We start from the raw sequence: 72,089 nt of genomic DNA, 5'->3' as shown, positions 1-72,089 counted from the left end.
AACGGCTCACAGACGCAGTAAACTAGGGTAGTTCCATGTAGAGCCCAATTTGCCAAGTTGCACCCTACTGGTTTTATGAGAAATAATATGTCCTATAATTCTTTTAAAAAAATAAATAAATATATAATTCACATGAAACATTTATTTTTTAATAATAAACTTTATTATTTTTTAAAAATATTACGCATCACTTATATATTTTATAATTATATCTAACCTTACTCGTTTTTTATAATTTTGTGTTTGGCAAAAGTGGAGATTCTAGCATAATATTCAAGTCCAATATTAAACATTTATCTCAAGATTTCTTTCTTTCTTTCTATTTCTTTTAGTTTATTAATTTTTTATTATAAATTATTATGACTTATATGTCAAGTCACTTTAATTGATATATTTTTTTTAAAAAAATTTAAGTTTTAAGGTTTTTGTACATGCATATGTTGTTTGTCTTTCAAAGAAAAACAAAATATATGGATACAAATGTATGACCTTCTGCTTCATCTTTTTGTTTTTTTTTTTTTTTCCCCCAACTTGTTTTTTTAATGGCCAATGTAAAATTAACTAGAATGAAATGTGCAATCAGAGGGGGAGGGAGGGCCCAAACAAACATCCCACTAAATGTTACAGTACGTGAAGTAGAAAAACAAATGGGAAATGAAATATAGCGAATCCAGTCTCATATTTTGGGACTTTTCGAAAAAAAAAAAAAAGGATCTCTTCAAGTTTTTATTGTTAGAGGAGGATTTTACACTAGAATTGCCCATCCTGAGGCAGTCTATGGGAATCATTTCTCTCCCATCCATATATATATATATATATATATGAGAGTTTGCTATTGAAAAAATAGCATCCAGCCTCACACGTACATAAGTGAGTGAGATTGGAACTCTCTAGAGGCGAGTACACGCTGCACGCTGCGTGCTGAAAGTTGCAGCATGAGGTGGCCACAGTGGAGGGGAGTTATGGAATGAGGGTTGCAACATGAGCGGTAGGGTGTATGCTCGATGGTTTTGGATAAAAGTCAGTGGATCGATCTAGCCTTGTACAACTACGAAGAAAGACAAAAGGTATAAGGCACAAAAAAACTAACAGGGGAAAATAAATGGAAAGGAAATAGGAGGAAATTAAAGCCAATCCTAGAGGAGGTCAGCTTTCAAAAACGGCTAAAAAAAGCCAAAAAAATGTGGTGGTGATCAGGGCGGTGCTCGGAAGCCTAGTGTTTCAGCCTCGCGTGTTAAAAGAATTCTAGAGTTCACTGTGTAACGTTTTGTTATGCATCTCGCAAAATATGGTACCAGTAAGAAGCAAATTATGAAATAGAACGGAAATTATCAAAGGGAAAGTTTCATTCATATATTCATTCCCCCTAGGAATTGATTCGAGGCAATGCCCAACCTCCCAATGGAATAGCCCATATACAAGACCATTCATACCCATTCCCCTCTGCTCCCTTTCCCTTTATACATAATTAACAAATCAAAATGACTCCCAACACATTCTGACAGTGCAAAACTACTAGGTGTGTGGAAAAGGCTACTCCCAATTCCTGCGTACTACACTATCCAAATGCAATGTTTTAGTCAATGGTAAACGGTACCGTTTGTGAATGGCCTTGAACAGCACCGTATGAGGCTTGATGACTCAACTCTGTCTTCAAGTTTTATTCGACACCGTTGCTCTGACTTAACCCCCCCCCCCCTCCTCTTAAAATAACATTGCTCACAAGGTGTGGGTAAAGCTCTTGAAGCTTCCACAAAATTTTCCAACTGTTGTTGTCTGATGATGCTCCAAACCACTTCACCAACACCTTGATCACTGCTCTATTTCCTTGGTGTTTGAAACACCAATCAATCATTGCCTCCAGTTGTGGTTGAAGGGCACCATGCCATTTTTATCCACTGGTGGCAACGTCGGTAGAGGTCAAATCTAATCGTCTAACTTTTTCTTAAGGCACAAGACATGAAACACCAAATGGATCTTGGACAAGGGAGGTAAGCTCAGGCGATATGCAACAATCCCAATCTTTTGAAGTATCTAAAATGACCCATAAAACCTAGGAGACAACTTCATGTTGTGGTGCATCATTACCAATTTCTGACAATAAGGTTGTAAACGTAGGTACACCCAGTCTCCGATATCAAATTTTATCGTCGGTCTTTTGATCTGCATACAACTTCATACGATTCTGGGCCCATACCAAGTTTTCCTATAATAATTTCCTAATTTGTTCTCTTGATCTCAGTAGATGACCTATAGCTTCCTTAGATGAGGTTCTTGGTACCTAGGCTAGCAGTCTAGGCGGTAGATAGCTGTAGAGGCTTCGAAAAGGGAGAACTTTGTTGAGGTATGATACAAACTTTTATAGTTCCATTCAGCCATGCTCAACCACTTGCTCCACACCTTTTATTTTGGCCCTGCATAGCAATGTAAGTAACCCTCCAAACACTTATTAAGAGCCTCGGTTTGCCCATCCGATTGGAGGTGATAGGCGAACTGAAACTGAGTGTCAAGCCCTATTGTGTAAACAAGCATCTCCAAAATGAGCTAAAAAATATAGGATCTCAATCTGAAACAATGGATTTAGAGAGTCCATGTAGTTTTAACACCCCATCCATTAATGTTTGAGCCACACCTTGGGTTGTATAGGGATGTGCTAATGCTATAAAATGGCCAAACTTGGTGTAACGATCGACTACTACCAATATTACACTAAACTCTTGGGATATGGGCAATCCCTCTATAAAGTCCACATAGATTTGCTCACACTTAATTGGGGATGGAGAGGGGGTACACTGTCTCACCCTTGTTAATTTGCAAAATACCGGACTCTTTAATTATCTTCTTTATATCAATTTTCATGTCCTTCCAAAAAAAAAAAAAAAATCCCTCTGAGCCCTCTGATAAGTTTTTAAAAATCTTGCATGTGGATTAATAGATATGTATTCCAAAACCTTGTTCTAAAAGGCAAAATCTGGCACCACCACAATCCTCTATTTCTTTAGAATTAATCCATGTTGGAGTGAATCGCCTTTGGGAACCTCTAGATTATTCTGCATCTTATGGAGTAGCTCTTTCATATCGATAAAAGTAAAATTAATCCACCTTGTTTTCCCTTCCATTCTTGTACTCAATTGAGAAGTCATAGCGCATAAGTTTTGTAACCCATTTTTGTTGAGCAATCGTGCCCACCTTTTGTTCTAGCAACCTTGTTGGTTAGTCTTAATAATGAATGATTGCCCTAATAAGTAAGGCCGACAATTCTTTTCCACAGGTAGACAGCAACAATGCCTTCCCTTTTAATACCCTGCTCATAAAAACAATTGGCAATTGCCCATCTTGCATCAACACTGCCCTATCACAGTACCATTTACATTGTATTCGATAATGAAAACTTTAGAAAAATCTGGCAGCCTTAATATTGGAGAATGGGAAACTACCTCTTTTAGGTTCTAAAAGGCTTGACTGGCAGCTTCATTCCAACTAAAAACATTCTTCTTCAAAAGAGTTGTAAGAGGGGCTACAATCACCCCATAGTTCTTAATATATTTTCAGTAATAATCTGTCAAACCAAGGAAGCCCCTCAATAATTTTGGGTCGACAAGTAATGGCCATTCCATCATAGACTTTACTTTGGAATAATCAGCCTTAACCCATTAGGCTAAGATAATATGCCCCAAGTAATTCACTGCTTTCACCTCAAAACTACATTTTGAGATCTTAGCATAGAGTTGGTTGTCTCTCATAATCTCTTATACTTGTTCCATTTGAACCAAATGATCCACCCAACATTTGTTGTAAATTAGGATATCGTCGAAAAATACTAACATGAATCTCCTCAAAAAAGACTTGAACACCTTGTTCATTAGCCATTGAAAAGTAGTTGGCATATTAGTGAGCCTGAAAGGCATTAGTAGGAATTCATAATGTCCTTCGTGTTTACAAAATGCATTATTTGATGTGTCCTTTGGCACCACTCTAATATGGTGATACTCAAAGCTTAAATCTAATTTGAAGAATACATTATTCCCATTTAACTCATCCAAGAGTTCATCAATTATGGGTATAGGGAATTTAGCTCTAGTTTTTTCAATTTCTGACTTTTAGTAATGGGGATATCTATAGGATCTTGTGGAGATTGGAAGTACACATTTTTTTTAGTATAATTCTATGATCCTTAGTTCTCAGGGGTGGAAGCCCCTTGGGTCCTTAAACACTACTGTAACCCTTCCTAGTACTTTAGAGATTTCCTCACCCTGGTTTCCCTACTGACCCTTACCCTCATTAGGTATCATCTGCATAAATAACCATCTTCCATTGTTCATAGCAGGTCTTAACAACTTAGTATTGCCATTAACAGTCAGACTTAAGATATAACCCCTATAGACACTTTCCTGCCTTCCAATGCAAACTCCATTGACAATTTAGAAAAATTCCACATGATTGGCCCTAATGTGTTGAGCCATTGTACCTCCAACAAAATATCACATCCTTCAAGAGTAAGCACTTAAAAGGAAGTAGAAAACCTATTACCTTGTATATTCAGCCCCACATTACTGCATAGTCCTGTACTCTAGATACTTTCCCCATTAGCCACATGAACATGAAGCCTAGCAAACTCCTCCACCCCTAACCATGCACCTTTGTCTGTAAATGGGGCTAAAAAATTGTGAGTGCTCCCTAACTCAACTAAAACCACCATTGGCACTCCTTTTATCCAACCCTCCAATCTCATTATGTTAAGTTTGATGTTCCGGAAATGGTGTGGATTAAGATTTCAAGTCCAACATCCTCTTCAGGTTTTAAAGATTCTTATGTTTCCTTTGAGTCATTATAGACCTCAAAGACCCTTGAAATATATAAACTTTAAGATGTTTGCAAGTGTGAGATGGATTCCACTTCTCATCATAATGGTAGTAGACACTTTTTCCTTTTTTTCATCCATTTGAACCGAGGACACTCTCTTAGCAGGAGTGAAAGACTTTTGACCCTTCGGCACTTCTCCATCCTGTACTAGAGAATTGGGGCCTTCTTGGGTTGTATTTAGTGTTGTCTCACCCACTGTTTTCCATAACTTCCTAGTACTTAATAAGTATTCTTCCTATATTTTTGCCAATCCAAAGGTTGCGTTCAACTTAACATGATTGAGCATTCAAATGGGGAGTCAAATCTAATCCTTCAACATGCTAAAAAAGCAACTAAGCTTATAGTGTTCTGAGAGGCCTTCTAGTCTATTCGATCTAGGATTGGAAAACCCTGAACTGAACCGAACTCCCTAAAGACTGGGCTGGTTCGGTCCTGTCGGTCTACCCTAGACCATTTTTTTATTTGTTTATTTATTTATTTATTTATCCAATGACATTTTGTTTAATAATTATGTAATTATATTGTGATATATTTAATACATATACATACAGTATGCTATTATATATATTAGTAATATGCTAATACTATTAGTCTATTAGTATATAGTAAATTAGTAATAGTTATTAACTTATTTACTATAACTAATAATACACTAATACGAATACTATAACTAATAACTATATGTAATAATAGTAATGCTATATTTAATATACTAGTATTACAATATCTCTTTAACACATTTATTAATACTCTATGTAATACTATATTAAATAATAATAATACTCTTATTATTAATACTCTATGTAATTATAGTGATTTTATACTAACATATTACATATTAAGTTAACTATACTAATACTATTATAAATTTATATATATATGATATATTATAATTTATACTATAACTCTTATAATATGTTAATATATTAATATATACTAGTACTATATATTATAGATAATAGTTATAATAGTTATACATTAAAGAATATAATAATACATTCATACTAAATATATATAGTTATATTTATAGTAATTTAGTTATTAACTTATTATGATTAATATAACTATATAAATTATAATAGTATTAGACTATTAATATAGTTATATATTAGTAATATTAGTTATGGTGAATTAGTGATTTAGTATAACTATATAAGTATTAATTATAGTGCTAGTATAACTATATAAATTATAGTATGGTGATAATTATATTAATTAAATATAAGTATAGTAATAATTAAATTATAGTGATAAGTATACTATATAGCTATATATAGTATTAATTATAGTGATTAGAATAACTATGTAAATTATATAATAGTATATTAGTATTAATAGTAGACTATTAGTATAGTTATTGTTGAAGTATATGTCTTATACAGTAAAAGTTAGCAAACTATTATTAGTACTAGAGTATTTTTGTAATTTTCTTTAAATACGTCCATTCTTTTCACTATAGCTATATATTAGTATTAATTATAATGATTTAGTATAACTATATTAATAAAAGTATAACTACAGTCTATATTAGACTAATAGTATTTTTTTATATCATATATACTTATATAATTAATTATATACACAGCTATTATATAAATAATATATATAAATAATAATTTTTTTAAAAAAATTTCCATTCGGTTCGGTCTGGCTCGAGGTGAAAACCTCTAGACCGGGACCCGACCGAAAAGACTCAGTTCTATAAAATATGGACCAAGACCAACTGAACCCAGCCCTATGTCGGTTCGAAAATGGCCGGTCCGGTTTGTTTATTTGGTCCGGACCGGCCGATTCTGTGCCCTAATTCACATGGCATGACAATCAAAAGACAATGGGCAAGTGTAATCGAAGTATTGATTTGCCTTGAAAACTCATGCAGCAGGGTTGTCTCCTTCAAACTTGGGAAACTCTAGCGTTACCCCCTTGTGTAGACCTCTCCCGGCGTCATGGACCTACAGCTCCTGGTCATTGTGGTGCTCTCTATATATTAGCCATGGTAATTTGATTGCCTACAAGAGTCCACATCATATATGCCAATTGATTAAGACGATCCCTGATTTTCTGGATATTTTTTTCATGAGATTCAGCTTGTCGTTGAAGAACTTGCCATTGTTGCTTAAATCTCTTCCGTCAGCCATGAGGATCGTTGGGCTCTGGTACCAACTTGTTATGGATCTCGGAAAATATGGTGTCTTTAACAAGCAAATTATGGAATGGAATGGAAATTGTCCAAGTGAAAGTTTCAGTCATAGATTCATTCACTCTGGGAATTGATTCGAGGCAATTCTGAACCTCCCAATGAAATACTACTCCATATACCAGACAATTCATACCCATTCCCCTCTGCTCCCTTTCCTTTAATACAGAATTAACAAATCAAAAATAATAAACTACTCTAATAAACTCTAGAAGATTTTGACAGTGCAACGTTACTGGGCGCGTGGACAAAAGGCTACTCCTGTTTCTCCCGTACTACACCATTCCAAACTGTTTCAGTTGTTGGTCAACGGTACCGTATGAGACCGGCCTGGCCTTGAAGGACGCCGTATGAGGCTTGATGACTCAACTGTGTCTTCAAGTTTTATCAGACACTACTGCTCTGGCTTAAGCTAGCACATGACATAATAGGTTTTCTTTAATCCGAAGAGCACTGTGTAAGGCTTCCTTAAGGGATGAGGCTAGGGCGTGTGAGTCAAGAGAATTCCAAGGTTGACTTGCGTCAAAACTAGGTAATGGGAAGAAAATGAGTAGAATCTTTATGATTACAGAAATGTGAAACTGCCTAATGCAATAAAAATGAGTCTAAGCTTATCTTACTGCCTACCTCACTAACTCTCTTTCCCATTTTCAATAAGAATTTACTTTTCATTCCACTCACATGACTTTTGTTCCAAGAATCCTCAAGATAATAGTTGAAAAAGGACCATGAAAATCTTTAATGACTATTATAACAACAATAATAATAATTCTGGTTATATAACAAACGTACAAGTGATCCATATTAAAAAGAGATTTATTTTTTAAAGAATAGGATTCCTTAATTTTTTTTTTTTTTAAAGAAGGATATAAAAAGAAAGGTAGAAATTAAGCTCCAACAAAATGTCTTGTTGACTATGCAAGGTCAATTTCACTTTCTATTCTTTTTCTATTCTATTAAAATAATTTTTCTCTATTTTTTTTTTATTTTCTCTACTCATTTATTTGTAAATCTTTAACTATTATTTTTTTTTCTTTAGGGGAAAGAGCGTAAGAAAATATTTTAACCTATTTTTTAGAAAATATTTTAACCTATTTTTTTTCACGTTTTCGTAATTATTTAAATATTTGTTGTACTCATATTTTCAATATTTCATCTGTAATGATTTTTTTAAACTACTTATCTTTCTAAATGATAATATTTTTAAAAATCAGTACTTTCGTAATAATAATATTTAAAAATATTTTTTTTTTTAAATGATCATCTGAATAATGAATTTTTTTTTTAAATTTTAACTATAATAAATATGAGTATAAGAAAAAGTGTAAATTATTAGAAGAATAATTTTTTTATGGTTTAGAATAAAATATTTGTAAAAAATGATTTAGGGATGGACAGTTGCTCCCCATATTCAAATCTTAAAATATTTATAGAGTCACTATTCAAATCTTAAACCTTTTTCCTAAAATAGGCAATCGGATGGAGAGGGACTTTTGTAAAACAGTTAAAATATTTTATTAAAATTTAGAAAATTTGATGGTATAGGCATCCTTGTGTCTGTGCTTTGAGTGATTTATCCATGTTAGTAAAGCTTGCCGGAAAAGTTTAAAACACATTCAATCAATTGCAATTTTCAATATAGTACTCATTTTAATAATTTCAGATATTAAAGTTTTTAGATATTTTAAAATTATTTTTTTTCTAATTTTTTTTTTTCATTGTATCATCTTTTTGTTGAGAGGGTAGATTATAATTAATTCTTTTTTACATTGTTTGAGGTGACTGTAAATTAATTAGGTGATAAATTGAGAAGTGTTTGGTGTTTTTTTTTTTTTTCCCCAAAAAATAGAAAACACAATGGAAATTCAGGTGGATTTTGAATTAAAATTGGGATCACCAAAGTCAACCATATAATATTTGTTTATTTTGTAACTAGCTTTAATGTCATAATATCATTTCTCAATTACTAAAGCACTTTACATCTTATATTAAATACATATATATATATATATAATTAAAACGGATATTTTCACACTTAAAAGACCAAAAACAGGAAATATAGCATCAGAAGTTTATTGTTGATACACCTATAAATGTTTTTACAATTATTTTACATTTCATTAAAATATAATTAATCTTCATTTTAAATAGAGTGATAAAATAGTTGTAAACTAATTATATGTTTATCATTTTTTATATTTAGTTCTTATTTCAAACTTAAAGATGGAAATTCCTTTTTTGGTGTTTAAAATATACTCGAACTGAATGTGAAAATTATTTATTTATAGAATCTCAACATTTTTTTCCATCCAAACATAACATTGAATATAGCAAATAAATATTTATAGTTTTATAAATAGTTTTCAGAAAATTTACCTGAAACCATCTGGCTAAGTTAATGAATAGCAATAAATGAATTATTGTCGGTGCAATCTCATTTGCGTTAATCTGACAACTAGCTAGCTCATAATTACAAGTGTTCGTTGACAACTAGGCGCTGATGGATATTTAACAAACATTTTGACAAAACTGTGAAACGCGCATACACACTCACGAACAGTCCCACAATACGTACAAACAAAGGCAAAACTCTGAGATCTGATCTCTCCCCTGGCCCCCACTTTGTATCCTGTTATTGAAGTGGAGTAAGCACAAGCAGCTTCTATTGACCCAAATCTCCGCTTACGATTCCGGGGGCTCTTTAACGTACCACAATCAGACCCACTTCGTCATTCGGTTGAAACCCAGTAAGCCTTTTGCCTTCTGTCCTTGTTTCTTGGCATTTGAGTTTCTGGGTTTTGGGTAGAATTTTCGTTTCGTGGCTGGATCTGATTGAATTGGCGTTTCTGGGTGCGGTTTATTTTTCTGTTTTGATATCGAATGATTTAATCTGTTGTTTCTATGTGGTTTTTTGTTGTGGTAAGTTGGTTGCTTGTTCTTGTTTGAGAAAAGGGTGATTTTGATAAGTTAATGGAGCTTTCCAAATGGGAAGCGTGGTGTTGCATTGGTCCTTGTCCCAGATCTGAGTTCCGCTTCAATTCGTGGCTTAGAGAAAGTGTCAATTTTTTTCATTGCTCGGATTCCAATTTACTGAAGGGACATGAAGATTGGAATAGATAGAATATATTGCTAAATCTTCGTTTTTATTTCTGTTCAATATCATATATTCTTTTCTTCTAGGGCCAGTCAATCATTTTCGTTGCTTGGTTGTCAATTCACTGAATACAATCGTGGCTGGTTAACTTCAACTTGGTTTCGTGCTTATTATTGTTTGTAATTTTTTATCTGGCATTTTTCATCCGTATTTTTTGAATGGAAACACGCGTTGAAATCTTGGGAGACAAATTTGCAACGTTCCATGGAACTACGTTGATAAAATACTTTATTTACGGTCTGTTTCGTACCACAGTAATGTTAGGGTGCTTCTTCTCACAGGACTTCTTAATCAATATTTATTTTATGTGGTTCCCTAACTAACGATATTTGACTATTGGTTTCCATGGTTATTTGATGTCCTTTTGAACTGGCCAGGTTTGATATGGATTGTATTAGGTTTTTCAGATTTTCTCATCTACTGATGGTTGTTTGCTTTTAATTTTTACAGGTCTATTGGTCAATCTCTATGATTCTTGACTGCTAAGTCTTTAGGGATCTCATTTGTGTGTTTGACACAAGGTGTCTTCATGAAATGAGATCTGTATGGTGATCTATTAATACATAAGTGGAAGTGAAAAGTTGCGATTGAAGAGCTTGAAAGCTAAATAAATGATGAGGGGAAGATCTGATGGAACGCAAAAGAAGCGTTTAATCACTTCTGTGTGTGTTGTGGCAATCTTTCTTGGTTTTCTGTATGTTTACTCTGGATCCATTTTTGGCTCTACAAACCGTGGTACATCTGCTCTAGAATATGGGAGCAGATCTTTGAGAAGACTTGGTTCATCGTATTTGGGTGGGGATGAAGATGCTGATGGCAAGCAAGATGAATCTTCAACGAGATTTGGCCTAGAAAATGGAGAGGATGTTATCACACCAAAGAGTTTCCCAGTAAGTTCTGTTGGGATATACTTGGTGTTCGGCCCATCTGTTCAGTTTAATTATTTTCTTAATGCATCTATTGAGTCCATTTGTCTACTGATTTTTGAAGGTTTGTGATGATCGACATTCAGAACTAATTCCCTGCCTAGACAGACACCTCATATACCAAATGAGGTTGAAGCTGGACTTATCTTTAATGGAGCACTATGAGAGACATTGCCCTCTTCCAGAAAGGCGGTACAACTGCTTGATTCCTCCTCCACGAGGATACAAGGTGGGGAGATGCTAAGCTTAAGCATGATAACGATGTGGAATATTTGTTTTTTTCAAGAGTTTTGCATCCTCATCTGTTCTACTAAATATTAATTGTTCTGTTGCATGTGGTGTTTCAGGTCCCAATCAAGTGGCCGGAAAGCAGAGATCAAGTATGGAAAGCAAACATCCCTCATACTCACCTTGCACATGAGAAGTCTGACCAGAACTGGATGGTTGTGAAAGGTGAAAAGATTGTATTTCCGGGTGGAGGTACTCATTTTCACTATGGAGCAGATAAGTATATTGCTTCAATTGCAAATGTAAGATGATTGCTGGCCTTTACTGAGTACCTTTTGCAAAGTACTTTTTTGAGTTAGTAGGCCATATAGAATTTTGCTTACTTCCTGTGCTCTGCATTGCCCTATGGCTCACTCTCTCTTTTATTCGGATCTTGCTGTTTCTCTGGTTTATTTTTCAGTAAATATATTTGTACTTCATGGATGAAGAAATAATCTTATATGTGGCTTAATTTTGCAGATGCTGAACTTTTCACACAATAATATAAACAATGAAGGAAGGTTAAGAACAGTTCTTGATGTTGGCTGTGGTGTTGCGAGTTTTGGAGCTTATCTCCTCTCATCTGATGTTATAACGATGTCCTTAGCACCGAATGATGTGCATCAAAACCAAATTCAGTTTGCCCTAGAAAGAGGAATTCCTGCATATCTTGGTGTTCTAGGAACCAAGAGGCTCCCTTACCCTAGCAGATCCTTTGAACTTGCTCACTGTTCTCGTTGTAGGATTGATTGGCTTCAAAGAGATGGAATTCTTCTTCTTGAGCTAGATAGATTACTCAGACCAGGTGGCTATTTTGCCTACTCATCTCCCGAAGCATATGCTCAGGATGAAGAGGATCTCAGAATATGGAGAGATATGAGTGCCCTTGTGGAACGTATGTGTTGGACAATAGCTTCAAAGAGGAACCAAACTGTTATTTGGCAAAAGCCTCTGACAAATGACTGTTATATGGAAAGAAAACCTGGTACCCTACCTCCTCTCTGCCAGTCTGGTGATAATCCAGATAAAGTTTGGGGTGTGTCAATGGAAGCATGCATCACACCATACTCTGACCGTGAGTGTCTTCTCCTATTTTCTTTAGCATAATTATTTGTTTTCTTCTCTGTTATAAATTGTTAACAGAAGGTTAATATGTTTTGAGTTGCTAATACAAAACTTGTTCCTGCCTTCATGAATCATGATACCTACGTACCACTAATTTAAAAAGTTTGTTTAAGTTTTCTTTGACTTTGGATCTATTTAGTCAAAGCTTTAAAGTACCTTCACCGTTATTTATGTCATAAGCAATAAACAAACACTAAGGTTTTGTTTGTTTTGGCATAAAATATATTCTGGAAAAGTTTTTTGTGCCTTCCTGTGTTTGGTGCTAGTGCTACCAAAAATGATTAGTGAAAAAATGTATTTCATAGTCAACTGAAAATTAGCCAAAGAAACAGAAAATGACATGTGCTTTGATGAAGTGCAAGCTATTTTTTAGACAGCTTACAACCCCTCCCCTTCACCTGCAGACCATCAAGCTGCAGTGACCTACCAAATAAAGAAATTTATTATTTTGTATTAAAGGATAAAATCTTGATGAGTTACTGCATTTTGAGGGATACTGCTAAAATTTTGCTTGGTCTTATCAGATGATCATAGGGTTAAGGGCAGTGGATTGGCTCCTTGGCCATCTAGGCTGACTTCTCCTCCTCCTCGACTTGCTGATTTTGGCTATTCAAATGACATGTTTGAAAAGGACACGGTAATAATTGGCAGCAGTCGATCTACTTTTTTTCATTATTAGTTATTCAGTACTGCTTAAGAAATATGGGTTTGTCGGCTTATGTGTTGCTGGTAAGTGGTGTAGGAAGCTTGGAAAGAGAGGGTTGTGAGCTACTGGAATCTCTTGAGCCCAAAGATTTCATCGAACACACTGAGGAATGTGATGGACATGAAGACAAACATGGGTTCGTTTGCAGCTGCTCTGAAGGACAAGGATGTTTGGGTCATGAATGTTGTCCCTGAAGATGGACCAAACACGCTTAAGCTGATATACGACAGAGGCCTCATAGGCACTGTTCATGACTGGTATGAATATTGATTTCTGAAATATAATCTTGTGATTTAATGTTTAGTTAGGAATACCTTGTTCTGTCTCTTATGGTAGACTGTTATTTTTGGAAATAATTACACCCAGATAAGTGACAGTAATTGGTACTTGACTTCTATCATATGAATGGTACTTGTCTTTTAAAAAAAAAAAAAATGGTAATTGACTTCAGGTTTACCTGCTCTGTTGATACGAATTTCTAAAATGCTAGGTGGAGATATGGCTGATATGTTTTGCATTTTCTATCGTTTTACATTCTAGAAGTCAAGGTCCATAGATTCTTGGAGAAGTTGTCAGATGAAGTTGGAGGTGGTTGATTTTAACTTGCGATGAAATCTATTTTGACAGGTGCCAAGCATTTTCAACATACCCTCGAACATATGATCTACTCCATGCTTGGACTGTCTTTTCTGACATTGAGAATAAAGATTGCAGTCCTGAAGATTTGCTGATTGAGATGGACCGGATAGTTCGGCCTACTGGTTTCATAATCATCCGTGACAAGTTAGCAGTGATAAATTTCATAAAGAAGTATTTAGTGCCATTGCACTGGGAAGCAGTGGCGACATCTGATTCCAGTTCAGATTCAGATCAGGATGGAGACGACATTGTGTTTATTATTCAGAAGAAAATGTGGCTGACAAGTGAAAGCCTGAGGGATTCGGAATAGGACGATAGTTGCTCCTGTGTTCCCTGTTTCTCATCCAAGTCTCTGCTCCCCACAAGGGATTACAACATGTCCCAAGTATTTATTCAGAAAACAATTATATTTTGTAGCATTGAATGATTTTTACTATATTGTTTTTTATTTTCTTTTTCTACAAGGAGTTAGTCGATAAGCCATAGACTACCAGCATCTACAGACTATTCTTCATCTTTTTCTTTTCTTTTTTAAATCTGGGCAATTGTGTAAACTATTTCAGCAGTTGATCAATAACTAAAACAAATATGTGCTTCCGAAGTATATAGAATTGTTCATGTTATTAATCACATATTGAGTTCTGTTGTATATAGTTATTTTTATGTACTCTTTGTGTATTTTATTAATATGATTAGTTAAAACAGTTATTTTATATTAAAAAATGTAATGCAGTCAATCACATTAATGGAGTGTATAAAGAATACATAAAAGTGATTACACATAAAATTTTTACTTACATTTCCCAACTGTAAATAAAATTCTGGACCTATTTATGTAAGTACCTCTCCCTTTTTCTCATGAGACATGTATCTACATCTTAACTTCACCGTGTGGTATCTAGTTTCTGCATTTTGTTAGGTTGTGATCCAACTTAGATATGATGACGTTGTTAAGAATATAATACAAATAATTAAAGATAAATATCAAAAGAAGTGTGCGGTATTAGAACAATTATTGAGTAATCCCATCTAACAAATAAGTCTCATTTTATTTAAAGTAAAATTATTAAAACTTAATTATTGTTACATAAAATGATTCAATGTAGAACGAGAGTGTCAAATCATCTTAACTCCAAAACTACCTAATAATCTTCTAGACATCATTCCACACTTGTCTGGAAAGTTTAAGTCGATAAAAGGAGATAGATTTAATTATTTATGTTACATTCTTAACACTTTCTCTTGGCGTGTGTGGGTTCAACACGTTTAATTATATGGAATGGATTACATAGTCCAGATTCAAACAACAGGCGCAAAACTATTGTAAATTGGAATTGCTAGCTTGTCAATAGCCCGAGAAATGCCAAAACTAGGCGTGGAAAGGTCGTCTTAGAGTAGAAAATCATGCTAGCATGCATTCCATCATCACTGGGTAATCCCACTTCACCGTGTCATTGAGGTTAAGCTTGTCGCAGCCTTTGCAAAATCTCTCCGTAACAAAAGGTTAATGGTCGTCATAAAAACGTAAAAAGGGCAACATGCCTCGCCGCAACAAAACCGAAAAGCCGCTACAACTATCTTTCGGGGCGACTTCTTTCTAACTTCTTTAATAAAGTTGACAACCAAATCGAAGTATCGGGATTCCACCAACTAAAGTAAGGGACACCGAAGTCTTCCATGTCTTTATAGAGCTCTAGATTCTCGAAAGCACTTTCTTGAATTAATGGTTGATTTATGCTTCAGTTTATATTTGGAAAACGTTTCATTCCATCTCATCTCATCTTATGAATATAATTTTTTTAATTTTTACATAAAATATAATAAATAATTCAATTTTTTAAATCATAATTTAATTTTATCACTTTTATTTAAAACTATCTCATCTTATGTTATCTGTGAATCCAAACCAGCCCTTAAGTTTCTTCATGAATGAATTCATACTTTCTTTTATGCATCCTTTTCAAAATTTTAACAAAATCTGACCATCAACCAATTTTATCCTTTCTACTCTTTTAAAAAAACTTCATGTTTCCATTAATAATAGTAAAAATCATTCATTTTAGAACAAGCTGGAACTTCTTCGAAAAATACCGCGCGTAAATCTTATATTATATGGATGCTTAAAAGTAGCAAAAGAAAAGGGGGGGAAGGAGTGAAACTCAGATAAATACAAGTACTTCCAAACATATTCTGAAACCAAAACCACTCCATGGCGAACTCACATGATTCTCACGTACACATGCATCTTGTCTTCAATAATGTACGGAGACAAGACAGTAGTACCAGTGGCCATGCATGGGACCCAAGGTTTTTTGTTTTGTTTTGTTATTTTCTTCTCACTACTTTGTTCTGTTTTATAACCCTGCTGTTAGGATTTGCTAGCTAGTTGTTGTCTGCTTTACTTCATGTGGCTGCCAGTAATGATGTTAACCAGCATATGCGATATGCATGCTGCATGGCATGATACAGCTGTTTAAGAACTTTTCAAATCTTCTATCTGATCTTAAACATGACCAATATTAATTGTAATTTGTCAAAAAGGGCATTTCTTCCTTTCCATAAAGCACAAGTTACAAAATGGACTCTTTTTTCTCTGTTAATTAAGTTCCTCGTGCGTCGGTTCCTTGGCATCCACACACATCCGCCTCTGCTGCCGACATCTATGATGCTGTTAGCTTTCTTTTCCTTCAGTGGGACAAGCATTTGAGTCAATTGCTCGCAACACGTATAATCAGATATCGATCCTACACTTTTTCTATGTTCTTCTTTGCTTGTTTTCTTGTGCAATAATAAACTGATTTCTCCCAGGAGAACATGTGTATGTGTCGTCTTTTTGTCCTTCGAGAGTTTGTGTTACACGCATTATAAGGAATGCCACGTTAGATGCCCTTGAACTCTAGCCACTTGGAGTATGAATTTGGAACATGGTACTGAAGTATTTTCACGTTATAATTAAGAATTTAAGTGCATTCCACGTCCTAATACCAAACAGAGAGTACTGCACTTCTTTTATACTTTATATGTATATTCCATCGATCGATCAAAGGTCATGCATGTGTACTGTCTATGTATAAATAAAAGAGTTTTGTTATATACGAACACAGTCACGCATTAATTTGTATATCAATACTGATTTATTCATACTTAAAATTTAAATTAACACTGTTTTCAATAAAGTTTATTTTTTGACCAATCACATCATATTGGTGCACAGATTAGTGCACAATTATGCTTGTAACTATATTTTTCCTAAATAAAAAGGTCTACGTCAAAACCTCTCTCTCTCTCTCTCTCTCTCTCTCTCTCTCTCTCTCTCTCTCTCTCTCTCTCTCTCTCTCTCTCTCTCTCTCTCTCCTTTGCTTAACTATGATGTGTTTATCAGTAAGCAGGAAAACAAGAGCAAACTAGAAAGGGTTCAGAACTAGTGAACAGAATCTTTTGAAGGCATCGATCTTGTCATTTTTTATTTTATTTCATTGATTGAAAAATTCAAATTTCCTTGTTATGTGCATAATTATTTTTCTCTCCAGTCAAGGATGATCTCATAGAAGTTTGAACAAGGTTAATCCGCGATATATAGTCCTAGCTATGCGGTCATCACGAACAACGTAGCATGGAGATCTTAACTTCTTAATTAGGTCGGGATTAACTATATATTTAAGCCTTTTTTTTCTCGTATCCCACCCAAATTTAGATTTCTTAGAGTTCAATAAAAAAAAAAAACTCTAAAGAATCTCTATATATCCATCCCATCTGCATATCCAAGTGCAAATATTGCAAGGCTAAGTTATTTACGTTTTCCAAATCTCATCCTTTCCGGAAGAGTGCTTATCCCGAGTACTCCTCGTAAACTCATCCCCACTGTGAGGACCTCACAGAATTAAGGACCATATTTAAAAGTACCTCTACATATATTATAGTTTGACAAAATGAATGCAACGATGACCCTGGTGAAACCACTACAAGAATTATAGTCATTTGCATCGCAAGTTTTGGTTGCAAAAAATTAGAAAAAATCTATGCAAATAGCTTTTTGCATCGATTTTTAATCGTCGCCAGTTGGATGCTATTATTTAATTATTTTTAAGTTTCAGCATCCGTTTAATGAAATAACTCGATGCAAAATAACTTTATTTGGATGCTATTGTTGCAAACAGTTTATCATATTTGTCCATTCGCATCCATAATAACTCGATACAAAAAAAAAGTTTGGATGCGAATTGACATTTGTATCCATAATAACTCGATGCAAAAATAACTTGATTTGGATGCAATCGGTACGGCCATTTATTAGTGAAGCTCCCATCCTCATTAATATTAGACACCCTTTTTGCAACCAATAAGTGGAATAGACACCATCCTCATTAATAAAAATCATCAAGACAATAAACAAGATTCCGATCACCAAGTATCTACAAATTGCTAAGACATGCTCTGCATGTTCTGCTCTTTCATCCAGCCAAGACACACTCCACATGATAATTACTGAGGATGTATATATATATTAACATGTTACATGTCATGGGCAGTAACCACCTATATACTTAGCTGGTTGCCCATTTGCCATTACAAGTACCAATTTAGATAATAACTACATGTATATAAATAACAGAATTTCAATATATTAAACTGCTGCAATCATCCAGTCATGCAAATTACATAAATAATATCATATTACATTCCATTAAATGTTAACCAAAATAATATAAACACTTACCATGTACTGAATTAGTAGAGGTTCCTCTTTAACTTCAAAATGAATGTTGGGGAAGCAGGTGTGTGTCAAATTTCTTGATGCAAATTGTTTCCACTTTTAGCATTTCTCTATCATCCTTGGTTCCACTAAATTAAGGTGCAGCATTTCAGGCCATCTTTACCATCAACTTACAGCCATGCTTCTTTCAGGGCAACAACCAATATGCACATATATATAAGCAGCCACATCTTCACAACTATGTTCTATCTTAATTCAACCAACTGGTCAACTATTTTAGTATCAACTAACATTGTTCACACTTATTTTCCCTAATAGTTTATAAATACCATGCACACAATTTGTATCTATTTTGTGGAGCTAAAATTAATCATCAACCATGGATAAAATATAACCATCAAAGGTATAAAGCCCCATCTGCAATAAATGAGAAACACAAAGCAAGAATTACATATATATATTTTTAAATAGACTTCATTCCATCCAATGAAACCAAAGTTACAATTGTGACTAATCAATATAGGAAAATCCTAATTACTAGCCAAACTGCTCAACTATGAGGGGCTCCTCCGCCCATAAATTTTTTTATGACGAACATTGTCTTAACTTTTATATACTCTCAATTGACAACAGTCAATTGAGAAAACGCTCTGTTAAAAAATAGAACTGAAACGACCTATCTTCTGAAAAGAGAGGTACTCCCTAAGAGGAGAAGTACAAACATCCACTTTCCTCCAAAAGAGTGAGGCAGCCACCCAGCTTCCTCCAAAGGAGGAGTGAGACTTCACTGCCATGGACTTCAAGTCCAATAGCCTATTTCTTATTATTATAAAGTAAAGCAAATAAAGCACCTAAAAGCAAATAGGCTCCCACCTCCCTATTGGACGGTGCTAGCTTTTCTTTAGAGAGTCGGCTTCACTCCTTCCTTTATGTTATGTTTCGTTTTGCAGGAATTACATATTTACTGATATATATGAAAAATGAACACCCAATTAAAGAGATGTTCTTACATGGTGGCGTGCACATTCAAGAAAATACAAACTAACTATCCAAACTGAAGTAAAGCAGGTCAATTATAATAATAGAGAAAAAAGCATGTTTGAAACTGTTTTTGGGCAAAGCAATGAACATCTCATACTAGTCTATTGCTTGTGGTCTAATTCACTGAACCCATTTGTAAATTCTTTTTAGAGAGTTAGTTAAATGCCACTTCATAACAATAGATGCTCCCCATTTCAGTCATATTTCTTTGCAGTAAAATTTTAGCGACCATATATAGATATATATATATATATATATATTTAGCACCAAAAGCATCTTTCTTTCCTAAAAAAGACAGAATTCAATACCGAAATTTTAATAGAACAAGCGGTGGTCTTGGTTTCAAGGTATGGAATGAAATAAGTACAAGTTCTCTCAAGTGTTTGGTCATGCTTTTCAATAGAACATCATTCTATCATGTGGCTTCACTACAAGCAATTTGCAAAATGACCAACAAAAGCTGAGATGCGTTGCTCCTCCAAAGACGAAACATATTTAAGGGAATATCTTTCAGGGTCAGCTGAACATACAAAGTCTGCAATTTTGATTTCCTTAATAGCACAAGTAAAATGTCCCTTGTCCACGTTTGATAGTTGAGAACTAGAGATAGTGAAGGAAACGACAAAAAAAATGAAAAAGCAGCTCATTTAAAACTCAGCCACTGTATTGGGTTAGGTTGAGTTGAGACTGCAATATCAGACCCTATAAAAACTTGAACTTTAATTATCTTTTACTTTCTTGGAGACCAAACAGAGAAATGGAAATAGATTCTAGCGAAACAATCGGATCTATTTTTAGTGACCATATAGTAACTAACACCAATGCCATTGTGCATCAACTAACCCAGACTATATTTAAAATCATTGAAACATAAGTCCCCTGTTTGGTTATTCAGAAAAACGGTAGAAAGAAAGAAACCCAGAAAATACACTTCAGCCCAAGTCAGATTCAAAAAAAAACCACTCATCACAAACTATGATAAAGGAACATACCTCAGTTTTCTGAACAATTTGGTGGAGATCAATTTATAGAGTTGATGTCGAGTACCATCTGAGAGAAAGAGAGAGAGAGAGAGAATGGGGGGCTAGGTTTTGTTTTCCTGAGGAACATGAAATACCATCAAAGACAGGGAGAGGAAGTGACCATGCGGGTGGTTCCTGAGATGGAGAGGGAGGGGTGCGGGACTGAGATAAAGGGGGCCTCAAGGGCAAAGAGCTTCGAAGGGGGAGGGGTTAGGGCATAGGACAAGAGGGAGGGGTGCGGAAGTGAGATGTTAGTGATGTACGTGTACCCTAAATTTTAAGTGATCTGGAACATTAGCTCAAGCGAGAGTCGAGCGGCACATTCTGCCTGAGTTCGCTCGAGCTCAGTGTCAAGCGAACGTCGAGCGTTTCAATCTGCTGAGTTAGCTCGAGTGCCATGTCGAGCGAAGGTCGAGCGTTCAACTCTGTCTGAGTTAGCTCAAACGTCCTATCGAGCGCATGTCGAGCGTTCTACTCTGTTTGGGTTCGCTCGAGCGCCCTGTCGAGCAAGAGTTGAGCGTTCAACTCTGCCTAGGTTAGCTCGAGTGCCCTATCGAGCGGTGATGGAGTGTTCAACTTTGACTTAGTTCGCTCGAGCGCCCTGTCGAGCGGTGATCGAGTGACAACATCTGTGCGGTTTTAGGAAGCTCACTCTGTTAATGTGCATCCATCCATAATTTGGAAACAATTACTCTTTATTTGCATCCAATTCTTTTGCCACGTATAAAAAATCGATGCAAAAAGCCATATTCTTTGTAGTGAACTTAGGTCATGTTTAGATTTAAAAACACTCTCAACCCATCTTATCATGTCTTATTTAATGTGTTGAAAATTTGAACCTCTCAAATTCACCCCTTAGGATCTACTATTTGCAGGAATAACAAAAAAAATAGAGAAATAATAACAACACAAGAAATTTACGTGAAAATTCCAAAACATGAGAAAAACCACCAGACCCAGAGAAGAAAATTCACTATGTGAAAAATTGTTACAATCACACAATTTTTCTCCTCACCCCAAACACACCCACAAAGCTACCCCACTAGTAAAACTTTAACTTTACACCTCTTCCGCTTTTACAAAAGGCTAATAGAAGAATTTAATTAAAGTTTAAAATTACTAGATAAGCTTTCAACTGGTGCACTTAAACTAAGAGGCTAAGTCTCTTATTTATAACCTTCAAGGATTTGTTTCTCCTTATTTTCTACCGGTGTGAGACTGTAAAAATAAGCACAAAAGTCAACAATCTCCACCTTAGGACTTTGACTGGTCTCACAGCCAAATTATACCTCAATGAAGATCTTCATAACTTCCGCTATCATGCTTCACCATAAAAGCATACCCACTCAGAATAAACCAATTTCAAGCATTTCATTTCGGCCCATGTCGAAAACAACATTGCTGAAAATTATGATTTAACTTTCACGTTTGGCTCTCCTGGAAGTCCATCAGCCATCGACATGAATTTCCACCACACACCCTGCATCAATGTCAAACCAATGCCTATGTGCAAACTTGTGGACCCCCTAACATTAACACATCCTCCATCATGAGAACTTTGAAAATTAGTGGCATGCCATGAAGATATACATGTCTCTTTTTAAAGATCAAAATCTTCCATGAAGAGAGGCACAACATTAACATCATTTCCAGTATCTCCATTTACTGACTTGGAGCCACTTGCCGAACCTGCTCCAGCTTTTGGACAATTTTTCTTAACGTGCCCAGATTGTCCACACTCCCAGCAAACTACTCTCTTCTTCATGGAGTTTTTCATTTTCTCATTTCCAGCTGCTACTATTACTATGTTCTCAAGTGGAACATTACTTCCATTACTTAGTCTTCTCTCTTTAGAAAAGATTTTACTGGTAATCTCTGAAAAAATTATTTTCTCCTTCTCATGTATCAAAATAGCCTTCATGTGCTCATAGGAAGGTGGAAGAGACCAGATGAGTCTCAAGGCTTAATCCTCATCATCAATTTTAACTCCAATAACTTCTAGCGCAGCTACAATGCCATTGAGAACGCTTAAATGATCTGAAATAGTTGTACCTTCACTCATCCACAGTGTATGAAACTGCTCCTTCAGGTACACACGATTTGAGACGCCCTTCGTCTGATACAACTCTTTAAGTTTCTCCTAGAGTTTCTTTGCCGTAGATATTTTATGCACATTTGCAAGAACATTTTTTACCAGACATAGACGCATCGCACTTGTTGTTCTCAAATCCAGATCCTTCCAATCTTCATCGCTTATTTTAGATCTGATTATTTCACTAGTCACACTAGTACTAGTACTGACTTCAGGTGTTGGTCTGCCCTTCAATGCTTTATGTAATCCTGATTGAATCAAAACATCCTTGACTTATACTTGCCACAAGCCAAAATTGATTCTCCCATCAAATTTCTCCACCTCAAATTTGACAAGATTTGAAGACCTGCTTCATGATATTGCTTTGATGAATTTTACTGTATAAATGAATAATACCTCACTAAGTTAGTTCTTAGGAAAGATTGGAGGGTCACAATAGACACATTTAAAATTTTCAATCTCCTAGACAGAATCTCCTTAGACTATACGTATCCACACTACCACACCAAAGCTCCACTCCACAGAAAAAACCTAGTAGCTCTGATACCAATTGTTGAAAATTTGGACCTCCCAAATTCACCTCCTTAGGATCTACCATTTGCAGGAATAACAAGAAAAATAGAGAAATAATAACAATACAAAAAATTTTCGTGGAAACTCCAAAACAAGAAAAAAAATCATCAGAGCCAAAGAAGAAAATTCACTATGTGAAAAATTGTTACAATCACACAATTTTTCTCCTCACCCCAAACACACCCACAAAGCTACCCCATTAGTAAAAATTTAACTTTACACCTCTTTCCCTTTTACAAAAGGCTAATAGAAGAATTTAACTAAAATTAAAAGTTACTAGATAACCTTTCAACTGGTACAATTAAACTAAGAGGCTAAGCCTCTTATTTATAACCTTCAAGGATTTGCTTTTCTTTATTTTCCACAGGTGTGGGACTATAAAAAGAAGCACAAAAGTCAACATAATGATCATTATAATTTTATCAAATTTTTAAATAATATATAATAAAAAATTCAATTTTCTCAAATATCAAAATAAAAAATTATATTCTAATAAAATCTTATTTAATATTTTCAATTTTTATCTCATTTTATCTGAACTCAACTCACTATCCAAACCTCCTCTTAATTGTATTGGGCTGGAGTGAAGTGAAACAATTAATTGATGCTTGCGTATTTATGGCATCAATTGATCAAGAAGGAAATGGTTGCCTAAATCATCCGACCAGGGATAGGCTAATAAAGAATAGTTTTTTTACATTTTGTTAAAATATGGGTTACTTCTTACAAAAAATTGTATAAGATTTACCAATTCGAAACTTATACAAATCATTTATATATATATATATATATATATATGCATCTAATAGATCTATTTTCATTTTTCTATAGGGTAATGGAATGCATGCATGTGGCTTAAATATTGGCTAAATCAAAATCGCATCTTTTTGCACAATAATTTCGTGATAATCATGTATGCATGCATGCATGCATCTAATTGCGGGATAATATGTGTGTATATAATATTTGTCCATAAACTGAAAAAGTGTAGGTCATAATTCAGATTAATATTTTCTTTTAAGAAAATAATGTTATTTGTCATGGGCGGCATAAACTCACACTAGTCGTTGACATTGACAATGTGATGATGATCAGTAGATAGTAATCTTAGTGGAGTTCCCTTGTTTTAAGATGGCTACATTTGTGGAATTCTACCAAACTATGAAAATTAAACCAAGAAAAGTCAAATAATAACAAAGGAAATGAATTTAATCACTACAAAGAATTTAGCTTTTTGTAATGCTCAAAAACTTTGCAAATACTGCTAAAAAATGCTGCAATATCTCAATTATAATATTTTTTAGTTCCTTACATGTTTGACATTATAATCCTTTTTTTTTTTATCAATTGTAATAATATCAAAAAAAATTACAAATAACATTAATTGTAGCGATATATTTTATTGTAGTGAATTACGTCATTATTGACATTGATATAATTATGAGCTTTAAGCTAGCAAAATTAGAAGCAAACAAGAGATAGACACGTCAACTATCATAAGGAAAACAAAAATGAATGATAAGAATATTGTAATTTCTTGATATCAACATGCATTTGGATGTTGATTTGAATTGAGTTTTTTATTAATAGTATTGAGTTGAGTTGGTAGATAGAGTTATGTGAGATCCATCTAAAATAAGTTTAAATATATTTAGATATTATGATGAGTTTATTACTATTTATGAAAAATTAAAAAATGGTGTGATCCCACCTATAAAAATGTGTTGAATTGAAAAATGTTTTAGGTCTAACATGTAAGGAAGTTTTAAGTTGAGATGAATTTAATAATTTGAAAGTTTGATATTTATATATTAGACTCAATTTAAAATTAGAGTGAACTGAATTGAACTCAATAACCAAACGGGGCATAATCGAACTCAGCTGATTATCCCAAATAATCCTCCCCTCCTTTCTGAGCTTTTTGTGCACTCTCTCTCACTCTATCTCTCTCCTTAACAAATATACGACTTACATTGATCAATATAAGGACTCGATTTTAGAGTCACTCTCAAACTGTGTGAATGAGAAAGAAGAATCTGGGTCTTTAACCAATGATTCAAAGAATAAAATGAAGAAACTTATGACAGTGAGGTGCCCAGAAATGGATAATGCAGCCATGGATGAAGTTGGTTTTGGTTTTGTGCGAACTGGTGGGTTTCAAAGGTTTGTAGGGGAGGACCCATTTTCATAATGAAAAATTCTATTCATAAGCCTCATATGCCACACACCACTTTTTTTGTTATTTTTTTAAATTTTTTTCTCTTACTAAATATGTGGTATATGGATTATAAGTAAAAGAATTCAATTATTTTAAGAAGAATAAAACTAAAAAAAATAAAAAAAATAAAAAAAATTGTGTGGTGTGTGATGTATGGAGCTTATAAATAGCAAAGCTCTTTCATAATTATTTGTTTATGGCTGCGATGGATTGAGGGAAGGGAGAAGGGTGGTTTGGAGAGTCACATGAGATCATGAGAATTTTGTAAATATTAGTAAGATAATTTGTGAATAATAGTGAAATAGTTTGAGTTAAATATTTTTAAAATTTTGAAAAATGAGAGAAAAAGTTGAATAAAAAATATTATAAAGTTAAAATATTGTAAGAATATAATTTTATAATATGATTTTTATTTAGAAATTTTAAAAAATTATAATTGTTTTTTATTTGAAAGTTTGAAAAGTTATAAAGATTGGTTTGAAAAGGTTGTAATAATTAGTTTAAAATTTTGTATTTAAATTATATTTGAGAATAAGATGAGATTAAATGAAAATTTTATATCTTATCTAAGGCCGCAAACCTGCCTTGAGAGGTGCAGCTTGAGTAGAGATAGATAAGAGAGAGAGAGAGAGAGAGAGAGAGAGAGAGAGAGAGAGATGGGATTGTATGGGAAAATCACTAACTTGGACCAGTTTTATTGTAATGGTGGAACCTTGGGCTAACTTTTCTACCGCGAGATATTTATGTAAAACATCGTGCATAATTATATATAAAATTGAATCTCGATAATTTGTTATATATACATAAAAGGAAAATTTAAAAAATAAAATTTAATGTCCTTTTCAAATTTTTGACGATAATATTTTATAGAATAATATTTATTCATTATTATTTTTGAAATAAAATATTTAGAAATTATTTTTTTCATAGAAGTTATCAAACGATCATTTAGAATGCCACTTTTCATTCTAGTATTTAAATTAATTTATCAAATTCCATATAAAATCTAAATACTTTGGTATCATATTAAATATAGAATGTTACAATTGATACCTCAAATAAATTTTTTCTTACTCAATTAAGTTTAAAGGATAAGACCTATCTACTATTCTTTATATAAATTATCAATTTTAAATATTTTTTCTTATATTCTCACTTTAGATTCCATATTAAGAAACCTAAATTTAGTTTGGAATCCATGCTAATAGTTTATTATTTATCCTAAACATAATTTTAATTTAATTTTTGTATAACCACATCTTTAAAATTAGATAATATATAAAAATTATACAAAATTCAAGGGCTATAAGAAAAAAATTGGAGGGACATTTTTACGTATATTAAAATTTTAAGGGTTTGTAGAGAACATATAGTAATTATAATTTTTTTCTAGGGGCCTATTTTGAATTTTCAAAAAAAAAAAAAAGAAAAAAAAATGGGGGTGGGGCCTAACCCCCAAGCTCTATATAGATCCGCCACTTATTGTAATATTCTTAAAATGGTAACGTGTCTTCCGGCTATTGGGGGGTTTAAACTCTCTCTTTATACCACATTCGATTTGAAGTTATTCGGAACTTATTTTACATATCTGTCTCATTTGTACTTGAAGTCTTATGTCCAAACTTTGTTAGTATCTTTTCATATTCACATATTTTTGTTGGAGTGACGTGCGGAGATAAATTAACAACCGACTGTTATTCTTATAATACTTAGGAAAATAATATTGTACCACTTAATTTTGCCCCATCAATGCGTGGGCCTCGTTTGGATTGCAAGATGGTCTCATCTAATTTCATCTTATTTACCTTATCTCAATATCCAAACATCACAAATATAAATATTTTTTAATTTCAAATCTATAACTTTTTAATTATCTAATTATTGCAACTTTCATAAATTTTAAAAAAAATACAAAAAATAATTCGAATTTTTCAAATCTTGGAATAAAAATAATATTAAAAATATATTTTCTAACAATATTTTAATTTTATAATATTTTTATTCAACGTTTTCTCTCTCATTTTCTAAAACTCTATAAAACACGTAATTTTAATTATTTAACTACTATTTACAAACCATTTCAAGATTATTCACAAATTTATCATCTCATCTCAATATCTAAATCAGATCTTATTGTTCTTTGATAGAAAGAAATGGATCCCTTAAAAGAGTAGTGCCACTATGCCATCCAAATTTGCCCACTTGATGTGCCCCTAATGCAAATTACACTTCTTCTTTTATTTCTTTGGCCTTTACTTTTAAATAATTTTAAACATGTTTAAATATTAATAAAAAAAAACCAATACATTAAAAGTCATTTCTTTAACCAATAAATAAAAAAATAACTTTAAATAAAATAAAATATATGAACCATTAAAGGGTTGTTTGGGAAAAGAGCTTTCATCTTATATAAGAATTTTTCATAATTTTCTTCTTAAACATTACTTAAATGCAAAGATTTTTCAATTTCAAATCCTTAAATTTTTCATCTAATTATCACTATTACAATTGAAAATCTTCAAATCTCAAAACATAAATAATATTAAAAATATATAATTTAATAATATTTTAATTCAATTTTTTTACTCTCATTTTTCAAAACCCAATAAAATATCATAAGTCAGAATCTTTCACTATTATTTACAAACAATTTTATTATTTTTTATAAAATTATTATCTCATCTGATTTCTCAAACATCCCTTAAGTTTCATTGGTCGCCATAAGCAGAAAAAAAAAGTTTCTCTGGTTTATGCTTCTAGACTACCATTAAATTTCGTATATGGACCGGGCTACAGTGCCGCTCAGGTCTTACCGTTAGGCGTGTTGCTTAGTTCAACTTTTTTTTTTCAATTTTTTTTTCACATCTTTTTAATATATTCAAATATTTTTAAAAAATAAAAAATATACCAATACATTTAAAATTACTTTCTTATTCATTAAATAAAAAATTAAATTTTTATCCTAGTAGTACCGCCCGGGTGGCATAGTAGCATTATGCTTTCATATATATATATACGGTTGTCACTTTGTTATCGCCACTTTGAAATCTGACCTCTAGTGCCAGTCATAAAAACCGCCATTATAGGTTGTTGTAGCGGCGGTTCTCGTGATGAATTTGGCTCTCTCCCACAGGGCATTTAAGAAAACAGGGGAAAAGGGAAATTGACGTAAATAAAAAAAAGGGGACATTTGTTATTTGCTTCCTTCCCTCCTAAGTGTTCGACTCTACATTTATTTTCGTAGTTCTGCCATCTGTCATGTGGCATTAATTTATATATTTCCCACACTAACTTCTATTCTATAGTATTGGTCATGTTTTTAATATTTGGGCAATTCAAAGGGCCAGCGAGCTATTTAGCGGTGAAAGATATTTATCATTTTGATTTCACTTTTTCTTAGCTAAATTAAAGAATTATTTTAGGCTTTGTTTGGACATTAAGAGCATTTCAAATCATATTGTATAGAGATTTTTCTCTTTGTGTCGAAGACCCATAAGACGAGCTCAAATATGGGAGGTTTGACCCAATTGAATGGCCCCTCGACCTATTAAGTGTCCTTGGTCTAAAAGTTGAGGTTGGCCCTGGCCATAGTCACGCAGGAAGCCTCAAAATATAAGAAAGGAGGGGACACATTACTCAATATTCCCCTACAACGTCTAGTCTTGAATGGCACTGTACAGGTAGGTGGGCGAAAAATGTAGTGAGCTTTTGATCTTCTGACGACAAGGGAGGAGGAGCCTGACGGCATACACTTGCAGAATAAAATGAATAGAAAAATATATCACATTAATTATGCCACTCTCAGAAGTCACGCCGCCTTAAAAAAATCAAACTAGAGAGACTGCTGGGAGAGAATATATCTTTTACACAGTAACATAGGGTATGGACGGCCCACCCTATAAACCTAATATAAAAGTTGATTTCTAAGTACAAGGAATGCTCTCTGATCTCTTTACTTTCTCGCATGAACTACTAAGGCGATATTAACTTAAGCATCGGAGACTCCCTTGTTTGTACCCATATCCTCAATTCTCTATGTGTTTTCTCTAAGTGTGCAGGTCCAAACTCGAAGACCCGAGTTACGAGAACCTGATCCAAAGGCATTTGAAACACGATATTAACACATTTATAAATAATAGTAAATAGAGTGTAAATAATAATAAATTATTTGTAAATAATAGTGACCTATTTATAAATAATAGTGAAATAATTTAAAAACATTTGAAAACATATATGTTCCCAGACACAATCTTAGAGGGATCAGATCTTAAATATTGGGTATATCATTAATTTTCTTTGAATTTATGCTTTTTTATATTGAAGAATTATTTTAAGAGAATAGAAAAGCTTGAGCATCATGTAACCCTAAAATGATATTTAGGCATTTTCATCATGATCTAAGTTTTGCACATAATTTTTTTTTATCTAAATTTAAAAAAAAGTATGCAAGCTTATCTTCGAATCAGTATCGATAGAATAGAGCATCGTAGTAAAAAGATGTCAATTACAAATCGTGATTGTATGTCATGATCTAAGATCTAAGTATTCGATTTCATTTCTAAATACATACTTTATTAGCCATGTCAATATACTCTTAAATATTATTTACCTTTACTCGTGGATCAATGAGTCCTAAAAATCAAAAAACAATAATTACTAAAGAAAAATAAAGGAGAACCCAAACTGCCAACAGTAAAGAAGCACATTAAATAAATAAATAAGTAAATAAAAAAGTCTTTCATAAAGCAAAAGAGCACAAAAAGGCTGTGCAGGGAACCGGGATCATCATCAACCCCATAGACTCCTCTTCACAGTTACTTTGTCACCGTAATTAGCGGACTCTCCCGTTCCCGTCACTCTTACTCTAGCGTTTCGCTCCGCTGCTCTGTTCTAGCTCCTTCAGCTCCCATGGTACGCTTTCCCCCCCCCTCTCTTAGGAACCGTCTGATTCCGTTTCATGTAAGCTTAAATTATCTGCAATCTAGGGTTTTCGGAGATTCTCGTTTGGAATTGAGTTTGTTCGTTATTTAATTTGAGTTTTGTAGCTCTGCTTGGTCGCTGATAAAATGTGGGAAAATTAAAGGGAAACGAAACCTTGATAAGCCATCTAGGATGATGAATTAGACTAAATTACTGGTGTTTGAGCATGCATCTTTTAATGATCTTATTTTACTTTTCTCTAGGCCAACAATTTCCTTGAATATTTTTCTTCTTGTTTCTCGGAAGCAAACGGTGCATTCGCTATATCTGTTCTAGAAACTAAGATCTTCAAGTTGGGGGCGCCTTTTTTCTTACAATTACTTGGAAATGGTATTGTTCAATGTTCAGGAATCGAGTTCGGGTTTCATGCCTTAAGTGAAGTTTGTTGCTTTCTTCGTCAATTACAGAGCACATGCATCGGATAGTTAGTGATCGATGCTGCATCGCCTTATAGGATGAAATGTTTACTTCATAATTGTTGGTGAGACGAGGTAATATCTGCACTTGAAAGTGTGGATTTACTAAGTGGGAGGAATAACTTGAGTGTAAAAGATGGAAAAGGCGAGAGGCTGGTTCAATAAATTTAGGTCGAAAGACAGGTCAAAAGCTTCTAAGAAGAATGAAGCTACAGGGAATGGGAAGGAGGTCTTGAAAGTGCCGACGAGTGAGGACGCTCCTTCAAATGTGACTAAGCAGAAGGTTGCAGCCGCAAAACAATATATAGAAGACCACTACAAGAAGCAAATGAAGAGCCTGCAGGAGAGGAAGGAGCGGTATGTTTTCAATGCTTCTTTTTTAATAATGCGCTGTTCATGTTGGAAACTATGAGTCTACACTTTAAACTGGCCAGGCTGATAGTTTCCTTTTCTCACTTGTTAGAAAAAAGGATTAATATTACATTCTGGTGGATTGAAGATGTTTATTACTATGAGTACCTTCCCCATTAGTTTCTATGGTTACCTGCATAGATCACTGATAAGTAGTAAGGCTTTGCGTATAGTCCTTGCTGATTTGAGTGCATGAACACCAGAAAGACCCAAATTGTTTAAACTCCCTCGCTACATTTATATCGGGATGAGTAGGGCAATTTATACAGCTTTTTGTTTATTCTCCATGATCAATTATTTCCACTAATGCTGGTTTTGTTATTCAACAGAAATAATATTGCACCATTTTCCCCAGCCATTTATTGTCTCTTAGAAGTACCTAATTTTATGCTTAATTATTTTATTCCATCAAAGAGGTTTTGAAGCAAACTAGTTTTTAGAGCCCTGAGTGATGATATTAAACTACTTATATTTGATTCAGACGCAATATACTTGAAAAGAAGTTGGCTGATGCTGAGGTCTCTGAGGAAGAGCAGAACAACTTGCTAAAGAATTTGGAGAAGAAGGAAACAGAATACATGCGCCTTCAAAGGCATAAGATGGGCGCTGATGATTTTGAGCCATTGACGATGATAGGAAAGGGTGCATTTGGAGAAGTATACCATTTTGCTTTGACATATTTATATATTAGTTCTAATTATTTGCATGTGATTGAACCCCTAAGGGTTGGCTCAAGTGGTAAAGGCCTTGGGTTTGGGGGTATGCTCCCCCTAGGTCTAAGGTTCAAATCCCCTTGGGTGCAAACAATCTCTAGGGGCCATCGGATTGGGGGATTTTCCTCTTGAATTACCCAAGGTGCACTTGGAAAATTCCTTGCCAAGGGCCTGTGCACCCTCGGAATTAGTTGGGGTGTTGTTTTTGGACACCCGGTGCTGATCAAAAAAATTATTTGCATGTGATTTCTGCGTGTAATTATAGCACAATTTTATTAATCTGTTCCTGCCAGTAGTTTAGAGAAAACAAGAAACAAAATTAGTATAATGCATTTAATTAGAATTTTGCAGCTAGTACAAATGACAGTTGCTAGTATTTTTTATCATTATTATGTTTTCCTAAATGTTTTACATTATCTCATGCATCTCCCTCCCTCCCCCTCTCTCTCTCTCTCTCTCTCTCTCTCTCTCTCTCTCTCTCTCTCTCTCTCACACACACACACACACACACACACACACACACACACACACACACACACACGGTGGGGTTATGTTCTGGAAGAAGGCTTGTAAGTAGGGATTCTTTATGTTTAATAATGTTATGGTGCTGGAGTTATGACTCGTAACTAGTGGGTTTAGGTGTCCTGAAGGGGCTTGGTTAAGTTTTAGAAAGGAGAGGAGAAGTATACTAGGGGAGAGTGAATTGAAAATTATGAACAGAAGAATCCAATAACTACAGCAACTGGCACATCTTTAATTTTATTATGCATAAATTTGTCACTTGAATTGAAAATTATGAACAGAAGAATCCAATAACTACAGAAACTGGCACATCTTTAATTTTATTATGCATAAATTTGTCACTTGATTTATGTCCATCAAAATATCTTCTGCATAGGCTACTTTCTGCCCCCAAAGCTTACATAACTCTGAATAGAAAAACTTTAGGACCTAAATTTTGTTTTGGTCACAATGTGGGTTGCTTATTTCTTCTGAAGCACTTCTGTTTAGGCAATGAATAAGAAGGATGTGCTGTTGGATATAACGTACTTGATTTTTTTGGAAGTTGGTGTTTTTAGTTACAGATACTCTTGACCTATTATGGGCATGTAATTAACCTGTTCTGTGAGGTTCATCCATGATCTCTGTTTCTTTTCAATGTTCTTGGATCAATTGGTTTTCCATTAATAATCTTCTTTTATGGTGCAGGTTAGAATCTGCAGGGAGAAGGCAACCGGACATGTATATGCCATGAAGAAGCTTAAGAAATCAGAGATGCTTCGCAGAGGCCAAGTATATATTTAATAACTGGGCCCGAGAGAATTTTCTAAGTGTATTGTCATAATTGAATTTGCTAAGTTGCAGTTGAATTTGTTCAGGTTGAACATGTGAAGGCTGAGAGGAATCTACTTGCCGAGGTTGATAGCAATTGCATTGTCAAGCTCTATTGTTCATTCCAAGATGAGGAGTATTTATATCTCATTATGGAATATCTACCCGGTGGAGATATGATGACTTTATTGATGCGCAAGGATACACTGACAGAAGATGAGGCCAGGTTTTATGTTGCGGAAACAGTCCTAGCCATTGAGTCCATACATAAACATAATTACATTCATAGGTACTTTGACATCTGTCTATATTGTATGATGGGAGGCTATCAAGATGTTTTTCCTTTAAAGTCTTGTTCTTTCATATGATGAATTCCATGTTTATGTATCGCAGAGATATAAAGCCAGATAACCTGCTTCTTGATAGAAATGGTCACATGAAATTATCAGATTTTGGATTATGTAAGCCACTAGACTGCACTAATCTTCAAGAGAAGGATTTTTCTGCTGGGAACAACCTTAGTGGGGCTCTTCAAAGTGATGGGCGCCCCGTGGCACCAAAACGCACACAACAGGAGCAACTTCAGCATTGGCAGAGGAACAGGAGGATGCTTGTAAGTTTCATGAGATCACATGTCTTCAAGATGACTCTTCCTCATAGTTTAGAGGGTTCATTTTCATGTTTTTGCTATGCCATAGTTGTAAATCCCATCTATCTACCCAAAAAAGTTGAAAAATCCTATCTACAAAGAGTTTCCAAATTCAACCTTTTCCCAGTGAAATTTGTTTTTGCATGTTTTTTTTTTCCAGTATCTTATGGTAGCATGCAGGGTTATGTTGTTAAAATTTCAAAACGTTTCACCAGTTTTAATTTCATAGGCTTATTCTACTGTTGGAACGCCTGATTACATTGCCCCAGAAGTTTTGCTGAAGAAAGGATATGGAATGGAATGTGATTGGTTGGTATTGCAATGTTTTTTTTCGAATCTGTATTTTATATGATATAAGCTAGTGAGATCCTGTTTTTACTTATCCAGGTGGTCTCTTGGCGCCATCATGTATGAAATGCTTGTAGGATATCCACCCTTTTACTCGGATGAACCTATGTCAACCTGTAGGAAGGTAACTTCAAGAATACTGGCTTTTTACTTTTCTTGATATGATTTCTTATAACATATGTCAATCAGGGCATGCTTATCTTTATTTCCTTTTCCTTTTTTCTTAATACTCCTGTGTCTTCTCTCTTGGAGTTGGACCACAGTACCAAGTTCCAACAACTATAATAGGATGCACGTTCTTCAATCACAGAAGCATGCTGAAGTTTGCTAGAGATTGAAATATGGGTGTTAGCTTTAATTGAAAGTTGTGAGATAGAAAAATGGAAAACAAGGCACTGGAGAGACTGAAAATACTTCCTTGATTTGTGTGTGGTATGGTTGTTGATGCTTTTCTTTAAATATGAATCTCTATGGTTAATTAACATTTTAAAATAGTTTTTGGAGGTTTCTTGCTCATTAATCTTTCTAGATAATATACTTATATATAAAAAAAAATTAATCTTTCTAGATAATATAGTATAATGGGATCTTTTCTTATATTTAAGGATCTAGAGCTCAGTGTTCCTAAAGGGTTTATGCTGGAAACCAATTGAACTCAGCAAAATTTGTATCATTAGAATATACTTGAGATTGTGCTTATGATCCTCTTCACGTAAGTGTGTTAGGGTTCCCTGGCATGATCATAACTCTTTACCATTTTCTTTTTGTATATTCTGCAACTCTGATGCAAACATATCATGTAATGCAGTGGCACCCTTATAAAATTAATTTTTTATTTTTTAAAATTTGGCAGTCTGTATGAAGGAGGCACCATAATGAATAAAAGTTAGTTGGAAGGGATTATTTTACCCTGCTTATTAATTTTCCATACTGTTTAGAAAGGTCTGGAAATAAATTTCTTGGTTCATGTTTATAAATCAACACATTGGCATTTTCTCAGTTTAATTTTAAATTATGTGAATGGAATGGATCCAATTATGAACTGTTCTTGTTTAGCACTTTTACAGTAATCTGTTCTGTGCTTTTTTTCTATAAGAATTTTATTAATATGAATAGAAGACTAGGCGAAGCCCGAGTACAATATGCTCTCTGTTTTGAAATGTTTGTTTTCCAATCAAGACATACATCTAGCCATTCGCTCTGGCTTAAAAATATTAACCAACGTAGTTTAGATCTCTCTTTTGTATCTCAAGTTTGTGCCTCTTTTGGTTAATCTAAACTTGCTTACTCATGGGGGCTAGGATGCATTTTCCTCTCTGCCTCTTGTTACCTCATCGCTATGATGAGTTCTGACTGTTATGGAGTTTTCCCGCAAGTTTCTTTCCTTTCTTCTTTCCTTTTTTTTTTTTTGGGTGGTGGTTGTTTTTTGGTTTTTTTTTTTTTTGTTTTGGGGGGGGGGGGGGGGGGGTTGTATGTGATTGCTTTTAGTTCCTTACCTTGCATTTCTTGTCTCTGTTATTCATGATGAACATGGCTCATCTAAATTATGCAGATAGTTAATTGGAGAACTCATTTGAAATTTCCCGAAGAAGCAAAACTATCCCCAGAAGCAAAGGATCTTATTAGTAAAATGTTATGTAATGTTGACCATAGGCTTGGAACAAAAGGCGCCGATGAAATAAAGGTGTCTTGTGGTGTCTTCTGATCTATTGGTTTGCTTTTAAACATTGTAATTCTAATTAATGAATTTTCTTGTTGGCTGGTTATTTTTAGGCTCATCCATGGTTCAAAGGCATTGACTGGGACAAATTGTATGGAATGAAAGCTGCATTTATTCCTGAGGTCAATGATGAATTAGATACTCAAAACTTTGAGAAGTTTGAAGAGGTGAATTTGTTGTTTTTATTCATTTCTGAAGTGTGTGAAAATACACTGATCTGTGTATATTTGAGGCATTTTGTTGCTAACCTTTATGTTCTTTCTCATGATTTATTGATAATGCTATAGGCTGACAAGCAAATCCAAACTTCGTCTAAAGCTGGTCCATGGAGAAAGGTTAGTACATACAATTTAAATTGAAGTGAGACTAAGGAGGTGTTATAGTTGTAATACCCTGGATGAAGTCTAGGAGGGTAGTGAATGAGATCTCACATTACTTGGAGGAGAGACGTTCTTGCCTTATATAATGATTCCAAGGGGCTTCAATTGTTACCAGCTAGTCATTTTGGAGCAGAACTCAAGATGTGGCTTGGGTTTTCTTTGGTTTGTTATGATAAAAGTGTCTTCATGGCTAGTCAGGGTCCGATTTCTCCTCAATTTGGCTTGTATCTCATAATGTTGACCATTGTTTGGCAATAAAGTGCCATTTGCCACAGTTTGAGCAGCTGATATCACTCCATTGTTTATGGAACCACTGTTCTATTCACTACTGTTATTTCAATCTTTTCTTAATGTACTGTATTTGGTGTGACTCTGTTGTTTGGCATGGTCATAAATCATTTGGTGTTCTCCTCCTTTTGGTCTGAAAACTGCAATTGTTTAGTATTCAATTATTCCTAAATATGACGAGAGCTTCCCTTTTTGTTTAGTTGGTTGATTCTTCTTGAGGTGTCTTTAATCGATACTATGTTAGCACTACGTATTTGCTATGTACCATGTGATCTTTTAATCACAGTTTAAATTCTTTACTGAAAGAGGGTGTATTTGTTTCCAAATTTCTTATTGCTGTTTTCTCCACTGCTGCAGATGCTGTCATCTAAGGATATCAACTTCGTTGGGTATACATACAAGAACTTTGATATTGTAAATGATGATCAATTACCTGGGATTGGTATGTACTTGCTCTTTTACTGGATGCATACATCTTTTTGATAAGTAATAAGAAGATTTTATTCACGTGAATGAAATAGGCATAGCCCATGTATACAGGAAGTATACAAAAGAACACCTAATTACATTCTAGCTAAGCAAAGAAAGTCATGGACATTGTTTCCATCAAGTACAATGATACTGGATGCATACATCTGTTTGTCCTTTTGGTTTAGCTTCCTTTTTTGTTGATTGTTTCAACAGTTTCAAGAGTTCTTAAGGCTTTCTTTCTTGTTTCTAGGTTTAGCCCTTTTTGTTGTTTCTATACTTTTTAATGTGTACTAGGTACCCTATAAAAAAATTGCTTTCCAAGTTTTGGGGATCTGACCAAGATTTTTATGTGCTGTGGGTCATTAACATGTCATAACTCATTTCAGGGTTGGAATTTATGCGACTGACCCAATGTAGTTAGGATTGGGTTATATGGCTATATTGAGGTTATTAAATTGTACAGAGTTTTCTGACTAAATGTGGGGAAAGGGAGAGCTGATTATGAAAGTTCTTAACCTGCCTCTTCTATCCATTGTTATCTTTATTCAAGCAATGGTCTACTTTTTTCAACCCTTTTTGCAAGACCATTTCTCAATTGGTGGCCATATCTGTCGTGGACTATGGCCTAACTGGAGTTATTATTTATGTACTTACCACGCCTGGCACAGTGGGCAGATCTACAAAATTTTTTCTAAACTCAAAATAGCCCCTAAATTTTATTCATAATTCCATGTATATATAAATTGGCCCCCCCAAAAAAATTTATAATTTCCTTATTCCCATATGCTTTCTAAAATTTTGTAAAATTTCAATATTCATATAAATGTCTCTCTAATTTTTTTCCTATAACCCCTAGATTTTGTATAATTTCTATATATTAACTATTTTCAAGGATGTGACCACACTAAAATTAACTTAAAACTAAGATTAGGAGAAATAAGAAACTATTAACATTGACCCCAAAGTTTTTTTATTATACAATTTTAAGTTTCTTAATATAGAATCCAAAGTGAAAATACCATAAAAACCATTGAAGATTGCTGATTTATATGAAAAATAGTGGAGATGATTTATCTTCTAAACTTCATTGAGCAAGGAAAATTTTATTTGAGGTCTCAATTGTAGTATTCTATGCTTAATGTGACACCAAAATAGATAGATTTTATATGAAATTTGATAAACTAGCTTAGATATTAGAATGAAAGATGACATTCTAAAAGATCACTTGATTGTTTCTATGAAGAAAAAAATTTCTACATGTTTCATATTTACAAAAATAATAATGAATGAGTATTATTCTATAAAATATTGTTGTAAAAAATCTGAAACAGACATTAAATTGTGTTTTTAAAATTTTATTTCTACTTATTTGGCAAAGTATCGAGATTTAATTTTATATACGTTTTATGGTTTTGTAATATTTTTTTATCTTACATAAACATGTCATACAATAGAAAAGTTGGCCCCCCAAAGAAAAATTGTTGGTTCCGCCAATGGCCTGGCATGTCTTAAGTTGTAGTAAATTGAAGTTTTAGAAATTTATACAATGATGTGCCCATTATAACCAATAAAGCATAGCTTGCAATTAACATATCAAAAAAAAAAAAAGGCATAGCTTGCAATTATTGTTCAGGTTATATCTACTCTATATGTACACACTTTTTTATTGTTCTTTTTTTAAATAAGAAACATAACTTCATCTACTGAGATAAATGATCTGGAAATGATATTTTTTTGGGATTCATATGTACAGCTGAATTAAAGAAGAAGAGCACTAAAACTAAGAGGCCCTCCATCAAGTCCCTTTTTGGTAAGAATTTTTCAGCACCTCTTATCTTGAGGTTTTTTTTCTTTTTTTTTTTCTTCTATTTATTATTATCCCATTAAGTTTAGGATTTAGTATGAGTATTTCTTTCGTGATACTCACAAATCATAGAACTTTTAGATGTAGAACCATATATATTACTTCAACTGAAAAGGGTACCAGGCCCCATGTTTCTTTAATTTCAAAGACTTTTTTATTCATATTTTTGTGTACGGCAATGAGAAGACTATGAGTTTTTGAGGAACATCTCGGTGAAGTTTTTTTGATAAGTATACATCTCGGTGAAGTTGCCTAACTTTTAAGCAGAATCACAATATCCCTTGCCTTTCCTTATCTACAATATCCAAATTTGAACGGGCAGTTCAAGTTAGTTTTTATTTGTGAGAGTCCAGTATTTTGGATTGGATGGTATCAGCGTGCAGCTTATTTCAAGTTTTCAGATTAGTGCTTGGAGTAAGTAAAGCTGATGTAGTTCTGTTTTTCCTTGGAAAATCGGTTCATCTATTATACAGATGATGAGTCGGCCAAGGCTGGCAGTCAACCTGTTCATGGGAGCTTTCTGAACCTCTTGCCTCCCCAACTAGAAGTCCCTGAGAAAGAGCGACAATCCTAATGATCTACACTTTTTTTTTGTCATAACATCAGATGGCCGCGAAAGAGTGATTTGTTCTTCGGTAAATGTCGTTCATTTCACTGCTTCCTGAATTTCATCGTTTTAGAGTGAACGTTTTTGGGGCGAAGGCCCGAAACGAGTTGTTTGGTCTCTGTAAAATAGCTTCTGGAAATATTTATTCTTTGAAAATATTCATTTTTCTTCCCTATGTAATGCAAAAGAAAGCCAAAAAAAAAAAACCCTTGTATAATACGAGCATGATTGTTTATGTAACCAACTTACTGTTAGTGTTGATGATAGTGTACTACTTAAATACGGAAAAGAATATTTTATTAATATTGCAAAATTATGTTTCTGATTTCTATTTCCATCCCCACCCTTCTCTCTGGTTGTTTTTTTATTTTTTATATTCACTAGGAGATTTGAATGAGTTGGTGATTACCATTCAATGCTGTGTGGTTTGGGTTGGCATTCCATCCGTTGAAGTCAGTATGTGTATTTTCTTGTTGATGGTAAGAGTTGAGCTGTCGACCTCATTCCACTATTTGAATACACACGCAAACACATACATGTATGGTAGGATACTGAATTTCAAGTGTTGAGAATAAGCAAAGTATGAAACTCGAAGTCCTGTAGAATTTATTTAAAATTATGTATGCAAGTATTAATTTTAATTGAGATGATATATTATAAAGGGTCGAAGTATTATGTGTCAGTAATCCGAGAGTATCTAATAATTAGGGATATAAATGGTTCGGTTTGGTTTAGTCTTAAGCATATTTTAGAATTGAATTGATATATATATAAGTTTTGATAATTGAAGAGTCAATACTTCACCGATTCACCCCCAAAACCGGATCTGATTTGGTTCGGTTTTACTGGTTTTTCTAATGAACTAACAAGGTCGGGTACTTAGGAAGTTGAGCTTGGAACAATAAATTGATAAATTAAAAAAAATAATTGTCTACAAATAAAAATGATATGGAACAAAAATAAGAATTATAATAAAACTATTATAGTATATGTATGTTATTTATAATAATATTATTATATATGTTAGTGATAATATGATGGTAACATAAAATTAAAATTAAAAGGTTTTATGTTATATTAATTTTACGTTATTTATAAGATTTTATGTTATATTAATTAGAAATTTAGCATATAATATATATAATACAAATTATTTATATAACAAATTATTTTTTCTTAATGATAGAGAACCGGACTCAACTCTCTGGGTGACCCATTTTTTGGACGTGAGTATCCAGAATCATACTTGTGATTTCATGTTAGAACGTGCGATGTTGGAATGTTTCAGAACTTAACAATGCCTTTTGATAATGTTACAGTTTTTTTCTTAAGTCTGTATTGGATATTCCCTCTTCCACAAAACTGATTCTACCGTTGGCTTCCAAATAAAGTGAAAGGAAAACACCAAGGCCACTGCTGGTGGCTCCCGCTAGTAGCCATTGTAGGCCTTTTTTTTTTTTTTTTTTTTTTTTTTTTCTTAATGATTAAGAAAAAATTGTTTAATATTATTATAAATTTTTTATATTTTTTTAAAATATTTAAAAATATTAAAAAATGATTTGAAAAAAAAAAATGTTTTTACCTAACTGTGACTCCCATTGGGAGCCACCAGCGGTGCCTCTAGCACTGTTCAAAGTGAAAACCCCCCATCTGTTGGTTAATTTTTGACAAGTGTAATATATATAAAGGCTTTTAAAATCTATTAGGTCTACATTTTTTTTACAAAAGTAAAGTTTCATGACATATATCGAATCTATTTTGTGATTAAAAAAAAAATACCATATAGTCTACTTTATCATATCATATCACATTAATTTTTATATAATTTTTTTTTTAATAAGATTCACTTGTCAAGCATTTTCTTCTTAGAAGATTACTTAGAATAAAATTAAAATAATCTGTTTTTGTTTTGAGTTTTACTATCTTGTTTATATCGCACACTATATCTGTTTTAATTTTTTTATTTATTTTAAATTAATTGAAATTTTTTACTTATCATCTATATATCATATATTAACGAAAAAAAATAAAAAGGTAAAAAAAAAAAACTATGTGTGTTCGGTAGAAATGATGAGTAAAATTTATCTTTTGTTTTTATTTTTTTTATTTCTCGAGTTCTTTTTTCTTTTTTCTTTTTTCTATTTTTATTCGAGCTCAAGGAGATGGTGCGTTTTGGCAAAGAGAAAATTGCAACGCATCTGCCATCCGTTATCAAAGGGCGGACAAAAATATCTCTAGCTCCTGGTTGAATAACTTCGCTCGTTCTCGTCGTTGCAGTTCCGTTGGTTTCCTCCAGACGTCAATATGCAGGTATCTCTCTCCCTCTCTAGTAACTTTCCAACTTCCTGAACCCCTCCGAACTCACAACGGTACAGTCAAAACCCTGAACTCCAAATCCTTAATTTCCTATCCCTTCTACTCATTCCCTCTTTGCGCCTCAAAACCCTAATATTCTGGCAGTGCTTCTGAGAAAAATCTTAGGGAACATACAATAAAGATTAGAGGAGCATGCAATAACGATTCGAAATCTTCTTTTCTTCTTTATTATCTTTCTCATCCTTTTGTTTCGGCGACTGAAAATGGCTCAACCGCATTCCCTTTATTTGTTTTGAACCTACATCTTCTTGAAATCCACCAAAATTTATTTTATATATATATATATATATATATTTCTCCATAAATTCTAGTGTTTTTTAAATTGGGGGATAAACTATAAAGTAACAAAAATAATATACCCCCCTTTTTCTCTCTCTCAGCTTGTAGGAAGTGTCATTCTTTGATAATATATGGTGTTCAATGTAACTTGACTTTTATCTTTATTTAATGACTTAATAAAACTGATAAGCTTGGTACTTGTAATTGTGCAGGCCAGTGATAGGTTTAATATCAATTCCCAGCTTGAACATCTCCAAGCTAAATATGTCGGTACTGGGCATGCAGATATGAATAGATTGTGAGGCTGCGTATTCTCTGAAAACCATTATTTTTTTTCCAGTGATAGTATTTACTTGCTAATTTTTTGTTATTAATTCGTAAATATGTAAATATACACGATGTGTAGTGAATGGGCCGTGAACATTCAACGGGATAGCTATGCATCATACGTGGGCCACAACCCCATACTAGCGTACTTTGCTATTGCAGAAAATGAATCAATTGGAAGAGAGCATTACAACTTCATGCAGGTTTTCTCTCTCTCATTTTTCTGTGTTATCTATGCTTGATATTGCCTGTAAAAGCATTTCTACTCACAATTTTCTGTTTCTTCAAGCTTTTGGTTGGAGGGTATCTTCTTGGGTGTTACCATTTGTGTTTTTTATACTGTTGGGAAGAAAATGGTATAAGAATGGCAGCAAGAATCTATTGCCCTCATTCCATACGTCTCTAGTTACAGAAGTCTGGAGCTAATAGACAAAGGAAACGATAACTGATAATGACCTCACCTCATACTTCTAGAAACAACCTCCTAGAAGAAATACATAATAGAACATTCTATTATTGTAACACAACACCCCCCCCCCCCCCCCCCCCCCCCCCCCCTCCCCCCTCTCCTCTTCTCTAAACTGGAGCATATATGTCAAATAGGCCCAACTTGGAAGAAATGAACTAATTGGTTCGTAAAGATTTTGTGAACAGGCCAGCAGGCTGATCTTCACACAAACAGTATAGATATATCTTCACTTAGTATTTTGTCCCAAATGAAATGACAGTCTCCTTCAATGTGCTTGATTCTCTCCTGGAACACAAGGTTGGGAGCAATGTGCAAAACAGCATGATTATCACAGGCAATTGGAATAAAAGTAGATGTTATGAAACCAATGTTCTGGAGAATGTGTTGTGACCAAGTCAACTTGCCAGCTGTATGAGCTATTGCTTTGCTTCTTCACTTGATTGTGCAACCACGTTTTGTTTCATTTGCAAATGAGCTTGAACTCAAAAGGAATCCGGTTGCAGTAACTTCCTGTGATGGCTAAATTTGAGGCTTAGGGATTGGTTTGATTGGTTAAAAAGATGACTGGAGCTAGGGGAAAACTTCAAATTGTATGAAAGAAGGGTTTCTGGTTCCGAGGAGGCTGAGAAAGGGAAGCTCTGTGGGCCATGCCTTCAGCAATAAAAATGAGATTTTTTTTTTTTTTTGGGGGGGGGTGGGGGACTTCAAGTTTACAATGCTAATTCTGAACAATATATTCAGACGATGTGGTTTCCATTAGCTTCTCACATGATCTCCACATATAAATCTCAATCCAAAGCCTTATGTCTGAACCATAGCCACCCACCATATCTTATGTAATAATATTGGTAATGGATTAATGATTCCTGATAAATCACTTAATCCCAATTTTTTCTGTGCAGAAAATGCTTTTGCCTTGTGGTCTCCCACCTGAAAGAGAAGACGATTGAGAATTTTCATGTGGACCAAATCTGGAAGATGTCAAACTCTCGATCTGTGCAGGCCGAGAGTTCCCATATTTATTCCCACATTTATGATATCTATTTGTGTTTCTTGCTTGGAAGAACAATTATTGTTTGTGCGACCAAAGAATGGAGTACTCTCATCAAACTTGTTTATTTGGGCTTTTAAACATCAGTCCTTATTTTGAGGCTTGGACATTTTTAGTATTGATCTGGTTAGTATGGCTTTATCTGATCTCTCAGCTTCTTTTAAATTCAATTGGAGGACACATCGTTTCTTCTCTCTGCAATAGAAAGAAGCTTGTGGATGAATCAGCAGGTCTTTGTGACAGAGACCTTGTTCTTGTTCATTCCTTGGAAGGAAAGAGGTGTGGTACCAGAAAGGTCGTAAGTTATAGGATGGTTCAAAATAGGGATATCAACTGGTGATGATAGGAACAATTGGGTTCAGTTCTCAGAAATGGCTCATTAACACCTTGGTGCAAGTATCATTGCGCCACAACAATTGCTGCATAACCAGGTGCGCTCTATAGCCTTCACTACATCATTCCTAGCTTTTTCCCGGAAGGAAGAGCTACATCTTTAAGAGTTCACGCCCAATTGATTTTCAGTTGGACTAGAATATGATACTCATGGACCTCTACCACCAACTCCTTCCGCATCGCCACCACCACTGGCATGATGTCTTTGACAAAAACCCATCTCCAAGGCCCTCTCATTCAATGACTTCCACCTAAACCCTGCTCAGAACCCTCTGCAAATACCCCACCACCATCAAAACCAAGTCCCAGGCCGAACAACTCCTCACCTATATCCTCAAAACCAAAGGTCCATATTCCTTTCACTTGTCAACCTTCCTCTCGGTATGCTCAAACATTAACCTCTTAACTGGCTCACTCCTGCTTCTCAACACCATCCGCACCCTCTGTAATGCCCACGCCCCAAGCCTAATGCTTCTTAAGCCAATGTAGTCTACTTCTAAAAAAAAAAAAAAGGGCAAGTGGCTTGTGCACGTGAGTTTCACCTAGGTTTTATTTTTCATCCATTTGAATGAAAAGCCCTTGCATCTTCCTCACTTTTCTGTTTCTCTTCTGTTACCTCTTCACCCAATGTCGTTCTCATCTCCAACGTCTACGCCTCTCTCTCTCTCTCTCTCTCATAAATCTCTTAAAAATGTTATACCACATGATGCTGAATAACGTCAGAATATTTGAGCGTCACAAACCTTTCGGAATATGTACATTGTTGCTGTTCGTAATGGATCTCTTTAATAAATTTTCGGCTATCTGGTAACCTTGAAGGGTAGCTCAATTGGTCAGGCTTTGGATTTGCTCTTTAATGGTCACCAGTTCAAGTCCTTTCAGGGCCATTGGAAGTTTACTTGGCCTTTAATTTCAGGTTTCCTGGTATTAGTCAAGGTCCGTGCAAGCTGGCCCGGACACCGATGAAAAATAATAATAATAATAAAATTTGGCCATCTGGTTTTCTCACTTAAGTTATGGTGTTATCCCAATAAATACTTCAAACTCAGAAGCTCTCCGACGCACCCAACACAGTTTTGAATTTATTGGGATTTGATAAATCCATTCATTTTCTTGGTTACTCTTATATTTTTGAGTTGTGTTATTGCCATTTGTAGTTGAGATGAGCTTGAAAGATGTTTTGTCTTTAGACAATTTGTTAGCAGGTTATGTGGGTGATTTTTAGCTAATAAATTTTTGGAAGAGCATATGTTTGATTGTATGAAACGAAGAGGTGTTTCTGTCGAAATTTGGTAGGAAGAACAAGTCAATGGTCGGAGCTTTGGGTGTTTAGATTTTTATAAGTGAAGTGGGTTTCTGATGGATGCTGGATGTTTAAATCTCTAGTTGGCTGAAGTTTATGAAATAAGAAATTGGTCATTGAGTGTTTGAGAAATCTGTCTTGATGAAATTTAAGATCGGTGTTATGGAAATTCTAGAATAAGGAATATGTGGGCTACTGGTTTGAGCTGTTAAGAAATAAATATGGTATAATTGAGAGATTTTTCTTGAAGTACTTAGGGATCATACGTTTATTAAATATGTTATAAAATGTTATTGCTCAGAAAAGGTATTTGCATTGCATAATAAATATTAGAATATCTCTTACCTTTTTCAATAAAAATCGTTCACCGATAAAATAAATAAATATTAGATTATCTCATGGCAAATTAGCATTTGATGAAATGTGTGACTTGAGCTTTTAAGAAAGTAATTTTCATAGCATGGACTTTTATGTATATTGGTGGCATATTCACAGAAGAGATTTTTTTTTTTTTAAACAAAAAATTAATGTGATTTATGTTAGGATTATATTTACATGCAAAACATGTACTATATTTTTATGGGATTAAACGCATGATATAATATATGATGGGGGAGGAGAACTACACCAAAAGATGCTGAGAATGTGTATATCCTACACGTGGGGAATGTATGAGAATAACTGCACTGAATGGCACTAAGAAGATGTAGAACCTATACATAGAAGTTAATGGAGAGAAATTGAGGATGTATAGATCCCAAATAGAGAGAAATTTATGGAGATGATAGTTACATTTGAAAGGTGTAGTTCCTTTTATGATTGATTTTTTTTAGTAACATTAGATACATTATGAGTTTTGTAAATGTTGAGTATTTTTTTATAATAAAGTAAAATTTATTATTAAAAAATTAATTTATATATATTTTTTATATTTACAAACTTTTTAAAAAATGAGTGTGTGAGTTTGCTCATGATGACTATGCAAATTTGAAAAGAGAATAATATTTTGAGCGAAGATGGATGGTAAAATTTGAAACTATGTTCGGCTTTGGTATCACCGTATCAACTTTTGCTTGGAAATCCCTCATCAAATGCTATACTTTCCATGGCCCTTTCCACCTGACTTCTTTCGTTGGAATGAGGGCTGCCGGCCAGCACCGAGACTGCCACGTGCTGCCTTCTGTGTTGACATTTTGCATATTTCTGATGGACTTGAGTTTGGGCGAGACGCTACGCGAAAGTGATTGATGGAATTTGAAGACGACGGAGGGATGCTGCACTTTGACGGGAAAGCAAGGAAAAAAATGGTTGGTGATGGGACTTTGAATAACAATAAGTAAGAGTATCATTTGGCTTGGTTAAATTTATTTTTAAAATTTAATTACAAATAATTGCGTATTAATATATGCACTAATTTAATATGATTGGTTAAAAAAATATTTTATTAAAAACAGTACCAATTTAAATTTTGAATATGAAATAATTAGTATTGGTACGTAGATTAGTACGCGATTTTACTTGTACGTAACAAAATTCTTTGACTAATATCAACACTTCTTTGCATTTGTTTATTTTATCTAAATTTAATCTCCACATTAGATTAGTCATTCATTATTTATATAATAATAAAATATTATTAAATTAATATCTTTTAAAAAAATTATTTTTATCACAATTTATAATTCTACCAATTTAATATAATTAATAATTATATTACAATTAAATTAATATTAAAAAATATTTTTTCAAAGGTCATTTAATACTTTGAAATGAAAGTGTAGAAATAAGAAAGTAATATTTTAATTTTTGGTGAATGAAAGTGGTCTTTCATCTTTAACCAATAACTGTAGCATAAATATAAAATATTTTAGATTTGCCTAATCTAATGTTGTATTTTTTATACAAATAATTTAAATTTTAATTTAAATTTTAGCCAACATTTTCATTTGGCCAAGCCAATAAGGATGCTCTCGAGTGAATTGGTGAACAAGCTGAAAAGGGGTCCATTCGTATTAATTATAATGTCGACTTGAATCAAAGTAATGTGGGAATGATCTTTGTTATGATGTCAAGAAGGGATCTTGTTTCTTGGAGTACTGATTGCAGGAAATGCACGAAATGGAATGATGAAGAAAGCTTTAAGAATGGTCAGGGAAATTGGGTACGCCAAATTGAAGCATGATTCCTTCACTTTGTGAAGTATCCTTCCCATCTTTGCAGGATATGTGGATGTCATCAAGGGAAAGGAAATCCGTGGGTAATGCCGAAAGACATGGGTTTGATGTGGATTTGTTCATTGCAAGTAGCTTAATTGACATGTCTGCGAAGTGTACACCTGAGTGGAAGATTGAAGATTCATATCGGGTTTTCAGTCTCTTACCTTGGCACGATGGCATCTCACGGAACTGTATAATTGCAGGGTGCGTGCAAAATGGTCTTTTTATGAAGGCTTGAGATTCTTTCGGTAGGTGATGAAGGCTAAAACTAAGCCGAGCCATGTCGTTTCCCTTTCAAGTATCATGCGGGCTTGTGCTCACTTGTCACGCTACATTCGGGGAAAACACCTACATGGATATATAATAAGGGGTGGATTCGATGATAACGCGTTTCTAGCTAGCTCCCTTGTGGATATGTATGCCAATTGTGAGAATATTAGGATATATAGCTAGGTGGACTTCTGAAATTATGGAGCTAACATGATATGAGGTCATGGCACGGCCACGAATCATATGGTCAATATTGTTGTCTGCTTGCAGAATTCACAAGAATGTTGAATGGCCAGAAAAGGTGGCTCAGAAATTATTGAACATGGGAGCACACATTCTATTACCAAACATATGTTGTGCTGCTAGGAGATGGAAAGATGAAGAAAAGTTGAGGATCTGGATCTAAGTTAAGAACAAGCTGCATGCATGCTTTTGTGGCTGGAGGGTGGAGATAAATTCCAGCCGTACAGCCATTCGAGTTTCAATCACTATTTGTGTCTGCATGGACTGCCCACACAATTAGGAGTGACATGTTATATGATGCATTAACTCAACACGAATATGATATGATAATAACGGGTTAGAGTTTAGTCTTAATGGGTTCGGATCAAAACGGATTGACCCGTTAAGACACAATTGTTTAATAGGTTGATAACGGGTCAACCCGTTTTAACTCGTTATGATACGTTAAGAAAGTTAAAGTTATAATTATATCTAAACGTAAAATTGCTAGAATTTTAATTTCGATATTTTTATTGTTTATATTATAATTTTAGACTTGTAGTTAGTTTTATAATTTTTATAGATATTGTGATTTTAACATTTATATAAAATTATGCTAAATTTAATTAGATCAAACAAATTAATTTCGGACCTATTCAACCCATTTAAATAAACAGTTTGAAATTGGTCGTATTATGTTATGTTAACTTATTTTTTAATATTTACTAATAAGTCAAAACTGGTTGACACCACACGACACGTTATGTTAATGAGTTGTGTTAGGATTTAAGATTTTGACATGATAAGTTTAATAGATTGGGTTAGGGTTGACCTATATAGTATAATATATATGTTTTGACACGATACAAATACGATCCGTTAACACGATTTGACACCCTACACATAGCAATTAAATTATATCAAAGATTAATTTGCGAGGGATAATACTCGATTTCACCATTTCAAGGATGGAAAGTGTTCTTTTGGTCCTTGAGTGCAAATAATTTTTAACATTTCAAGGATGGAAAGTGTTCTTTTGGTCCTTGAGTGCAAATAATTTTTAACAGTCATGACCTTCGAGGAAAAAAAAAAAAAAACAATGATTTAAAGACAAAAGAGACGGTGAGTATACACGATCTTTTTGATTCCTTGTCATGAATAAGAAAAAGGAAAAATGGTCTTTCTGGTTGAGAGAAGTAGTGAACAACCAGTTGAAATGTGGGATGGCTTGGTGGAGGGAACACTCGTTTTCATTGCAAAGCCTCCAACTACCTGGTTGTTGTCATCTAACGTACCTCATAACTCTGTGCGGTAACTAACACTGCTCCTTTGAAGAACAGAGCCACATGTTGTGGTTGGAGAACTATCCATTGACGACCAAAGAAGGTTTTACAGGAAAAGACATGCTTCCTTCGTACAAATGCATCGCATGTTCTCTTCAGTAAACTGTCTATTGATTAAAGAACTTCACAGAAAGATTTTTCCCACGAGACATACTTACCAAATGTAATTCCCATTTCTGTCCATGACCAAAGGGGAAAATAACCAAAAAAGAAAGAAAAAAGAATGAAAGAAGACGACAAATCGGTCGACATGCCCCAAGTAACAATGATCAGGTCAAATCGGCCACCAACCATTTTATTCCAACGTATACCGTTGTTATAGCGCTACGCTTCCTGCTGTGAGATGCAACGTTGCAACTTGCAAACATCTACCCACTTGATAAGCGTACCTTGGATTTTTCTTTTTTTCTTTTTTCAGGTACTTTCTTTTGTCTCTATTCTATGGACTTGCAACTCGCCCAAGTGGCTAAGAGGAGAAAAATGAAAAGTAAAGGATAGAAAGAGACTTGGGAAACCTCACCCTCATCATCTCTAACCCTTTCGAGAGATGGAAAATAGAGAATGAAAGTCTGCAATTGCTTCAAGTTTTCCAGTCTTGATTTTGACAAGCAATTAAATTGAGATTATACTTAAAAAAATTGAAATTAAAATTTATTTTTAATAAAATGTCGTATTTTATTTATTTTTTTAGATAGATTAAGATCCTTATTCACTATTTTTTAAGTGTTACGTCCTTCTATTAACAAATGTAATTGTTAAGTTTTAAATGAATAATATCTTTATTTTAATTATCTAGAATTTTTAATATAAATATAAAATTATTAAAATAAATAAATAAATATAATATATTAAAAGAGTGCGGCACTTAAGCCACCTTTAAGTTTCTTACAAGGAGAAGTGTTCTTTCACGAGAGAGATACTACCAATGTGATTTTGTTGGTAAAATTACAAATTGTATATATAATAGTTATAGTCGTGAGTGTACAAATATCGCATAGTTACTTTTAAAAAGTAAATACATATGAGATTCATATGAAAAAAAATTAATTTTTTAATAACGAATCGAAAAAAAATAACTATACAATACTTACACACTCTATAACTATATAACACATTACTCTTCCTTATCACGTCCATGGCATCATAAAATAACATTATTCTTTTCATTTTCCTTTTATAATTATAGGGCTTGAGAATCCCAACAAGACACACCCACCCTTCCCTCTCTTCCTTTTTAGGCTTTTTCTTTTGAGTCCTTATGCAGCTTCTTATAATATATTTTATCTATTGTATTTTTTGTTTTTTTTTTCATGCATTTTATTTTATTATCTTTAAATATTTTTTTAAAAAAAAATTTATAATATCACTGAAAAACACTTCTTTAATCACTAAATAAAAAAAAAAAAATCGGAACACACTTTCAAGACCCATCTCTCTCAGTGGGTTGAGCATTTTTCTTTTATTTTTTGTCCCTCGCAGAGCTTTTGAAAGTGGTATAAATTGATCTCTACTGTCTATTTTAATACTCAAAACTTCAACAAGTAGCCTACTTCTTCCCCCACAAGTTCACCACTGAGTAGATTATGAGATATTTTCGGGTTCTTTTTGTTTTTCTTCTGAAACAAGAAAATGAATGCGAGAGAGAGAGAATATGGAATCTGTATTTTAAACGAAAAATTTCTATAGTAAATGTAGAATTCAAATTATAAAAAGAAAAAATGTCTGATTCTTTAATTGGAAGTGACAGGGAAGAAGAAATAATTCCAAGCAACAAAAACGCGTGACATTTATCTGTTTAGAATGTGAACGGGAGTTATTGTTGTTGTTGCAAAAATTAGATTTAAATAACGATAAATGCTATATATAGTCTTTATTTAGAGACTGCAATACAGGTATAGATAATTTTATCTTTAAAATTTTTTAAAATTATTAAAATATCTTTCGTAAAATGATTTTTTTTCTCTTTTAATAAAATGCTTGCACATATAGTCCCTAAATGAAGAATGCAAATAGAATTTCTTTTAAATAACCGGTTATTATTTTTGATACATTGATTATAAAAAAAGATGTAAATACGATCAAGTCACGGGACCATTAACACATATACTCAATAGCCAGTTATTTAGTGAGTAGATCAAATTATCAAGAAAATAAAATAATTTATAGGGAATCACTATAATAAGACTCTATATATATATATATATATATATATATAAGGAGTCTTTAGAATATATATTTATTTGTAATACAATCACATTCCTTCCCAGTTAACCCCTGAAAATAAAAAAATAGGGTCATGACTCGTGAGTAGCACAGTTGCACAGGGCAGCATAACTATATATATTCAAATAAGAAATATAATATTTGTAATCAAATATTATGTAAATACGTATGATAAAAATTAATTTTTTAATAATAAATTTTAATATTTTTCAAAACCAACATTTGTATACTTAACAACTCTACGTAATATTACTATTAGAATAATTTTCAATTCTGAGAGTTTTTTTTTTTCCTTTCTTTGTCTTAAGCAATTAGATATTATAATTTAATACTAAAGTCGGGACAACGATAAAACCAAATTCAAGAATAAAATTTAGCTCTTTCTTCATCTATCATCCACTTTCCCATCCATTTTCCTTGCTGTCTCTCTCTCCCCAATATCCCTTTCGAGAGAATCTCAAGAATTTTCTAAGAAAACCCAATCCCGGTCCCAAACCCAGATCCGAAAGATCCCTTCTGAGACTACCTACGGATCGATTTGTCCTTAAGATTCCTTTTCCGACTACGAAGACCCAATTTCATTCTTTCCCTCACATCAGTAATCCTTACCCACAATAAATTCCCATTAAAAGATCCCTTTTTTTCTTGCCCTCTCTTATTTCCCATTCTTTTTCTCATCCCGATTTTACCAAGAAAAAACTCCTTTTGGATGACCCTAAAACCCACGTTCAATTCGGTGATTAATGGGTTTTCCTTAGTTTTAATTTTTTTTTTTTTTATTTAAGTTGTATTCTAGAGCTCACTATATATATGTTGCGTAGATTTTTTCTTGAGGAAAGTTTTGATTTTGATCTATAGAAAAGATTTTTGTGTCGTTGTGTTTGTGTTGGGATTTAATGGATCTGCGAGTGGATTGAAATCAATGATCTGTCTTCGATGAGCTTTTTGGATGAGCAAAACTTTTTGATCATTGTATTGGTGGATTGGATAATAAGCTAAGTCGGTGAAGGGGCTGAGCTTACTGCTTTTATCGTCGTTTGATTGGGAACTGGATTATGGATCACGTGATTGGTGGAAAGTTTAAGCTTGGGCGGAAGATCGGTAGCGGCTCGTTTGGAGAGCTCTATTTGGGTACGCAAATCACACGTGTAAAGTAGCATTGTTTGAATTTTTGGTTTTTAACTTTTTGTCGAGAATCAGTTGGCTCATAATGCTCTTGTTTGATGTTGTTTTGTTTCAGGTGTTAATGTACAAAGTGGAGAGGAAGTGGCTGTCAAGCTGGTATGTGTTGGGGGTTTGGGTTCATTTCTTTGTTCGGTTTAAATTTTGTTCGGGAAGTTTGACCTTTTCCTCCTTTTGGTATTGGGTGGCGTTGAAGTATAGTGTTAGATACCTGTGAGTGGATCAGTTTTTTTCCTTCTCCGCAATCTAAGAGTTTGAGGTCTCGATTTGTATTTGTAGAGAAACATTCATGTATTGAACAAGAGAAAAAGGATGGCTCTAGTATCCTTCTACATATTTTTGGTTGCCTCTTTCCAATTAACTCTTTAGAAAGTTGGATTTTTTCAAGGCCTAAAAGGCTAAAACCATCTTATTAACTAGCTTTCATCTTTATTTGTAATCAAAGACTTCATCCTCCAGCATCCTTCATATATTATTATTATTATCTACATTTACTTTGATCTTAATACTAATCTTAATCTCTAGGTTAAATGTGCATCTGATTCTGGTTTTATAACAAGTTTTATATTAATCAGTTTTTCCTGTGCTTGAGTGGTGTTTATGCAAGGTTGAGCACTTCATTTGAAGTTCTTATCGTTCTCATTTATTTTTGGAAACTATCACCTATAGTGAGTATATAACTTCAATTGCCCACCTATATTTGTCTGTGTCCCCAGGAGTCTGTGAAGACCAAGCACCCTCAGCTTCACTATGAGTCAAAGTTATACATGCTTCTGCAAGGAGGAAGTGAGTTTCCCTTTGTATTCATTTATTTATCGTGAGTTGATACAAAAGGCTGTTTCTGTGAGTTGGATCTTTGTGTTATTAATTTATCTTTTACTTGTATGAAGCGGGTATCCCCCATCTGAAATGGTTTGGTGTTGAGGGCGAGTATAATATTATGGTTATTGACCTTCTTGGTCCAAGCCTAGAAGACTTGTTCAACTATTGCAACCGAAAGTTCACTTTAAAAACGGTTTTGATGCTTGCAGATCAGTTGGTAAGTATTCCATTGTTTTGAATGGAGGTATCTTTGGTAAATATGTTGTTACGTGTACAGAGAAAACTGAAGGTATATATGTGGTAAAATGGCTTCCATGCTGATGGATTTTTTTTTTCCTGTTATTTAATGTAGATAAACAGAGTTGAATACATGCACTCACGGGGTTTTCTTCACCGTGATATAAAGCCAGACAACTTTTTAATGGGTTTAGGGCGCAAAGCTAATCAGGTAATAATTTTTTTATACAGTCATAATTTATGCTTTCAACATGTGTTACTTTAAATGCATGTACATGTTGAAACTTAATTGCTATTATAATATATGTGCACTAGGTCCCCTTTATTTCTACTTAAAGTCTTTGTGTGGTTTTCACTTGAAATATTGTATATCTCAAAAATGTGATTTTTTCGTGATTTAATTCTCAAAACTTTTTCTTTTATCTCAAACTAAGTGTCTTGGTGCTAATTTTGAGTATAACACACTAGAATCTTCTATGGGTTCGGAGATAGGGCCGGTGAGTGGTTTGTTGGCTGTTTTTTGGGATCTTGAGAAATGGTTGTTGGGGTCAAGGGCAATGAGTTTCATCTTAAGTTTTGAATAAATTTGATTGTTGATTGCTTGATATTTTTGATGATGCACTTATAAAAAAAATATATATATATATTTTTGATGACGTGGAACCTCACCTAGGCAGAGCCCTTTAGACCCACCCCTATGGAGTAAACCTCAGATGCACGATCTCACCCACCAAAACTCTGTATCAAGTAATCTGAAAGAACTCCTATAGTGGAATTGAAGTCAAGATGTCTCGGTCTACAGCTCTACAGCCCATTCCAAGCCCACCCTTTGACCACTAGACTGTACCTGATGGGTAGTGCTGATTGCTTGATATATCACTTTATGTAGTGAGACTGGAATATATATAGATTGTAGTATATAATGATAAGCCCTAGATCCTGATTTGTTCCTTCATGGATAATGCTCGTTGAGTGGAAACTATTGAAGTAGGGTTGTTTTACGTATAAAAAAAGGATTCTAGGGTTATTTATGAAGAGATTATTTCTAGTTTTTGAAAATTTCAATCGTTGCCAAACATTGATTCCTTACTAGGTAGAATTGACTTTTATAATGATCCCAAGAAGTTCCAATTGTAACCTTGAGTAGTCCTTTTGGGCTAGAAGTCTAGAATATTTGACTTGGAGTTTCCTTGGGTTGTCAGAAATGATATCAAAATCAACCTAGTAACACCATATGGCATTGGGCAAGGGGCACTAGGTGCAACATGAGTCATAAGGAGGATGTCTTGAGTGGGGGAGATTGTGATGCTTGACTAAGTCCCATATTTGATGGGAGAAGTATGGTAGGGTGAATGTGCATAATAAAAGTCAATTGGACGCCAAGTCCCATATTGGTTCTTTATTAGATGAAACGTGAGTTTATTATTTTTTTATAAGATAGAAGATGTTTTATTGATATTGAAATAGGCATAGCCCAAATACACAGGAAGTATACAAGAGGATACCTATCAAAAAAAGAATACACCTAATTAGGAACTAGAAAGCAACTTGAGTTTGTTATGATTCCAAAAAGTTTCGATTGTAACCTTTGCTAGTCTTGGGATTTTATGTTTGTTACATAGATAATGTAGAATACATTAAGTTATTAGTAATTAGAATATCTAAATTTTTCAAACCCAAGGGGTTGGCCCAAGTGGTGAATGCCTTGGTCTTGGAGTCTCACTCCCTTCAAGGTCCAAGGTTCAACACCTCATGGGTGCAAACAATCTTTTGGGGTCACACTCCCTAGTGAAAAATTAGCGATTTAACCAGTTCCGTGTAGAGAAACTTCCGAGGGTGTGGTGCATGGGATCGGGGTTTACTCTGCAGGGGTGGATCCAAAGGGCCCTGCCTTGGAGAGGTTCCCCTACATTAAAAAAAAAAAAAAAAAGAATACCTAAATTTTTCCGAGTGATGATTAGATGGATCAACCATGGGAACTTAAAAGATCCCTATATGGTTAAAACACATTCCAAGTTGATTCAATCTAGTTCTATTTCTTTCCTTTATCAAAATTATCCCAACTCACATCTAAGGGGGGCCGAGGTAGGAATAACAGAGGGTTAGGGGTTTTATTTTAGATAAATATAACCTGGCTACTTTTGCCAAACTTTCACATGACAGTTCAGCTAACCATGTTGTGTAACATATCTTTTTGCCAAATGCCCTTGACCCTTGGCAGCATTGATCTAATTAACTGATACTGACTTAGTCTCTTATACATGGCTAAGGTCCTTCAGAAATTAATAGTTTCAGATGTACCGATCAAAAAAGAAATTAATAGTTTCAGATGTGTCCTTACATGCATTGCTTTTGTTTTTCCTTGCTTAACCGAGTTTATTTTGAACCATAGGTTTATGTGATTGATTATGGTCTGGCCAAAAAGTATAGGGATCTTCAAACACACAAGCACATACCTTACAGGTAATCCAGCGTTATTTTTTTCTTGTGGCTCCTGGCTCCTGATTAGGTTGTTCTTGATTGTTGTACCCAGTTTTTTATGTTATCTAAACTATTCCCGCATTACAAGTGCATCCTAATCTGAGTTTTTGTTGCTAGCACTGATCAATAGAATTCCTGTTAGTTCTGTTATACCAAATTATAGAGATTTTTATTTCTGGTACATACAAGCATGCTTCACCACCATCCCCTTTTACTTTTCCGATTTCATATTTTAACTTTGGTTATTTATTTATTCTTTTTTTTTTGGGGGGGGGGGGGGGGGGGGCGGAGAAGGCAATATCTGACATGGTTCCATTTGTCTATGTGTGCTTCAACTATCGAGTGTTTCATTATACCCTTGACTTCGTTATGTTTAATGCATTTGGGTCCCGATCACTTGTGAATTACTCAAAAGTTTTTAATTTTTTTCCGTTCCGGTCGGAACAGTAACCGGTACAGTGTAATGGACGGATCAAATTCCGGCCATTCCAGTCTGAATTCCTGTATTTCGGCTGGAACAAGTATTTCAGTCCGAAATATTTATAAATGCCGTTTGGGCCATCAGGCAAGTGCATACTCTTTCTAAACTTAGCTCCAAAGTTTCAGGCAATGGTCTCCACTTTTCTTCTTCTCGACAACCGTTCCCCTTTCTTTTTTCTTTTTTTCTTTTTTTAAACAGCTTTACAGCTTTTCTATTTTTTTTTTTTTTTTTTTTTTTTTGTTTAGAAAATTTGTAAACTTGTCATCTAGTGCTCTTAATATATTTTCATAAAACAACAAGGCATAGTAATTTTGTAGATCATACTAATCAAATTACGATGATTTTTAATGCAAGCAATATTTATCTAGCTATTGTAGTTAGGCTTCAACTTAGTAAAAAATAGGCTGACACTACTACCCCAGTAGTAATTAGTGCTAAGTGCCTATATTCCCTATATGATCCTATTGGTAAAGCATGTTAAGACTCGTATTGATGTTATTTTAGAATATAATATATATACTTCCATGTAACAACAATCCTGAAACGGTACACTGAAACGGATCGGTACCGAAATATTCTCTTCTAGTACCTTAACCGGAACGGAATTCAAAACTTTGGAATTGCTGGCTTCCTGATGTATTGATGTGCTACTTGTCTGTCATTTTTTAGTATGTCACCATTTGTCACTTGTCAATACCCCTTCCACTCTCCAAGTCCTTCTCTTGTTCATTTCCGTTTTTCATGTGATTCTCTTTTGGTACAGGGAAAACAAGAATCTAACAGGAACAGCTCGTTATGCAAGTGTCAATACTCACCTTGGAGTTGGTGAGTGAACTTCCCTTTATGCTGCTAATGTACTGTGAGATGGTTTTGAGTTCTTGCTGTCGCTTATTTATTCTATCTGCAGAACAAAGCAGAAGAGATGATCTGGAGTCTCTTGGTTATGTGCTTATGTATTTTCTGAGGGGAAGGTTGATCACTTATCTGGCATTCTTGCTTCACCTAGTTTATTTAAGCTTATTTATATTTTTAATTTAAGACTTGCAATTCTGTTTCAGCCTTCCTTGGCAAGGCTTAAAAGCAGGAACTAAGAAGCAGAAATATGACAAAATCAGTGAAAAGAAGATGCTTACTCCCATAGAGGTATCATCACTAGCTCCTGCAAGCAACTTATACAAGACAGTTATTCGTTTTACTAAGACTTGTGGTTTTAGTTCATAACAGGAGAAAAAAAGTGGTTAATGCTATAGAATGTCAATAGTCTGATATGCAGTCGACGTTCTGCTTTTAAGTGCCCCAAACATGTGTAAAGTGAAGGTATAAAAAATACTTATATTCTATTCAACAGGTCCTTTGCAAATCATATTCGTCAGAGTTCACATCATACTTTCATTACTGCCGATCACTACGTTTTGAAGACAAACCGGATTATTCATATCTGAAGAGGCTTTTCCGGGACCTATTTATTCGAGAAGGTTGCTTTTAGACTATTAATCCCAGGCCTTCAGACAAATTTCACTTGTTTTACAAGAGCTTTCACAAAAACTTGGAATTCAGTGAGTTGTTATTGGTGCAGGTTATCAGTTTGATTATGTATTTGATTGGACTATATTGAAGTATCCTCAAATTGGCTCCAGTTCTAGAGCACGAGTTAGTACCTAATTTGTTAGCATTTACTTCTTTGTAAAAAACAGTGTATATGTGGGTAGCAAATGATCGTATTACCTTTTCATGTCCCTTCTCAAACAGCCAAGCGGGAAACCAGCGCTAAACCCAGGAACATCTGCTGAAAAAATAGAGAGGCCTTCAGGTCTGTTCCCTTTCACAGCTAGGCTTGGAATAAAGTTGGTTTTGAATAATTAAGTTCTGTAGGTGTTCAGAATTCCTCTAATATGTGTAACAAGGGCTTGAGCTCGCAAGTGCTGAGCCTTCCTCTGTGCTGTGGGCTGAGATACCTATTTTCATTTTCTAAATGCTGGATTTCCTAGTTTGATAGCTTTGGTATTTCCTTGGAAAGCTTATGGAGCAGTAGGATCTATAGTACTTTGTTTAAAATTTTCATATTACTACACGGTTCCAGTTCTTATTTTAATGGGAAGATGAACAAGTTTTCAACATATGACACATACCGTTGTATGTTTCTTCTAGTGGGACAAGAGATCCGAGAACGGTTTTCTGGTGCTGTCGAGGCATTTTCCAGGAGGAATGGCTCAGGGCATGGTGAACACTCAAGGCACAGATCTTCGGATGATGTGCCATCGTCCAAGGATGTGGTGAGTAGTTGCAAGTGGTGTGCAATTTTTCTGCATAATTTTATAAAGTTATCCATTTCAATTTCCACGTGATCATCTTTTGCACTCTTCGTCTGTTTTGCATTTGGCAGCAACCTGATTCTGAAAGGGGACGCTCTTCTCGTAATGGCAGTGCCTCAAAGAGGCCTGTAATGTCAAGCAGTAGGCCAAGCTCCTCTGGTGAGCCCAGTGAGATTCGGTCAAGCCGGCTGGTGTCAGGCAATGGTCGCCTGTCCACAACCCAGAGGATTCAACCTGGGTTTGAATCCAAAACATCATTTACCCGTGGTGCAACCACTAGAGGTGGTCGTGATGATGCGCTTCGGAGCTTTGAGTTCCTGTCGATTGGTACAGGTAAGAGGAAATAAAGGATGAATCCATCTGGCAAGAACTGCTCTGTGTCAGGGCTCAAGGCTCTTCCTTAGCAGTTTGTCACGATATCTAAAGTATTATGGTTTTACCTCGGTTACTTTGTACATGTGTATCAATTGTTGGGTTGAACTCGCGGCTAAAAAGCTCACTGAAGTTCCTCTCGAGAGCAATTCCAGACTCTTGTAGTACAACTTGGGAGTTTCTGGACCGTATTATGGCTCTTGGACTCATCCAAGAAAAGATGGAATGTATCTCACCTTAGGGAAATGTTCATACATCCTGAGACACTGAGAGTTGTAATAAGTACGACTGTTATATTTTTATTTTTCGGAAAAAGAAAAAGAAAAAGAAAACCTTGCTTCACCAGTAATACGCCCCTTTGTCGTATTGCTGTATGTTGCACAAGTACATTTTCATATTTTCTGCCTTACTGTTGGTTTCACGAGTCACCTATATTGTACGCTTGGTTTCAATATCAAACAACCCATTTACTCTTAAGGGCTATGTTATATGTATACTGTATTCCCTTCCTGCATTTATATTCGATGTAGTAATCTCCATCATGTGCCTCGTATTTTGACCAACATCACTTATAACTTAAAAAGAAAATGATAGATATATAATATATTGTTATAAAACTATCGAAAAGGAAAGAGAGAGATAGATTTATTATAAAACTTTCTAAAAGGAGAGAGAGAGATAGAGCTCAGAGAAGTTATGAAACTTATGAATTTCTTAAAGAATTCAACGATATATATAGGCGTACAAAGGGAACTATGCTAGCTTACTATGCAGTACTATGCTGGCACTGTGCATATGTCGGCTATTCACTATGCTAGTTACTATGTAGTACTATGCTGGTAATATGCACTGTGCTATGTCGGTCATTCACTATGCCAGTTACTATGCAGTACTATACTGGCACTATGCACTGTGCTATGTCGGCCATTTACTATGCCAGTTACTATATAGTACTATGCTGGCACTATGCTAGCACTATACACTTGACAACTAGATAAATGTGGTCATACAATTCAAGATAGTTTATAACACTTCCCCTTTGGATGACCATATTTAAAGAATATGCCTCGTTAAAACCTTGCCAAGGAAAAACCCTGTGGGAAAAAACCAATGGCGAAGGAAAAAGAGTACAGTATTCATGTGTATCGCCGAGTGCTTTAGGATTGCCTTATTAAAACCTTGCAAAATCTTCTTTTCGATTACCCACCCCTTTAGATAGGGATGCTATACAGATTCTTGAAGAACAAGAGCGTTTGAAGAATGAGGCAAAGTGTCTCAAATTTTTGTAATTCTTGCTTCAAGATAATAAAATAATATTTCACATATATTCATATTTGTGTTTCTATCTTTTGGTAGATGTTCTGTGTGCTCCCTTTTATTTCTTCTTTAATAATGCACACTTCATATCAAACCGATAATATGAATCTGAAATACTAATTGTATTAAAAGATGGTATTTCATGACTAATAACATCATCCATCTTCCCCTTGAAGCCGCAAGGGTTTCAGATTTATATTTCAAATATGTGCAGTTTTTATGAGCTCTTCTGGAGTCTCAATAACATTTAAATCATATATATAAACTGCAATAATAGCTTGTTTTCATTTGCGTTTGGATTGCTTTAGATTATATAAGGATCTTTGAAACTTGATAGAATACATATTTCCAGATGTATTCATATTAGAAGCTTCAGACATTTTCTATCCTTCAGGGATTTTCATATATATATATCATGATCCAATGATTCATATAAATATGCAGTTAATCATGCATATCCAAACTCTCGATAACTTTCAAGCTAATAAAAATCTTAATATGATTTCAACCTATTTAAAATCATATCAATATTGTTTTTTCGAGAAACTAACTTGTAATTTCTATATCACATTTTCATATTAAAAGCTTCAGGCTTTTTATATCATGTATATAAATATCCACTGATATTTAACAAAAATCATATCTTTAGGTGTTTGGACTTCAAGTCCATATTTATCACATTTTACTTAGTGATATCAATTATGCAGGAATTGAGAAACTGACTCGTGATTTATATATCACATTTTTATTTCCTTTCCATAAATACTCACTGACATTCAACAAGCATCACCTCTTTAGGTGTTTGGACTATAAGTCCCGATACATCATATTTTACTAGTGAATCAATTCTGCAGGAATTGTTTCTTTCAAATATTGGCCAATATTTTACGTCGGTATTCTTCGACGGTTCTTGATTCACTTTCTCCATTACTTCTGGTAATGTCAATTGCCATCTCATATGGAAATACGTTATCGACAACGATTTTATTTCTATCCATAATTTCTCCATTATTCATGAAATGTAACGAGATCTCGTTATTTTCAGGTACCTGTCCCTCTTCAAGGGAAGACATTTTCATGAAAAACCTCTTCAGGAGGCACTCTTCAAGAGTTTATATAGGAGAATTTTATACAAAGAATTTGGATGAACTTTATTGCTTGTTTTGTGGGTATGGCCTCTTCAGGAGCACCAAATTATTTGTGCATTTCTCTTTTGAGATACTCTATCTTTTGTATTGATAAGTCTCGCATGCCTTTATACATGTTTTTAGACTGCTGAATTTCTTAATTGTCCTACAGGGACTTCAATCCTCGCTGGGATTTTAGCAGCTAGAATATGAGACATTTTTATTTTATTGCATCCAAAATTTAATTATCATCTGAACTTCTGGTTCACATATGATAATCAAGATAACGTTGAATAATTTCATCTTATTTGCTTCAAGCAAATTTTTCTTTCCACTTCTGGTGGTAAGACTTTATAGTAAAAGAATCTTCTGGTTCTTTTATGGACGTCCATATGAAAATCATTCGACTTATTGTAATTGATTTTGGATGATCAAGATAACCATGAAAAGATATAAATATTTTGAATCATATCACCTTTTGATGCATCATAATATTTGATTCAATAATTTGTATAATATCATCTCAAAGAGAAAGCTTACAGTTTTTCCAATACGAGCTTCTGGCCCGAATAGATATTCATTATCATGTCCAATCTCTTAGTTTCTTTGAATGAACGCATTATTCTTTTCACTTCAGGGAATAGAATGATATAAATTCATTATTATTCACTTCAGGGAATGATGTATATCTAGTAAGACGTGAATAATGATTCTTATTAAAAGCTCATTATTTTATTCAGTCACTGAAAGACCTGATACAAATTTATAATATATTGTGAACGTTTACATTTTATATTGTTACTTCAGGAGCATACTCGATATTGCTACTTCAGGAGCACATTCAAGACGTTCATTCAAATATATATTCTTTCCACAATTTCAATTATGCAACTTCAGGTGCATAAATCATAATGAGCTTTTGGTACAAGTATCACTCATATGAGATACTCAATAAAATTATTGATTTAGGGCGATCTTTCAGGGATGCTCCATTTCCATTCTCAGATAAATCATATTATCAATAATTTATAACAAGTATAAATAAATAAAACTTTCATTACTACAAAACATTGTAGAATATAAAAATATTTTATAATAAGATAAAGGAAATACATTAATTAAAAAGGAACACTTTCATGATCAACTCTACCACTAGAATCCTCAAAGAAATCAGAAACATCAAGACTTGTAATATCTTCTCCATCTATAGAATCTAAAGCATATGATGGTTCAGTAAAATTTGTTTCAAATTTCTTTGTTTTTTCTTTTATAGAAGATTGATATAAGTCAACCAAGTGCTTATCTGTACGACAGATACGAGCCCAATGTCCAGTCATACCACATCTATGGCATCCATCTTCATCTTTCTTTAAAAATTTGTTTTGGGGACCTTTGCCCTTCTCTGAGTTGAACCACTTCTGGTGGTACGGTGTATATCTATTATTGTCCATTTTAGTGTGGTCACTTCTAGGACCTCCACTTCCATAGTTTTTCTTACCACGTCCACGCCCTCGTTTTCTTTGAAAAGATGCATCATTCGCTTCTGGGAATGATGTAAATCTAGTACCATTCACTTCAGGAAATGATATAGAACCAGTGGGACGTGACTGGTGATTTCTTAACAAAAGCTCATTATTTTGCTCAGCTAACAGAAGACAAGATATAAGTTCAGAATATTTTTTGAACTTTCGCTCTCGATACTGCTGCTGCAGGAGCACATTCGAGGCATGAAAAGTAGTATATGTCTTCTCTAACAAGTCATCATCAGTGACTTTTTCATCACATAATTTCAATAGCGAGCTAATTTTAAAGAGTGCAGAGTTATACTCACTAACACTCTTGAAGTCTTGCAACTTCAGGTGCATCCAATCATGACGAGCTTTTGGGAGGATTACAGTTTTCTGGTGTTCATATCTCTCCCTTAAATCATTCCACAAAATAAGTGGATCTTTCACCGTTAGATACTCAGTTTTTAATTCTTCATGAAGATGGTGCCGAAGGAAAATCATTGCCTTAGCACGGTCCTGCAGGGACCCTTGATTTCCTTCTTTAATTGTATCTCCTAGGTTCATCGCATCCAGATGGATCTCAGCATCAAGGATCCAAGATAAATAATTTTTTCCAGAAATGTCAAGAGCAACGAATTCCAATTTTGTAAGATTTGACATTTTTTACATATATAAATCAAGAATATAAAAATATATTGAAAAATTTACTTGAAGTAGAGGACTATTAGCTTCAAGATCGTCAGAACTTTCGTGCTGATAACGTGTTATAAAATTATCGAAAAGGAAAGAGAGAGATAGATTTATTATAAAACTTTCTAAAAGGAGAGAGAGAGAGATAGAGCTCAGAGAAGTTATGAAACTTATGAATTTCTTAAAGAATTCAACGATATATATAGGCGTACAAAGGGAACTATGCTAGCTTACTATACAGTACTATGCTGGCACTGTGCATATGTCGGCCATTCACTATGCTAGTTACTATGTAGTACTATGCTGGTACTATGCACTGTACTATGTCGGCCATTTACTATGCCAGTTACTATGCAGTACTATACTGGCACTATGTACTGAGCTATGTCGGCCATTTACTATGCCAGTTACTATGTAGTACTATGCTGGCACTATGCTGGCACTATGCTAGCACTATACACTTGACAACTATATAAATGTGGTCATACAATTCAAGATAGTTTATAACATATATGACCATTGTATAACTTTTTTATACAATTATTTTAAAAGAGTATGTTTTAAAATAAATTATAAAGGTGGTAAAAAGGGTTGTGCATGTATTATTATTTCTTGAAGAGCGGTATTAGAGTCTGCATATTTCATTTGTCTTTTTTTAAAAAGTGGTCCTGTAATTAAAAATTGAATTTTTCGTGTAGTTTTTAAATTTATCTGTTTTTACAAAAGAAGTGCACGAGACTTGTAAATTTTAAAATTGTTCAGCATTTCATTACTTACTATCTGCATTTACTAATAGATAAAACAAATTATATGGTTTTGTTTAATCAAGAAATAATTTTAATCTTTTTTATCAAATTGGGGTACCTATATCTATATGCAAGTGCACAGCTTGCCTCTCGTTGAGAGATCTGGTCGTCCCTGTTCTAACGCTAGCATTGTTTCACTGCTGATGAAGCTTCTGACCTTTGGATTTTATTCTACTGTTCATTTCTTTGTCCGTTTACTGTGACTTCCATAAAAATGTCAGAGCTCTTCATTCAATTATAACGCTCTTTCAGAGGATGACATGCCTCTTTCTCTCTTGCTATCTGATTGTTGTAACGGGTATCCTTGCCAGTCAATTTCTTGGTGGCGTCCAACAAATTGAGGTGATTTCCGATTGGTTTCTGGTTGTAACGGAAATCTAGCTGATTCCCATTTTTCCTTGAAACAAACGCATGCACCACCCTCATTGATGATTGTACTTAATGAAACTCCAATCCAGGAAGTCTAGTTCCTCAAATAAATTATGGAGAAATGATCTTCCATTCTTTATTTATGGAATGTAAATTAGGTGTTTGATATTATGATATCCCTATCGACGAGACTGTAGAGTGTGATTGGTTCGGTCCGATCGATTTTTTAGCTTCATTTTTTTGTAAAACCGGATCGATTTGGATTGACTCTTATTAAAGTGATTCAGATTAGGTCTTTAATTTTTGCGCTTGGGCGTCAAATGACAAAAAATATAGGAAAATACTTTAGCCACAAAGGGATTACACACAAGTAAACTTATAATCTGATGTGGCTTCATATGGTATATCAGATTGTAAAATTACATTTATTACAAAGCATATCTAATAGATTCCATTAAGCCATATCAGTTTATGGGTTTATATTAAAAATATTTACTCTTAAGTAATTTTACTTAAGTATATATTCTAATTAAGTATTTTAATAAAGTATATTAAAAATACGTTTAAGTTTCCTTAATTAGTTACATTTAACATATTAAAAAATTTTTGACGATACAACTGTTAATTACTTAATCATATAAGTAAAGATTAAACTAATATCTATGCGCGCATAAATAATTAGGTTGAAATATTACATAATTTACATGGTTGCAACTTACATTATTACATATATAAAATCTTTTATAATATGTATAATATATTATATAACAGTTTTACTTTTTAAAAAGAATATATATATTTGTACTTTCAATCTAGTTTAGATAGAGAAGTACCCCTGTTCCAGGACCAGACCAAAAATCAAAATTTTAAATCTTGAACTAAAATTAATGGTTCAATATTCCAAAAATTGGCCTGAGAGTATCGTGTAAAATTGACTGATTCAACCAGTTTTAATTATTCCCCACTGATAAATGATAGTTGCAGTCATGAGTCTGTAAGTATGGTACAATCACTTTTAAAAAATTAAATAAATACGAAATCTATATGAAAAAATCTTAATTTTTTAATAATAGATCATACTCTTTTTTAAAGTGATTATACGGCACTTGTACACTCACGACTGCAAGTATCATTTTTCAATTTTTATTATGCCCCAAATGACAATGGAGGGAAAATGAAAAGAGTCATAACTTGCCGTTATTTCTATAGATGAGAATTGAGGCAGATATCATGAAACTCAAAAAAACATTAATTGCATTACCAAAAATGAACAAAAAGAAATATCACAGATCAGATAAAAAGGTTGGAGTTGAAATTAATTAGCTTAAATAACCATTATATAATTAACTCTCTTTAATGCCCCACCCGTAGAATCAATCCCTTGTCTTGCCCATAGATTCTTGAATCAAAACACTATCATCCATTGTAAATGCACACTCATGCATTCAATTCCCTTCCATTTTTGGTTTCACACAATTGCTTTACCATGTCAACAACTTAATGAGTCAAAATTATGCTGGGGAATGCCATTATAAACCATTATTGCAACAATTAATAAGTTGCTTTCTATTGCATATCCCATATCAAAAAACAAGAAATGGCCATGAAGCGAAACTACCTATAAATTGATCATCTTATCTCTCAATGTATGAACCATATCCTTCATTGTCCTGGTTAACTGATCCAGTGAACCCAAGTTTTGGAAATCAAAACATCCTGATCAGTCGTAGAAACTCTTTCATTGTCTGAGGTTGCTTCTCCCTGTATAGCTGCAGGTAGACATCCATGGCCGAGTATGCAGGCTGGAACATGAGGCATAGAAACATGCATGGGTCCAACCTCGGACGTCAACAACGGCCTTATAATCCAACACAGAATATTGCATGTCGACTCTGTAACCATGTTTTTGTGAGCACCCGAGCCCTCATAAATCACATCGAGTCTCACATGGTGGAAGCTGACTCAGCTGCCTCAAGAACTAGAAGGGCGCTGCAGCAGATAATTACAAACCGCTTGCCCTCCCAAAGAGAGAATCTCATCGTCAATTCTTTCATGCCCAATTACTTTGCTACTTGTTTCCCAAGCCCATCTCGAGGAACTCGTCCATTTTTCGTTAACAGGTTACGGCCACGGCCACCGCCGGTGCAACCCTCGGCACCCCGCGCCCAGGAAAGATACATGATCAACAACCGGATTGTTGCTGCGCGGCCATTCCGGCCTCCACTTCTAGTTTCTCCAATGGCGAGGAATATTGACGGCTTCTCCCTTGCGCCAGTAAGGTTTGTACCTGCTGCTGCTGCTGCTCCGCCAGCGCAAACAACGACTAATGCGGAGGAAGAGCCTCCGACCACCAGGCCGTTTCTTAATCAGTTGGATCACCCTATCATGGCAATGGTTGAAGTTATTGAGATCGAGGACGACGACAACAATGAAATATCTGACTCGAACGAGCTGGATTTGGACTTGAAGCTGTAGAAATTATGTATGAAATAATGATCTGAGCCCATCCATGCATGGCGACTTTAATTGCATGAAGACTTAATTAGGCATAATTAGATCTTTTTCATATTAATTAAATAATAATGAGTTTTTCTGTTGTATTATATTATTTATTTCAATATATAATTGCATATTATGTCTCTATCATTATTCTGAATTAATTTAAATTAAAAGACATTGCATCAAGTAATGATCATAGGTAATAGTAGAAGAGAGGAAAAAGCGTGAGATGCGCTGGAATTTGTATTGTTCCCGTGAATACCTTAATAACAAATGGATCTCACTAAACGTTTCCTTTTAATGAATAAAAATTTAAAAATGGGTGAAAAGACTGACAAAATGAAGTCAGTTACAATCAATATTACATGAACACACACAGTTCAGATCTCGTCAAAAATCTTCATTATACCTCTATCGTCACTTCTCTTTATTATCTCTTATTCTTTTCTTGATGCATGACACGAAAGAAATCTAGAAAACTAAGAATTTTAAAATCTAAATTAAGAGATCGAGATATATAGACATAATCTTTAGTTTTTAGGGAATAGTACAGGTTTTTGCGGCGCACAAAATGGCCACAATAAGTAGCCATTTTTCCTGCAAAGTGTTTTTCCATTGAATTTTTTTGGCCGAAACGTGGCCGCAAAAGAAGAGCCACAAAAGATATCTTGCGGCGATTTATATACATGATCGCAAATACTTAAGCCTATTGCGGTAATTAATGTTGTTGCTAATGTAAAAAATGTTGGCCACAAAAATTACAGACGGTAAGTAATAAGAGCCTTTACTGACCAATGTGATGTTGTCGCAAAAATTAAATTGAAGCCACAAACATCAAATGCAATTCCGACCAAAAAAATTAGTTGCAAATATTCATTAGTGCCGACATAAGTGCAACCTTATCTTCGATGATATTATGTGATTGATATTTAGTAATTTTGGTTACAATTGTTGTCGCAAAAGGTTTCCTAAACTATCCAGTTTTTGCAAAAATATGCAATGTTCCATTTTTTTTTCATCCACTTTCAAGAGCTCTTTTTAAAAAAAAAAAAATATTTATTTATTTATTTATTTTACGTTTGTATATAAAATCTTTTGAGCTTGAACAAAACTGGACACAAATAAGTTTCTAAACTAACAATTAATTATCATTCTAGTGATGACTGATGAGTATATTTTAGCAACATGATCATGAATAAATCTGCCAATAATGTGAAAGGCAATGCTAGTTAAGCATGCAATTTGGTAAAAGATGTAATGAAAAATGACTCATATATATCAGTAACTTCAATACTATCATTTATATTTCAAACATTCTATCCATACACAGCTTCTATTTCAAAAGAGCTCATATCATATTTCAATAATAGCAAACAACATTTAGAGCCTTTACATAATAATTACATAGTGCTATTAGCATTCCTTGTGTTTCTTCATTAAAGCATGGGGGATGGTTGTAGGATATGACATATCCCATCTCTGTTCATCGCCTAATCAGCTCTGAAAGTCCATTTTCCTGCATCCAACAATGGTCTTACAATGAGGTAAGAATTAATGGATTAATATATCACCAGAAAAGCCACTATTAGGTTTACCATATGAAGTTCAACTAAAGACCTACCATATACGTAAAGTGATAAGAAGGATATATTTACCTAGCTACTAGTTCCACTCTCATTTCTTTTTAATTTTAGAGTTTTGTTACATACAAACAAAGTCGCGTACTAATCTGCATACCAATACTGATTCTTTCATATTTAAAAGTTAAATTAGCACTGTTTTTAATAAAATCTATTTTTTGACCAATCATAATAAATTAGTGCACATATTAGTGCATAAGTGTGCTTGCAACTAGACTTTTCTTTAATTTTAACTATGGTGCACATGGTCAGTAATTAGGAGCCTTGGTTAGACAAAAACTACTAAAAGGTACCAAGCTGGAGGGAATAACCCTTGTGCATTAGAATATTATGTTATATCACAATATGATATTAAGTTAGAATATGATATCATATCACAATATGATATAATATGCATGATTATAGCGGGAGGGAAAAACCCTTGTGCAATCTGAGATCAAACCTAATTAAAAATCTCTTACAAATTTAAATTTAAATTTTAGCAACTATTTAGACCAAATACCTACTTTTTCCTTCTTAACAATTCCCTGTAAATGTAGCAAGAATATAGTAGATGGGTAAGCAAAAAGGTTTGCTCCTGGAATGTAAGGTACTATATAATAACATGACTAATTGCAACTAGCAAAAACAGTTTCTTGCATATAAGCCAACCTAATTGTGCATGCCAATTTCAACTTCTAATCAGTACCAAATTGAAATATTTGCACAAAAATTCTTATATGACCTTACCAAAATCATTCATGCAAGTTATGCTATATATGAAAACAAAATGCGTGGGAATATTATCTCTCAATGTTTGGTGGCACCATACTTGCATTACTGTCCTTCTTGTATGGAACCATATGGCTGAAGTAGATGACCATGTTGAAATTACAGGTAAACTAATCCATTCCTCGCAAAAGACTCTTTTTGTCTAGACATAGAGTGGACATTTTCAACAACAGTTTTGCTACGTACAATCACTATGTGCAACCGTTGGGTAACCGAATTTTCCATGTCATTGTCTGACAAAAAAAAAAAAAAATTGAAAATTTAGAAGACGACTGAGCAGTAGAAAACATCTAAGAAGATAGAAACGCCCAAACCCAAACCCATTTCAAAACCCATCTGTAAACTGAGAAGACAACTGCAGCATTTCGATTGGAAAATCCAAGGTACCATTTAATTGGAAAAAGCAACATACCATCCGTAAACCATCTGCAAATGTTTCTTTCATCTATAAACCATCTGCATTATGAATCCTTGCCTATAGATTAAGTGTTGTTTTTTCAAATTTCAAGTCCATATGAAGTTTTTAGAAAAACATTGAGAAAAGAATTTATTCCCAGATTTGGGTCAGCCATCGTTGGGTAGGCTTGCTTTTTATTTTTTCATGCTTCTATAAATCTTTTGGTCTTTCTTGGACAAACGGGTGGAAGAAATTAATTCTTTAGATGCGGAAAATTATTGACAGCTTCAACTCCTTCACTCAACCCTAGCTAGCGAAATTAAAAGAAGATTTTGTTCCAAGTTGAGTTTGGTTAAGTTGTCAAGCCAACCAAATGTATCAGGGAGAGCATGGATTTGATTATTGCTGAGATCAAGTTCCTTGAGGTTTTTCAAATCACCAAATGTGTCAGGGAGTTCCTTTAGGTCACTAAAATTACTGCTAAGATTGAGAATTTCAAGATTAGTCAATTTTCCAATCGCAAGAGGAAGGCCATGGAGCTCATTGAAGTAAGCATCCACTCAGCGGAAAGACTTCATCTCACATACAGAACTGGGAAGGGAATGAATCTTGTTCAAATGTATTGCAAAGCTGACCAATTTTGAGCGTTCCTTCAGTTCATCTTTTCTGGGAAAGGATCAGGCCGTTTTTCGAGCAATAGAAGCCCAATTGGAAGGGATGGAGGAGGAAATCAGTGACGAGTGCAAATCTGAATAGCCCCACGTAGATGAGCACAAGTTTTGCAGATCCGTGCTTTCCTGAGCCTGAGGCCCAACTATTATCTCATCTCAACATAAGAGAAATGTAGTGAAGCAGAGAGTTTATGTTTCCTAGATTTTGAAGGTTTTGGT

The 72,089-nt window shown here is 34.0% G+C and overlaps 4 protein-coding genes and 1 pseudogene across 6 annotated transcripts; all 5 read left to right on the top strand.

The window, feature by feature from the left end:
• The first annotated feature begins 9,590 nt into the window (after positions 1–9,590).
• Positions 9,591–14,481, top strand: LOC122300671 (probable methyltransferase PMT3). 2 transcript variants are annotated; one of them, XM_043111488.1, is made up of 8 exons: positions 9,591–9,807; positions 10,665–11,104; positions 11,205–11,369; positions 11,488–11,670; positions 11,888–12,482; positions 13,057–13,169; positions 13,275–13,495; positions 13,866–14,481. In XM_043111488.1, exons 2-8 carry the CDS (start codon positions 10,826–10,828, stop codon positions 14,185–14,187), a joined length of 1,878 nt encoding a protein of 625 aa, XP_042967422.1. In that variant the 5' UTR covers positions 9,591–9,807; positions 10,665–10,825; the 3' UTR covers positions 14,188–14,481. The 2 variants fall into 2 exon arrangements, with proteins under 2 accessions (XP_042967422.1, XP_042967423.1); XM_043111489.1 differs by having other exon boundaries at positions 9,591–9,910.
• A 15,802-nt stretch (positions 14,482–30,283) lies between these two features.
• On the top strand, positions 30,284–40,051 carry LOC122300670 (serine/threonine-protein kinase tricornered-like). Of its 2 annotated transcripts, XM_043111486.1 has the most exons (14): positions 30,285–30,448; positions 30,866–31,290; positions 31,826–32,000; positions 33,267–33,350; positions 33,437–33,678; positions 33,783–34,002; positions 34,268–34,347; positions 34,426–34,510; positions 35,939–36,070; positions 36,160–36,273; positions 36,394–36,441; positions 37,132–37,216; positions 38,999–39,055; positions 39,583–40,051. In XM_043111486.1, exons 2-14 carry the CDS (start codon positions 31,070–31,072, stop codon positions 39,681–39,683), a joined length of 1,644 nt encoding a protein of 547 aa, XP_042967420.1. In that variant the 5' UTR covers positions 30,285–30,448; positions 30,866–31,069; the 3' UTR covers positions 39,684–40,051. The 2 variants fall into 2 exon arrangements, with proteins under 2 accessions (XP_042967421.1, XP_042967420.1); XM_043111487.1 differs by lacking the exon at positions 35,939–36,070 and having other exon boundaries at positions 30,284–30,448.
• A 1,823-nt stretch (positions 40,052–41,874) lies between these two features.
• On the top strand, positions 41,875–44,359 carry LOC122300669 (uncharacterized protein At4g14342). The gene is made up of 4 exons (XM_043111485.1): positions 41,875–42,026; positions 42,584–42,669; positions 42,778–42,901; positions 44,070–44,359. The coding sequence occupies exons 1-4, from the start codon at positions 42,021–42,023 to the stop codon at positions 44,115–44,117; spliced, it is 264 nt and encodes an 87-aa protein (XP_042967419.1). The 5' UTR covers positions 41,875–42,020; the 3' UTR covers positions 44,118–44,359.
• A 3,605-nt stretch (positions 44,360–47,964) lies between these two features.
• Positions 47,965–48,583, top strand: LOC122301861 (annotated as a pseudogene).
• A 3,974-nt stretch (positions 48,584–52,557) lies between these two features.
• On the top strand, positions 52,558–60,552 carry LOC122300668 (casein kinase 1-like protein 10). The gene is made up of 14 exons (XM_043111484.1): positions 52,558–53,319; positions 53,429–53,469; positions 54,087–54,156; positions 54,261–54,409; positions 54,545–54,640; positions 56,822–56,892; positions 58,155–58,216; positions 58,299–58,362; positions 58,450–58,534; positions 58,740–58,866; positions 58,968–59,041; positions 59,141–59,201; positions 59,540–59,664; positions 59,775–60,552. The coding sequence occupies exons 1-14, from the start codon at positions 53,244–53,246 to the stop codon at positions 60,048–60,050; spliced, it is 1,377 nt and encodes a 458-aa protein (XP_042967418.1). The 5' UTR covers positions 52,558–53,243; the 3' UTR covers positions 60,051–60,552.
• The last annotated feature ends 11,537 nt before the right edge of the window (positions 60,553–72,089 follow it).

Source organism: Carya illinoinensis, chromosome 2, assembly GCF_018687715.1.
Source record: "Carya illinoinensis cultivar Pawnee chromosome 2, C.illinoinensisPawnee_v1, whole genome shotgun sequence".
Classification (NCBI taxonomy): domain Eukaryota; kingdom Viridiplantae; phylum Streptophyta; class Magnoliopsida; order Fagales; family Juglandaceae; genus Carya; species Carya illinoinensis.
Note: the sequence above shows the minus strand (reverse complement) of the source record. Positions and strands in the feature narration are given on the sequence as shown.

Excerpts from the sequence above, each read along its gene's own strand:
- LOC122300671 (XM_043111488.1), top strand. The coding sequence starts at position 10,826 with ATGATGAGGGGAAGATCTGATGGAACGCAAAAGAAGCGTTTAATCACT. Across the intron at positions 11,105-11,204 it reads TCACACCAAAGAGTTTCCCA|GTTTGTGATGATCGACATTC; the intron begins GTAAGTTCTGTT and ends TGATTTTTGAAG. Across the intron at positions 11,370-11,487 it reads CTCCTCCACGAGGATACAAG|GTCCCAATCAAGTGGCCGGA; the intron begins GTGGGGAGATGC and ends GTGGTGTTTCAG.
- LOC122300670 (XM_043111486.1), top strand. The coding sequence starts at position 31,070 with ATGGAAAAGGCGAGAGGCTGGTTCAATAAATTTAGGTCGAAAGACAGG. Across the intron at positions 33,351-33,436 it reads AGATGCTTCGCAGAGGCCAA|GTTGAACATGTGAAGGCTGA; the intron begins GTATATATTTAA and ends GAATTTGTTCAG. Across the intron at positions 34,511-35,938 it reads CTATGTCAACCTGTAGGAAG|ATAGTTAATTGGAGAACTCA; the intron begins GTAACTTCAAGA and ends TAAATTATGCAG.
- LOC122300669 (XM_043111485.1), top strand. Across the intron at positions 42,670-42,777 it reads CATGCAGATATGAATAGATT|TGAATGGGCCGTGAACATTC; the intron begins GTGAGGCTGCGT and ends CACGATGTGTAG. Across the intron at positions 42,902-44,069 it reads AGCATTACAACTTCATGCAG|AAAATGCTTTTGCCTTGTGG; the intron begins GTTTTCTCTCTC and ends TTTTCTGTGCAG.
- LOC122300668 (XM_043111484.1), top strand. The coding sequence starts at position 53,244 with ATGGATCACGTGATTGGTGGAAAGTTTAAGCTTGGGCGGAAGATCGGT. Across the intron at positions 54,410-54,544 it reads TGATGCTTGCAGATCAGTTG|ATAAACAGAGTTGAATACAT; the intron begins GTAAGTATTCCA and ends TATTTAATGTAG. Across the intron at positions 54,641-56,821 it reads TAGGGCGCAAAGCTAATCAG|GTTTATGTGATTGATTATGG; the intron begins GTAATAATTTTT and ends TTTGAACCATAG.